Here is a 72,089-nt window from a genome sequence, read left to right as displayed (position 1 = left end):
TTTATCAACCTCAATACCTCTTTCAGAAACTTTATGCCCCAAAACAATACCTTCATTAACCATAAAGTGGCACTTTTCCCAATTCAAGACAAGATTAGTTTCTTCACATCTCTGCAAAACTCGATCAAGGTTGCTTAAGCAATCGTCAAAAGAGGATCCATAGACGGAAAAATCATCCATGAAAACCTCACAAATCTTTTCACAAAAGTCAGAGAATATAGCCATCATGCATCTTTGAAAGGTAGCAGGTGCATTACATAAACCAAAAGGCATACGTCTGTAAGAAAAACTACCAAAAGGGCAAGTAAAAGTAGTCTTTGATTGATCATTGGCTGACACAGGTATTTGAGAGAAACCAGAATAACCATCTAGAAAGCAAAAATGTGTATGTTTGGATAATCTTTCTAGCATTTGATCGATAAAAGGTAAGGGGTAATGATCTTTTTTAGTAGCCTTATTTAATTTGCGGAAATCAATTACCATCCTATAACCTGTAATAATTCTTTGCGGAATCAACTCATCTTTATCATTAGGAACGACGGTAATACGTACCTTCTTAGGGACACAATAGACAGGACTTACCCACTGACTATTAGCAACAGGATAAATTATACCTGCCTCAAGGAGCTTTAGTATTTCTTTTCTTACCACTTCTTTCATCTTATGATTCAGCCGTCGTTGATGATCACGAACTGGTTTGGCATCTTCCTCCAAATTTATTTTATGTTGACATAGAGTGGGACTAATGCCCTTAAGATCATCAAGAGTATATCCAATAGCAGCACGGTGCTTCTTCAGAGTTTTCCATAATCTATCTTCTTCCTGCTCTGAAAGGTTAGCACTAATAATAACAGGATATATCTTTTTCTCATCAAGATAAGCATATTTAAGATTATCAGGTAACGGTTTAAGCTCAAACACGGGATCACCCTTGGGTGGAGGAGGATCCCCTAGGATTTCAACAGGCAAATTGTGTTTCAGGATGGGTTCATGTTTAAAGAATACTTCATCTATTTCCCTTCTTTCATTCATAAACATATCATTTTCATGGTCTAGCAAATATTGTTCTAAAGGATCACTAGGAGGTACGGCAATAGAAGCAAGACCAATTATTTCATCCTTACTAGGCAATTCCTCTTCATGGTGTTGTCTACTAAATTTAGAAAAATTAAACTCATGAGACATATCACCCAAACCAATAGTAACAACATCCTTTTTGCAGTCTATCTTAGCGTTAACAGTGTTCAAGAAGGGTCTACCAAATATAATGGGAAAAAAGCTATCTTGTGGGGAACCAAGAACAAGAAAATCAGCAGGATATTTAGTTTTCCCACACAAGAATTCAACATCTCTAACAATTCCCATTGGTGAAATAGTATCTCTATTGGCCAGTTTAATTGTGACATCAATATCTTCTAACTCAGTATGTGCAATATCATGCTTAATTTCGTTGTATAAGTCAATAGGTATTGCACTAGCACTAGCACCCATATCACATAAGCCATGATAACAATGATCTCCTATTTTAACAGAAATAACAGGCATGCCTACCACAGGTCTATGTTTATGTTTAGCACAAGGTTTGCCAATTCTAGCAGTTTCATCACAGAAATGAATAACATGCCCATCAATATTATCAGACAAGAGATCTTTAACAATAGCAATATTAGGTTCAACTTTAATTTGCTCAGGAGGTGTATAAGTTCTAATATTGCTTTTACGAACCACAGTTGAAGCTTTAGCATGATCCTTTATTCTAACAGGGAAAGGTGGTTTCTCAACATAAGAAGTAGGAACAATAGGATCATTATAAGTGATAGTCTTTTCTTCAACTTTAATAGGTGCAACTACTTTTACTTCTATGGGAGGATGATATTTAAACCACTTCTCCTTGGGGAGATCAACATAAGTAGCGAAAGATTCACAGAAAGAGGCTACTATCTCAGAGTCAAGGCCATATTTAGTGCTAAATTTACGGAAAACATCGGTATCCATAAAAGATTTAACACAATCAAGCTTAGGTGTCATACCTGACTCCTTACCTTCGTCGAGATCCCAATCTTCAGAGTTGCGTTTAATTCTATCCAATAAATCCCATTTGAATTCAATAGTCTTCATCATCAAAGAGCCATCACAAGAAGTATGGAGCATGGTGCGATTGTTATCAGAAAGCCGAGCATAAAAATTTTGAATAATCATTTCTCTTGAGAGCTCATGATTGGGGAATGAATATAACATTGATTTAAGCCTCCCACAAGCTTGAGCGAGGCTTTCTCCTTCACGACCCAGCCCAACCGAAGGCGGCTTGATAGGCTGCCAGAGCTGCCTCCTCCGGTGTCTGCTGCAGCGATGCGGACGCGCTCCTCCTCTTCCTTCCGCTCCCTCCGCATGCGTTGCTCGGCATCCGCGCGCTCGTCCGCCAGCTAGCGCTGGCGCCAATGTTCGAGGTAAATGGCCTCCTGCACCGGTGTGGCACCAAGCCAAACGGGGGGGCAGGGGGTGGGGGAGCTGACGAACTCCTGCACCTGGCCCGTTGATGACCCACAAGTATAGGGGATCTATCGTAGTCCTTTCGATAAGTAAGAGTGTCGAACCCAACGAGGAGCAGAAGGAAATGATAAGCGGTTTTCAGCAAGGTATTCTCTGCAAGCACTGAAATAATAGGTAACAGATAGTTTTGTGATAGGATAAATTGTAACGAGCAACAAGTAACAAAAGTAAATAAAGTGCAGCAAGGTGGCCCAATCCTTTTTGTAGCAAAGGACAAGCCTGGACAAACTCTTATATAGAGAAAAGCGCTCCCGAGGACACATGGGAATTATCGTCAAGCTAGTTTTCATCACATTCATATGATTCGCGTTCGGTACTTTGATAATTTGATATGTGGGTGGACCGGTGCTTGGGTGTTGTTCTTACTTGAACAAGAATCCCACTTATGATTAACCTCTATTGCAAGCATCCGCAACTACAACAAAAGTATTAAGGTAAACCTAACCATAGCATGAAACATATGGATCCAAATCAGCCCCTTACGAAGCAACGCATAAACTAGGGTTTAAGCTTCTGTCACTCTAGCAACCCATCATCTACTTATTACTTCCCAATGCCTTCCTCTAGGCCCAAATAATGGTGAAGTGTCATGTAGTCGATGTTCACATAACACCACTAGAGGATAGACAACATACATCTCATCAAAATATCGAACGAATACCAAATTCACATGACTACTAATAGCAAGACTTCTCCCATGTCCTCAGGAACAAACGTAACTACTCACAAAGCATATTCATGTTCATAATCAGAGGAGTATTAATATGCATATAGGATCTGAACATATGATCTTCCACCAAATAAACCAACTAGCATCAACTACAAGGAGTAATCAACACTACTAGCAACCTACATGTACCAATCCCAGACTTGGAGACAAGAATTGGATACAAGAGATGAACTAGGGTTTGAGAGGAGATGGTGCTGGTGAAGATGTTGATGGAGATTGCCCTCTCCCGATGAGAGGAGCGTTGGTGATGACGATGGCGATGATTTCCCCCTCCCGGAGGGAAGTGTCCCCGGCAGAACAGCTCTGCCAGAGCCCTAGATTGGTTCCGCCAAGGTTCTGCCTCGTGGCGGCGGAGTCTCATCCCGAAAGTTTGCTTATGATTTTTCTTCAGACGAAAGACTTCATATAGCAGAAGATGGGCACCGGAGGGCCAACAGGGGGCCCACGAGGCAGGGGGCACGCCCAGGGGGGTAGGGCGCGCCCCCCACCCTCGTGGACAGGTGGAGGCCCCCCTGACATATTTCTTCCGCTCAGTATTTTTTATTATTTCCAAAAATAACTTTCGTGGAGTTTCAGGACTTTTGGAGTTGTGCAGAATAGGTCTCTAATATTTGCTCCTTTTCCAGCCCAGAATTCCAGCTGCCGGCATTCTCCCTCCTTATGTAAACCTTGTGAAATAAGAGAGAATAGGCATAAGTATTGTGGCATAAAGTGTAATAACAGCCCATAATGCAATAAATATCGATATAAAAGCATGATGCAAAATGGACATATCACCGGTCCAGACGTACCTCTCGGCCGGCTCGGGCGCAGGCGTCGTCGGGGTTAGCCGCGACAGCGACGGCGGAACCACGCAGTCGCCTGCTGCGGAGAGGGCCATGGCCTCCGCCACCTCCTCCGTTGCTGCCGCTTCGGCCTTCTGTCGCTCCTCCTCAATGGAGTTGGCGAAGGCCTCCGCCAGCGCCGCCTGGTAGGCCGCCTCTGCTTCCTCCTCCTCTAGCTTGACGACGGGAGGAGGCGGGGGGTTGACGTGGTGGCGCTGCACGCCCAGCCGCCTCTGCTGCTCGTGTTCGAGGGCAAACCAGACCTCCCAATTGGGAGAGTCTGCGGCGTACTCGGGCATGCGCCGCTGCGCTGGCGTGAGCTGCGCCCGACGCCAGCACACCTCCTCGTTGTGCGCCCGCTGTGTTCGCGGCACCGCCGGCACCGGGATCCGTTGTGGATCGAGGTGCCAGTGGTGCAGCAGCGTGACATCCGAGTACGGCAGCGGCTGCCTGAACTCCCTGAAAGAACATGCGCTGCCCCCATGTTTGGTTTTGGTAATTGATGACAATCTCTATGGACTAATGGTTGCCTTGAGTTATATTTGAAGGATTTTTCCATAGGCATTTCTTGAAGTTCATGTGTTGGTTTCAAGGAGTTTATGTGGTGTCCAAGGTGTTATTAAGGAATTATCCAAAGATTGGTCATGTGAGAGTTGAGCTTATTGCAAGCATGTCTTGGAGAAGAAGATTGTGTGATCATTCATGTATATCTTCAAGACATCATCCAAATGAAGAGAGTTGAAAAGATTCAAGGTTGATCAAGACTAAGTCAAGAGTGAATCAACTTGATCAACTCACAAAGCGTAGAAGATGTACCGAGAGGGATCAAGCGATCCCATGGTGTGGTAAGCATTGTCAATTACGCTTTGTGTACTAACCCATGATCTTCGTGAGAGTTCTTTGTGGGGTTAGGTTGCGGTGTGCAAGTTCAAGTGAAGCATCATGAAGAGATCAAATGCTTGAAGCTTGCCGTCCATTGTGGTGACAATGGACTTGTGAAGATGTTGCGGTGTGCAAGTTCAAGTGAAGCATCATGAAGAGATCAAATGCTTGAAGCTTGCCGTCCATTGTGGTGACAATGGACTTGTGAAGATGTGCGGAAGAGTGGCTCACCCATAGTGGAGTATGTGGGAGCAATCAACTAGTCTTCATCGAGCCAACGCAACCAAGAAAGGTGGTCCAACTTGAGGGAGTCAAGATCGTCATCATCTAGCTCAAGTGGACCATGTGCAAGGCAAAGGTTTGCCCTTGATAGGTTTTCTATTTTACCGGTCTCATGATGGTAGTTGGGAGACCGGGTTATAGGATCGATTGCCGTACTATCAAGGGGGGCTCTCGATGAGTAGCTTGATCGTATCATTCATAGAGAGCTCAAACCATTGCATCCTTGCATCATCTTTCTTGGTTCTTGTTTACTTCTCTTTGTGAGTTTTGGAGCTTTTGGTCATCTTCATGACAAGCTCGAGTTCATCGAAAACGGAGTTAACATGCATATTCTATGATCTTTTCGATGTTGGAGGTTTTGCCGGTTCTTCTCGGCTGGAGTTTTCTCTCCTCTATATATTAGGCATACCTCCCCTGCCTCTTCTTACTATGATCTTTTCGCTGTTTTGATGCTACTCGTCGTCTTGTTTCCAACAAGCTTGAGTTTGCTCATTTCGGAGCTCATATGCAGAAGTTATGGCAGTTTTGGTTTCCCGTGGAGTATACTTGTTTTCGTGGAAGTGGCTTTAGGATGGTCCCAGCGGTAGTACCGCGGTACCCAGCGGTAGTACCGCTTAGGGGTCACAAGCGGCAGTACCGCTCCGCAGCGGTAGTACCGCTGGTGGGTCCTCAGCAGTAGTACCGCTACGGTACCAGGCCCCTACCGCGTCGACTCGAGGGGTCATTTTTCGTGTCGGATAGTGCGGTACTTCGCAGCGGCAGTAGGGCGGCAGTACCGCTCACGAGCGGTAGTACCGCCCAACCACCGCGGCAGTACCGCTCGGGTCTGTCACTCTCCTGCCCTCCAGGCTCCACGGTAGTACCGCCCGGGGGAGCGGCAGTACCGCTGTGATCAGCGGTAGTACCGCTGCCTCCTGCGGTAGTACCGCCCTCTGCGGGGCTGTTTTGGGGGTAACGGTTGGATTGTTCCCCCCACTATATAAGGGGGTCTTCTTCCCCATTCAACCTTATCCTTTGATCTCGTGTTCTTCCCCCATTGTTGACCTTCTTCGAGCTTGCTAACTCTCAATCCCTCCATGGATTCTTGCTAGTTTTTGAGGGAAAAGAGAGAGGAGATCTAGATCCACATTTCCACCAATCACTTTCTCCTCTATGCGAGGGGAACCCATTGGATCTAGATCTTGGAGTTCTTGGTGTTCTCCTTCTTGTTCTTCCTCTCATTTTCCTCCCTAGCATTAGTTGCTTCGGTGGGATTTGAGAGAGAAGGACTTGGGCACTCCGTGTGCCCTTGCCATTGCATTTGGTGCATCGGTTTGAGTTCTCCACGGTGATACGTGGAAGTTACAAGTTGAGAAGCTTATTACTCTTGGGTGCTTGGTACCCTTGAGCTTGTTCCTCTTGGGTGCTTGGGCGCCCTAGACGGTTGGTGGTGTTCGGAGCTCAATCATTGTGGTGTAAAGCTCCGGGCAAGCGTCGGGGTCTCCAATTAGGTTGTGGAGATCGCCCCGGGCAATTTGACGGGTTCCGGTGACCGCCCCCAAGGGTTGCCAAAGTGTACGGGTTCGGTGACCGCCCCCAAGGGTTGCCATTTGTACCGGTTCGGTGACCGCCCTCAAGGGTCCCTTAGTGGAATCACGGCATCTTGCATTGTGCGAGGGCGTGAGGAGATTACGGTGGCCCTAGTGGCTTCTTGGGGAGCATTGTGCCTCCACACCGCTCCAAACGGAGATTAGCATCCGCAAGGGTGTGAACTTCGGGATACATCGTCGTCTCCGCGTGCCTCGGTTATCTCTTACCCGAGCCCTTTGCTTATGCACTTTACCTTGTGATAGCCATATTGTTTCTTGTCATATATCTTGCTATCACCTAAGTAGTTTCTCTTGCTTAAGCATAAGTTGTTGGTGCACATAGGTGAGCCTAGTTGTCGTAGGTTTTGTGCTTGACAAATTAACCGCTAGGTTTATTCCGCATTTGTTCAAGCCTCAACCGTAATTATTTTAAAGCGCCTATTCACCCTCCCTCTAGGCGACATCCACGATCTTTCACTCCCAGTGCCACCGCGCTTGGTGCACCGGGATGTGCAGACGCTGCCGACCTGAGCTGGCAGGCGGCGGCGGCGGCGGAGGAGGAGCACAGGAGGATGAGGCATCGGGGTGAACTTCTCCTTGCCGCTGCCGGAGCTACTGCCGAAGAGCCCCACAGCTAGGGCTTGGGTTGTCGCCGGCGAGGAAGCACGAAGGGGCGGTGGGGCCAGATGTGGATGAGCCCCCCCCCCCCCGCGCACGCGTGGATTAAAAAAGGATGCTTCCACTCGCTGACTAGTGGGCCCGGTGTCGGTGGTCGTCATAAATTTGATGACTGGCGGTAGTTGGGCGGCCGCCAAGTAGGATCACGGCAGACACCGAGGGGGCGCGCGGTGCGTCCGCTTCGCGTCCGCGCCGACGCATCTCAGGCATAATTTCAGGCTGAAAATGGGTCCGCACGGACGTGAAGCATACGGGTTTTGGGAATGGGTCAGCACATTGGACCAGTGTTTTTGTCCACGGTGACCCAAACAGACGTGGGCGGACGAAATGGGTCGCCCCGTTGGAGTTGCTCTCAGATAGGTTGGCACCCCCCCAGTCCAGGACACAGTCACCCTATCCTCGGCTCGGGGTGTGGCAGCGTCCTTCTTTGTTTTAAAAGGAGCTTCCACATCCCGACGAGGCTAGTTCCGTGGTATAGCCGAGTTAGCGCTGGCTTGTCCTCCGGCTTGTATCTCCACATCGGAGTGGCTCGTATTTGGAGAGGCAGGGTGCGACAGAGAAGCATCACATGAACCACATCCGTCATGGTGATGCCCGAATCCACCACGGCCTAGAGGCGGCCCTGAAGCACCTTCACATCCCTCTCATTCACACCGGCAATATTCTTGTCGGTCCAGGAGCTAGCCACTTCGATGGCTTGGTAGAGAAGACCGGACCTTCCTTGTTGCTAGTCAGGTAAAATTACTCTTGCTTCCATAGCTTCACGGTTTCGATAAACGTCCCCTTTGGCCAGGTGACCTTGGGGATCTTGCTTATCATGTCCCCTCCACAGTCGGTGAGCTTGGAGCCACTACTGTGTGGCTTAATGTCGAACACTTTGAGCCATAGCCCGAAGTGGGTCTCCTACACATAGGAAGGCTTCATAGATCATGATGAAAGAGGTGATGTGAAGAATTGAGTTCATCGCAAGATGGTGGAAGTCCAGCCCGTAAAAGTACAAGAGACCTCGGACAATTGGATGAAGGGGAAATCCGAGGCCCCGGAGAAAGTGGGAAATATAGACCATCCGCTCCCCCTTGCGAGGAGTGGGGATGGCAGAGGCTAAACGAACCTCGTCCCCAAGGATGGGGGACCGACACTTCGCCGTGGCCAAGAGGCACCCATCCGCCTTGAGCTCCGTGATGGTGCCGACGATGACATTGGACCATAGCCACTGCCCTCTCTGGCTGGCGGCCTCGAGCGCAGGAGCAGTCGCATCTCTTCCCTCTCCACCTATCTTTTGTGGTGGAGAAGGAGGCCGAAAGAAGATTGAATCAGAAGCAGATCTCGGGGCGCTGGATCTCTGGGGAAGCTTGGAGCCAGAGAGGATGAGGGATGAAGGTGTGAATGGGATCGTCCTCCCCCCTTTCCCTCTTATATAGGTCAGTAAAAGACCAAGGGTTGCCCCACCTCGCAGTAAGACTGTTAGTTTCCGATGCATAGTGCAGTATATGCGCGCGAGGATTGAGGCGTTCTTGTTGATGGTGTCACTAAAAATCTAGAGCACAATCTCTTTTCATAGGACATGCCAATGGAAACTACCTTGGGCCATGATACGTCTCCGTTGTATCTATAATTTTTGATTGTTTCATGCCAATATTATACAACTTTCACATACTTTTGGCAACTTTTTATATGATTTATTGGACTAACCTATTGATCCAGTGCCCAGTGCCAGTTCCTGTTAGTTGCATGTTTTTTGTTTCGCAGTAAATCCATATCAAACGAAGTCCAAACGCGATAAATATTTATGGAGAATTATTTTGGAATATATGTGATTTTTGGGACTTGGAATCAACGCAAAAGGGGGCCCACAATGCCCACAAGACACCATGGCGCACCCCAGGGGCAAGGCGCGTGGTGGTGGGTTGTGCTCACCTCGTATGTCGGTTGGAGCTCTACTTCGGGCACAAGAAAGCTTATATACGGAAAAAAATTGTGTTAAAATCTCAGCGCAGTCGGAGTTACGGATCTCCGGGAATATAAGAAACGGTTTTCGGCCAGATCTGGGGAACGTGAAACAGAAGAGAACAGAGAGGGAGATCCAATCTCGGAGGGGCTCCCGCCCCTCCGCCGCCATGGAGGCCATGTACCAGAGGGGGAACTCTCCTCCCATCTTGGGGGGAGGCCAAGGAAGAAGAAGAAAGAGGGGGCTCTCTCCCCCTCTCTCCCGGTGGCCCCGGAGTGCCGCCGGGGCAAGGATCGTGACGGCGATCTACACCAATAATCTTGCTACAGTCAACACTAACTCTCTCCCCCACTATGCAGCGGTGTAACACCCCTTCTCCCTGCTGTAATCTCTACTTAAACATGGTGCTCAACTCCATATATTATTTCCCAATGATCTATGGTTATCCTATGATGTTTGAATAGATTCGTTTTGTCCTATGGGTTAATCGTGATCTTGGTTGGTATGATTGTATATTTTATTTATGGTGCTGTCCTTCGGTGCTCTTCGTCTCGCGCAAACGTGAGGGGCCCCCGCTGTAGGGTGTTGCAATACGTTCATGATTCGCTTATGGTGGGTTGTGAGAGTGACAGAAGCTTAAACCCGAGTAGGTGGGTTGTTGCGTATGGGATAAAGAGGACTTAATACTTAATGCTATGGTTGGGTTTCACGACCTTAATGATCTTTAGTAGTTGCGGATGCTTGCTAGAGTTACAATCATAAGTGCATATGATCCAAGTAGAGAGAGTATGTTAGCTCATGCCTTTCCCTCATATAAAATTACAAGAATGATTACCGGTTGCCTAGGGACAAATGGCTTTCTTGTTGACAAAAGCTATCCACTTTTATTACCTTGCAATTTATTTGTAGTTTTATTCTCGCAAAGTACTCGTAGTTTTATTCTTGCAAAATAGTTTCATACTTGTTTTAGGTAAAGCAAACGTCAAGTGTGCGTAGAGTTGTATCGGTGGTCCATAGAACTTGAGGGAATATTTGTTCTGCCTTTAGCTCCTCGTTGGGTTCGACACTCTTATTTATCGAAGAAGGCTACAAATGATCCCCTATACTTGTGGGTTATTAGGCCACGATATGTCCGACATTAACTTTTCATAGGACGGATTGGCTCGATCGCTAGCGGCGATGTTTCGGTTCTCGGCGAAAAAAATCTGTCAAGGGGTTGACCTGGTTGGGCCCCTGCAGCAAGCCTTCACTGCTACGCAAAAGAGGAACCTCGGTCTTACCAAATTAATAAGGTGAGCTGAGGGGGGCTTGTTAAAAGGACCTCCCCCTTGTTAGACGTATAGGTGCAATAAGGAGAGCCAAGGAAGACCTCGGAGTCGAGCATGGCCTCGGAATCAGAAGCCAACGTGGAGGATGGAACTCGCCAACGAAGCCGAAGACTCAAACTTATGCAGTTATTCCAAATAGGATACCCGATGTCCTTGGCTTGAAGACTAGTTCAGGGGCTATTGTTGGTGTCCTGGACTAGGGGGTGCTTGCCATGTCGGTTCTCCGATAATGGGGTGGGCCAAGTGTAGGAGATTAGGATTGCACGATATATTGCTCTTGTGCATAGGCACGCATATATGATGTACAAAGGTGGGCCACGGATCTCAACTATACAAGGAACTAGAAGACTAGCCCAATACACAATATGCACATAACACATATACTCAACACCCCCCCCCCCTCGCAGTCGAAGCGGCACCGCGGCTGACGCAAAGACTGGACCGGAACTCCTCAAATAACGCCGTAGGCAAGCCCTTGGTCATGATATCGGCAAATTGTTGGGAAGTAGGGACGTATAAAACACGAATATGGCCAAGGGCCACCTATTCCCGAACAAAATGAATATCCAACTCAATATGCTTGGTCCGTCGATGATGTACCGGGTTAGCGGAGAGGTAGACCGCCGAGACGTTGTCGCAGTAGACCACCGTGGCACGGTCAACAGGACAAGAGAGCTCCTGAAGCAGCTGGCGAAGCCACGAACACTCGACGACGGCGTTGGCCACCGCACGATACTCAGCCTCAGCACTGGAACGAGAACCGTAGGCTGCCGCTTGGACGACCACGAGATAAGTGAGGGTCCAAGGTAGACACAATAGCCCGAAGTGGAGCGACGAGTGTCACGGCAGCCCGCCCAGTCTGCATCGGAGTAGGCGGTGAGGGCGGTGTCGGTGGAGGCGTGAAGCGTGACGCCAAGATCCATAGTGCCACATATATAACGGATAATCCGCTTGACGGCAGCCCAGTGAACGTCTCGAGGAGCATGCATATGAAGACACACCTGCTGCACAGCATACTGGATCTCCGGTCGAGTCAGGGTGAGGTACTGGAGAGCACCAATGATAGACCGATAGAAAGCAGCATCCAAAGCAGGAGAACCATCCGTGGCAGAAAGCTTGGCCTTCGTATCAACAGGTGTAGCGGCGGGCTTGCAGTTAAGCATGCCGGCGCGCTCCAGGAGCTCGTGGGCGTACTTCCGCTGATGAAGGAAGAAGCCATCCGGACGGCGCACCACCTCGAGACCGAGGAAGTAGTGCAAAGGACCCAAGTCCTTGATGGCGAACTCAGCGCGAAGACGAGCCGTGAGCTGACTGAGGAGACCAGCCGTACATGCCGTCAGGATGATGTCGTCGACATAGAGCAGCAAGTAGGCCGTGTCAAAGCCCTGATGATATACGAAGAGCGAGGCGTCCGAGCGGGTAGAGCGAAACCCAAGCTGGTGGAGAAACGCCGCGATGCGCTGGTACCAAGCGCGCGGAGCCTGCTTGAGTCTGTACAAGGACCGCAAAAGCAGGCACACGTGGTCGGGAAGCGCCGGGTCCACAAACCCGGTGGGCTGCTGGCAGAAGACCTGCTCCTCGAGGTGACCATGGAGGAAGGCGTTGGAGACGTCCATCTGGTGCACCGGCCAAGCACGGGAGACCGCAAGGTGGAGAACCGTGCGTATCGTGCCGGGCTTGACGACCGGAGCGAAGGTGTCAGTGAAGTCGATGCCAGCACGTTGTCGGAAGCCACTAACGACCCAGCGTGCTTTGTAGCGATCAAGGGTACCGTCAGGACGGAGCTTGTGTTTAAAGACCCACTTCCCGGTAATCACGTTGGCGTGTCGGGGACGGGGAACAAGCTGCCACGTCCGGTTGCGCAACAGGGCGTCAAACTCCTCTTGCATCGCAGCCATCCAGAGCGGGTCACGAAGAGCGGCTCGAACGGAGGACGGCAACGGCGACGGCTCAGACGTGGACGCCGCATGGACGTAGTCATCCGAGGCGTAGTGCGAGCTCGGGCGAAAGACGCCCGTACGGGCGCGGATGACCGGACCGGCCATAGGCGTCGGGTGCGCCGAGGGGGCCACAGGCACCGAGGGAACCGCGGGCGCCGGGGAGGCCGAGGGGGCCGCGGGCGCCAACGTCGGGGCCGCCGGGGGTGCCAGCGCCGCGGCATGCGGGGGGCGCGCCTCAAAGCCAGGGGGCGGGCCAAGAGAGGCGCGCGAGCGCCCTGGGAGAGGCGTCGAGGAGCCCACGTCACTAGTGGCGGGAGGAATAGCCGGGGGTACCTGGTGAAACGGAAACACATGCTCATCAAAGTAAACGTGCCGGGAAGTGAACACGCGGTGAGAGACGGGATTGTAGCACCGATATCCCTTGGAGTTGGAGGGGTAGCCGATGAAGATGCAAGCGACAGAACGAGGTGCGAGTTTGTGAGGAGCGGAGTCGGCAATGCTAGGATAGCAAAGGCACCCAAAAATACGCAAGCCATCATAAGATGGGAGCGTACCGAAGAGAAGATGGTGAGGTGCATAGTTCCACCGTGGGCGGCAAGGGCGAAGGTTAAGGAGAAGAGAAGCAGTAGCGAGTGCGTCCGGCCAGAAACGAGGCAGCACGTTAGCATGGAACAGGAGCGTGCGAATGCGGTCGTTCAGAGTGCGAAGGACGCGTTCGGCTCGACCGTTCTGCTGGGAAGTATACAAGCATGTCAGACGAAAAACTGTGCCGTGATGCGACTGAAAAGTGCGGAAAGCAAGGTTGTCGAACTCTTTTCCATTGTCAGTCTGAAGAGCAAGGATGGGACGCCCAAACTGCGTGCTGACATAGGAGCAAAAAGCCGTCAAGGTGGAGAGTGCATCCGACTTTCTGCGCAAAGAAAAATTCCACACATAATGAGAATAGTCATCAAGGATAACCAGATAATATAAATAGCCCGAATTACTAGGAATTGGAGAGGTCCACACATCGCTATGAATCAACTGAAAAGGAAAAGAAGCGATGGTGGTGAAGTTATTAAACGGGAGGCGAACATGTTTGCCGAGACGACAGGCATGACAGGTGTGATCCTCTATCTTATGGCAACTGAAACTGAAACTCCTAAGAATATGACGAAGGGTGACGGGGTTGGGATGGCCCAAATGAGCGTGCTAGAGATCGACGCCGGTGGAGAGAGCAACCGATGCGGTGGTGGAGGTGGACGGCGAATGCACCGGATAGAGCTCGTCGAGGCTGTCACATCGGTGAAGTACCATCCTGGTTCGAGCGTCCTTGACACAAAACCCAAGCTCGTCAAATTCAACAGTAACAGGATTTTCACGAGTTAAACGATGAACGGAAACAAGGTTCTTAATAAGATGAGGTGACACAAGTATGTTAGACAAAATAATAGGCATGGAATTGGAAGGGAAAGAAGTGTGCCCGACATGTGTGATAGGGAGTGTGGAACCGTCGCCAACAATGATGCGGCGGTCGGTAGTGACGGGAGTGAAGGAGGCAAGATTACCATGACGAGCAAACATGTGAGCCGTAGCCCCGGTGTCCATGTACCAATCATCACTTCCGGTGTAGTTGTTCGGCGTAGGAGCGGCATGTAGTGCGGGAAGGAGCACCGGGTCCCAGGGCGCCGGCGACAGGGCCGGCGAGGGGGACGGAGACGCCATGGGGAGGCCGTAGCCACCGCTCGGCAGCGGCGGTGGGTACTCTCCAGACGAAATGGGAAGCAGCCCTGGCTACGACTGCGGTGCCGGGTAGGCCGGATGGCCCGCCGGAAAAACCTGTTGGCCCGTGGACAGATGCTGCAGGTGCTGGGCGCCGTCTGGCTACTGCACAGCGGGAGTGTTGGCCTGCTGACGACCCCCACCAGTACCTGGGAGCCCTGTACACGGGCGCGTCGAACGCCCCGCGCAACAGCAAGGGGTCGACGGGCAGAGACGGCGCCAGCGGCGGGGCGACGACGGACTGGCTGGAGAGCACCGGCAGTGGGGTGGCGATGTATGCCAGCGGGGGCAGCAGAGCCGAGCCGTGCGACAAATCGGGACGGGCTGGCGGGGCCGCGCCGTAGGGCACCGGCGGCGGGATGGCAGTTCCTGAAGCAGGGCTATATGCCGTAGGTGTGGCCGGTGGAGTATTGAATCTGGTGCTCGTGGGCTTAGAAGATCCAGAGCTCCATGGTGCATGCACATGCATGTGACGCGGCGTCATGTTGCCTGAAGCTCGGCTGATTGTATTGGCGATGGAGAAAAAGCAGCAGTGGGCGAGGCGCGTGATCCGGCGCGGAAATTCCTGCGGGCGAGTGGCGTGCGGGGCCTGCAGCGAAGCTATGGGGCGGCAGCGACTTGGGCGCGCGATGCAGCTGGATGGGTCGCGCGCGACGTGGCATCATGGGCGCGCGATGCAGCTGGATGGGTCGCGCGCGACGTGGCATCAGGACGGAGCGAGCGAGGCGGCTGGATGGGTCGCGCGACGCGGACGGCCTACAGTGGCTAGGAGCGAGCGCGTAGGTGACGACCGGCGCGGGGGCGCGCACGCGGGAGGCGAGTGACGCGGGCGGGAAGCAGCTGGCGGGGCCGAGACGATCGGGCGGGAGGCTAGCGGGCGGGCGGCTGGAGGAGCACGCGCGCACATGGAGTCGGAGGAGCGGCGGCCAGCGTGTGAGGCGCGCGAACGGCGGCGGCGCGGAGGAGCGTGGCGGCGGCGGCGGAAGGCTAGGGTTAAAACCCGGAAAGTAACACCATGTAGAAGATTAGGATTGCACGATATATTGCTCTCGTGCATAGGCACGTATATATGACGTACAAAGATGGGCCACGGATCTCAACTATACAAGGAACTAGAAGACGGGCCCAATATATAATATGCACATAACGCATATACTCAACACCGAGAACCTGTTGAAGACTAATTAATGGGCCCTGCTGGCCGAGGCCCTCAGCGTAATTAATATGAAGATCTCATGGAAGCTTGGTGTACATTTCAAGCATATTTGAACGATCGGCATGTTTTATCCCTAAATTGTAACTGACATGTGATTTTAATTTTAATTTGGTTTTGATTTTGATTTTCTTTTTCTCTTTTCTTTTTCTTCTCTGCCCTTTGTGATTTTAATTTTAATGTGGTTTTGATCTTTCTTTGAGAAGCCAACTTTTTCTAGAATCCTTCTGAAATATTTCTATTGCATGGACATTTTCTTTGTGGAGTTTGACAAACTATTTTTGTCAAAATTTGCTATTGGGCCCTATGCAAAGTATCTTTTATTTTCTGTTTTATTTCTTTCATACAGGGTTTTACCCATAATTTAATTGCCCAATTTAAACAATTTTCACACCCTTGTTCACACAATCAAAGTTGGGCAAATATTAATCTTAGGAAATTTCTTTCCTACCCTTATGCATTTAAAAAATCATTTTTGTGAAACATTCATGGCCACCAAATGAACTCTAAAATGGGTTTGAGTTTAAGAGTTGGTCATGTTTGTTTCAAAAACCAAAGATGCATGGTAAATCAAGAATGCATATGTTTCTAGGTTCACATCCAGAATTTAAGAAAAAATGGGAATTGACAGGTGGTATGGGAGGGATAACCACATCCGAGGTGTCAGACGAGCCCACATTCAGATGCTCAACTGATAGAAGCGAAACATGTTCCCCAAAGAGGCCCCGCAACTCGAGTATGATCTGCATATCACCAGAGCGACAACCACGGTGTTGGCCTTGCACTTAGAGATAGCTGCGACAACGAGCAAGAGAAGAAACAAAGGTGAAATGGTCATAGCGCATGGGGAGAAATGACCATAGAGAGGTTCCCCTCTTGTCCACGATGCCAACATCAACCTTAGCTAAAGGAGACTACGCAACTAGGGTTTGCAACACATCCTCCTCACCTTCCAAACAAGCAGCCACACGCGCTAGCCCAAGCTTGATTGATGCTGCCTTCATTGCGCAAGGAACGGGTCACCTCCTTGATGCGTTCCTCGACCAGCTGAAGGATCTCTGTACGAACTGACACCAGCTGAGACTGCAAGGTAGAGCCTGGGATGCCATTGACATTGAAATCTCTACCGTGGCCTGAAGGAGAACACGATGACAATGGTCGGCCCATTACCTTAGCCTGATTTCTTAGGACTACAAGGCTATACAAGGGGTTGGGCAGGCGAGGAGCAGCCTCGCAGCCTAGGAGTGGTTGCAACGTGAGACTAGTATTTGCAATTTCCACACTAGTATAATTTTTCACACATAAAGCATAGTACTTGCGTGTAGACGCATACGCACACTCAACATCCGCAAGGACACATAAAGAAAAGAAAAAAACAACTTAAAAAGAAAGAAAAACAGAAGCAAACACACATTGGAAAGGAGAAAAGAAATTGGATTGAACCAAAAAAAAAAATCAAACGCTTGTCAAAGAGCAAACATGGACAAAAGGAACTTGTACACATATCGTATATTACTCGGTCTGCTACGCAATGTACAAGAACAACTATATAGTTATGTAACTTACACACAGCAATGAAATTTGCACACGAATTGCATGAAAGCTTCATGTACATATCTGTATTATAATCAATGTTCAAATAACAAAATAAGAACGTTGAAGATTATCTGTCGGCATGTCAAAGACAAACTGCGACTAGCCTTGATAGACAGTGTCGCTTCCCATCTTCACACACACACACACACACACACACACACACATCTGCATACCCACACATGCGCGTATGTGCACGGCGCCCACACGCGCCCACCCGCACGCATACACATCAGCACAAAAATGAAAACAGAACAGAGAAAAACTAATATAAAAACAAAAAGGAAAAAACTAGACAAAATTCAAGTTAAAAAGTGGCTTGCACATAGAAAATGAGACAACTTAAAAAATAGCAAAAGAGGAAAGAAAAAGGAAAACGTTCTCAATCAGGCGACGGACGATCACCTTGTACGCCACATGCTTTCTGGGTCATGCACTGCCCTACCTCATTTCTCCTTGTATCTCGCATATTTCTGGTCCACTCGTTCCCTTCTCTCTCCTTCCTTCTTCTACCTTGACTCCATCCACCCTCTGTAGCGAGACAGTGTCGGGCATTCCCCGAGCTTGACCCTGGGTCTCTCTCTCTCTCCCTACCTCCCGATGGAGCATTTCTACAGCGCCCTATCACGACCGTTTGTTGCCACGGTCGCTCCCTACTACTACGACCCATCAACTTCAGTGCTGCAAGGAGGCCACCACTCAATGAATCCGGCGATGCAGGAGGGCGGGCAACTGATGCAACAAGACCTGTCGTGAATTGCTATGAGTGGCGCCATGCATTGCTGTGAGCAGCATCTAGGGATGATGCAAAGCTGGGGCGGCACTACTGATGACGTGGATGTTGTGACTGGGGCACGTCAGTAATGCGACCGACATTGCCAGGAGTTGCGACGGGTTGCGCAACATGCGAGGGTACTGGGACATGCGACATGAGAGTTGCAATGGGTAGGCGGCGCTGCTGCGATGAGGCACATGCCAAGGATGCTAGGACCGGCCATGATGGATGCTACGACCGACGGAGAGGGATGTTGTGGTGGGTTGCACGATGCTGCAATATGTAGGCGTTGCAATTGCGGGGATGCGAGTGCACCCGATGACAGGCAACTTGACGCTACGTTAGGTGCGACAGCCGGCGACGAAGATGATGTGGTGGATTCTACATGGTTTTGCATGTTGCGAAAATAACATAGCACGAGTATATTTGTCTACCCTCTAATTCCTCCGCCCAGTCCGTGGTGCAGCTCACAATGCGTATCTGAGGCTAGAGGGTAGGGACATATTTATACTCATATTCCTGAAAATTCAAATCCATATCCGGATAGAATTCAGTTAGACTCCTAATCGAATTAACCAACGATCATAACCGATTATTTTCCGAGTCAAATTCCTTCTTATCCCTAAGCACATATATGTGAGATATATGCCACGTTTAAATAGTATATGATTCCTATTTAAACGTGTAGACTTATCAATCTACAGAGCTGAACCTGTAAATAGCCTAGCCAATTCCAAACATATACTGTGCCCAGGCAAAATAATTCCAGTGTACATATACACACTGTATTCCAGTATAGTTTGTACCCAGCTCCTTGAGTAAATTTCCTGAAGTTCAATTGCAAATATTTGTACCAATCATTCATACACCAATTCCGTATGATTTCATTCATCAACCAAATAAATGTAGTATATAATGTTTTGGAAGACACCAAAAATTCCTACGTCTCCCACTTGTCTGAAAAACATTCAATAAAAAATCCTAAGGCCCATGTTCCTGACATGTTTGCAAAACAATTCCTGACTAAGAGGTTTAGTCAGTGAATCTGCCAACATATCAGTACCGGGCAAAAATGCAAGCCGAACAGTTTTCAGCCTATTTATTACATCTCTAATATAATGGTACTTTCCCTCAATATGTCTAGCCCTGCTATGAAACTTGGGATCCTTGGAAAGTTTAATCGCAACTTGATTATCACAATAAGCAGTGACTGGATCGGACGCATTTTGAACTATCTCTAGAGAAACCAGAAAGTTCCTCAACCAAACGCCATCTTTTACAGCTTCATTCGCATCAATGTACTCTGCTTCGATAGAAGACTGCGCCACAGAAGTTTGTTTCTTGCTCTTCCAAGAGATAGCACCTCCAGCCTAAGTAAATAGACAACTTGACGTCGACTTCCTTTCATCAAGGTCTCCCTGCCAGTCAGCATCAGTATATCCCTGCAGTTGAAGATTATCACCATTAAAGCATAGAGAAAAGCCCATCGTTCCTTTTATATATCGCATAGCATATTTTATTTGCTTCCAATGAGCTTCCCCAGGATTTTTCTGAAATCTGCTCAACATTCCAACAGCGTGACACAAATCTGGTCTAGTAAATAACATTGCATACATAAGAGACCCCAGAGCAGAAGCATAAGGTATATTTTTCATTTCCCTTATTTCCTTAGGAGTTTTAGGACATTGTTCCTCACTAAGTTTAGTTCCTTTTATCATTGGTACATTTGCAGGTTTGCAATCTTTCATAGAAAATCGTTTCAAAACAGTTTTGAGATAAGCTTTTTGAGACAGCCCCAAAACTTTCCTTTTCCGATCCCTATGTATTTCCACCCCCAAAACATAAGAGGCTTCCCCCAAATCTTTCATATCAAAAGTGGATGATAACCAATATTTCACTTCCATTAAGGTTCCCTCATGGTTTGAAGCAATTAAAATGTCATCGACATACAAAGATAATAATGCATAGTTTCCTCCCACTATTTTGAAATAGATACAGTGGTCTCCTTCCATCATAGAGAAACCATATGATGTGATTGCAACATCAAATAAGGTATTCCATTGCCTAGAAGCCTGCCTCAAACCATAGATTGATCTTTTTAACTTACATACTTTATTCCGATTTCCTTTTTCCACAAAACCATCTGGTTGTGTCATATAGATTTCCTCTCTTAAATAACCATTTAAAAAAGCAGATTTGACATCCATTTGATGGAGATCAAGATCAAAATAAGCAGTTAAGGCACATAAGATGCGAATAGAAGTGAATTTTGCAACAGGAGAAAATGTTTCCACAAAGTCTACTCCTTCCTTTTGTGTATATCCCTTAGCAACTAATCGAGCTTTATATTTTTCCACACCTCCTGAAGCATTGAGTTTACTTTTGAATATCCATTTAGATCCTATGCCTGGCGGTTTTGGGGTAAATCAACAAGTTCCCAAACACCATTTCTTTCCATGGAGTTTAGTTCTTCCCGCATAGCTTCCGACCATAGTCCAGATTCCTCACAATCAATGGCCTGTTTGTAAGTTTTAGGTTCTTCCTCTAAAGTCACTTTAGAGTGTACTTCCCCTAGAAACACAAAATAATCATCTAGATAAGCTGGTGTTTGTGTGTTCCTCCCACTTCTTCTAGGCATACTAGTTGAGGGAGTTTCTTCCATATTTATGTTAGGGATTTGGCTTGAAAGATTACCGGTAGAATCATTTACTACTTCCTCGGATTCTTCTTCTATCAATTCCACTCTAGCCCTCTTAGCACGACGAGGAGTGTCCTGATCTAAAAACATAGCATCTCTGCTTTCCAATAACTTCTTATTGTTGGGATCATAAAACCTATAACCATTGGAACCAGTAGAATATCCAACAAAGATTCCTGGAGTGGTCTTAGGTTGCAGTTTGGTACGGTTCTGGCTCGGGATTTTAATTTGAGCATTGCAACCCCAAACAGCCAAGTGCCTCAATGTTGGTTTCCTCCCTTTCCAAAGCTCGTAGGGAGTGCCCTTTATTGATTTTGAGGGTGTGTGATTTAACAAATATACTGTTGAAAATATGCCCTAGAGGCAATAATAAAATGGTTATTATTATATTTCCTTGTTCATGATAATTGTCTATTGTTCATGCTATAATTGTGTTATCCGGAAATCGTAATACATGTGTGAACACATAGACCATAACATGTCCCTAGTGAGCCTCTAGTTGACTAGCTCGTTGATCAATAGATGGTTACGGTTTCCTGACCATGGACATTGGATGTCATTGATAACGGGATCACATCATTACAAGAATGATGTGATGGACAAGACCCAATCCTAAGCATAGCACTAGATCGTGTAGTTCGTTTGCTAAAGCTTTTCTAATGTCAAGCATCATTTCCTTAGACCATGAGATCGTGCAACTCCCGGATGCCGTAGGAATGCTTTGGGTGTACCAAACGTCACAACGTAACTGGATGGCTATAAAGGTGCACTACAGGTATCTCCGAAAGTGTCTGTTGGGTTGGCACGGATCGAGACTGGGATTTGTCACTCCATATGACGGAGAGGTATCTCTGGGCCCACTCGGTAATGCATCATCATAATGAGCTCAATATGTGACTAAGAAGTTAGTCACGGGATCATGCATTACGGAACGAGTAAAGTGACTTGCCGGTAACGAGATTAAACAAGGTATAGGGATACCGACGATCGAATCTCGGGCAAGTAACGTACCGATTGACAAAGGGAATTGTATACGGGATTGCTTGAATCCTCGACATCATGGTTCATCCGATGAGATCATCGTGGAACATGTGGGAGCCAACATGGGTATCCAGATCCCGCTGTTGGTTATTGGCTAGAGAGCGGTCTCGGTCATGTCTGCATGATTCCCGAACCCGTAGGGTCTACACACTTAAGGTTCGGTGACGCTAGGGTTATAAGGAAGATTTGTATGTGGTTACCGAATGTTGTTCGGAGTACCGGATGAGATCCCGGACGTCACGAGGAGTTCCGGAATGGTCCGGAGGTGAAGATATATATATGGGAAGTCATTATACGGTCACCGAAAATATTCGGGGGTATACCGGTACTGTACCGGGACCACCGGAGGGGTTCCGGGGGTCCACCTGCCCCGGAGGGCCTTATGGGCTGTAGGTGGAAGGGAACCAGCCCCTAAGTGGGCTGGGCGCCATCCCCCCTTAGGGCCCATGCGCCTAGGGTTGGGGGGACCCCTAAAGGGGGCGTCCCCCCTTGCTTGGGGGGCAAGCCCCCTCCCCCTTGGCCGCCGCCCCCCTCTAGATCTCATCTAGAGTGGTCGGCCCCCTTCCCCCTTCTCCCTATAAATAGAGGGGTAGAGGGAGGGCTGCAGCACCACATCCAAGGCGCAGCCCCTCCCCTCCCCAACACCTCTCCTCCTCCGCGTGAGCTTGGCGAAGCCCTGCCGGAGAACTGCCACTCCATCACCACCACGCCGTCGTGCTGCTGTTGGAGCCCTCCTTGCTGGATCAAGGTGCGGGAGACGTCACCGGGCTGCACGTGTGTTGAACGCGGAGGTGCCGTTGTTCGGCGCTAGGATCGGAATCTACCGCGATCTGAATCGCTACGAGTACGACTCCCTCATCCGCGTTCTTGCAACGCTTCCGTCTCGCGATCTTCAACGGTATGAAGATGCACTCCTCTCTCTCTCGTTGCTAGTTACTCCATAGATTGATCTTGGTGATGCGTAGAATTTTTTTAATTTCTGCAACGATCCCCAACAGTGGCATCATGAGCTAGGTCTATGCGTAGTTTCTATGCACGAGTAGAACACAAGTTGTTGTGGGCGTCGATTTTATCAATTTACTTGCCGTTACTAGTCTTATCTTGATTCGGCGGCATCGTGGGATGAAGCGGCCCGGACCGACCTTACACGTACGCTTACGTGAGACAGGTTTCACCGACTGACATGCACTAGTTGCATAAGGTGGCTAGCGGGTGTCTGTCTCTCCCACTTTAGTCGGATCGGATTCGATGAAAAGGGTCCTTATGAAGGGTAAATAGAAATTGGCATAGCACGTTGTGGTTTTGGCGTAGGTAAATAGAAATTGCCATAGATTGATCTTGGTGATGCGTAGAATTTTTTTTAACAACGATCCCCAACATATACTGCAGTATGCAGTGCTGCCCCCCAAAAACTTAAAGGTAAATCAGAGTAAGCCATCATGGATCAGACCATATCCATCAACGTCCTATTTCTTCTTTCCGCTACACCATTTTGTTGGGGTGTGTAGGGTAATGTATAGTGGTGTACTATGCCATGTTCTTTACAGAATTCATCCAAAATTCCGGATGTGTACTCTCCTCCTCTATCGGTCCTAAGGACTTTAATTTTCCCATTTAATTGGTTTTCCACTTCAGCCTTGAAAGTTTTGAACATGTCAAAACCCTCAAACTTGTGTTTAAGGAGGTAGACATAACCGTATCGGGAGAAGTCATCAATGAATGTGATAAAATACACCTTCTGTCCTATTGTGGGTGTTGTCATTTCCCCACAAATATCTGAATGAATTATGGCTAAGGGCTCACTTGATCTTTCGGCTTTAGGAAAGGGAGCTCTAGTCAGTTTTCCCATGATGCAGGCTTCACAAATTCCATAATCTTCCCATTTAAAATTCAGAATTCCAGAACTAATCAATCTTTTAATCCTGTTCTTTGATATATGTCCTAGCCTTAAATGCCATAGGTAGGATTCGGAACAATTGTTATTTCCAGCTATATTCCTCACAATGGAGTGGTTTTCAGCAACTAAACTGTCTATAGCATCAATATCGGAAATATCTTCAATATAATAGAGGCCTTCTACACGGCTCCCTGATTGTATTAATTTTCCTTTTAGCAATATTTTAACCTTCCCATTGCCAAAGTTAACATCAAAGCCTGCAGATTCTAGTCTAGATACCGATATGAGATTTTTTCCTCATATCTGGAGCGAATACAGTATTCTTAAGGACTAATATTCCTCCACTTGGGAGTTTTAGATTATAGTCCCCAATTCCTAGTATATCTGCCTTTGATGTTGTTCCTAGATAAATAAATCTAGTTCCCTTTTGTATTGGTTTAAATGAACAGAAAGAATTCCTATCTCTTGCAATGTGTGAGGTGGAGTCAGAATCAACCACCCAACTATTTGACAAGGAAGTTGTAAATAGAGATTCTGAACATACAAAAACATGTGACATACCATTAGGTGAAGAATTTCCCCTTCTATTATCCTGATGCTTGGACTGGTTGTTGTTATACTTCTTATCATCTGGCTTCCTCTTCTTAGTGCACTCAGATCTGAAGTGTCCTTGTTCACCACAATTATGGCAATTAAATTTCCTCTTGTCAACCTTCTGATTTGAGTTTCTTCCATTGTAATCTTTCCCATCACGCTTCTGATTTATTTTATCCCGCAAATCTGTCCCATATTTCCTCTTTTGCCAATTCCTCTTGCTTGAAGACTTGTCCTCACCAAGGTGTAGTTCATCATGTTGAGACCTTCTTTCTTTCCTTTGTGTGGACTTCCTGTCTTCTTCCATGAGTAAATGATGCCTCAGCGTGCTCATGTTTAGCACACGCTCAGTATGACAAAAGGATATTTTAAATTGTTCCCAAGAGTTTGGCAAAGAGTTAAGAGCAACCATAACTTGAACTTCTTGAGGGAAAGGGTATCCAGCATTCTTTAGTTCCTCTACTAGCACACATAATTTATTCAGATGTGCACTAACAGCTGTGGTTTCTGTCATCTTCGCAGTCAAAAATTGATTCACCAAGCTAAGAACTTTGATAAGTGAAACTTCCCCAAAGTCCTTTTCCAATCTCCTCATTATTTTGCGAGCTGATTCCTCTGGTTCATATTCTCCGGCTAGAGAATCAGTCATAGATCCAAGCATAAACACTCTAGCCTTTTTATTGTCCTTAGTCCACTAAATAATTTCCTCACGGTAGCTTTCCTTTTCCTCATCTTCAGCCTCGTCAGATGGTTGGGTAGGCTTAGATTGAGTAATGATATAATCAATGTTCTCAGCAGTGAGGAGAAACATGATCTTTCTCTTCCAGACAGTAAAATTTGAACCATCCAATTTATAAGACCTAAGCAACTCAGCAAACACACTGTTGGAGGCCATTGGGTAAGGTAATTACCTTAGCAAAATTCCAGAAATTAGTCTGTAGCAGCAGCAACAATGAACAAGGTCGTGAGTTGCAGATTCCCAGTAGCCAGCGGCAATGGTTAATTCCTGTAGTACGTGTTGATGTCCACACCGTACAGCAGTTTGACAGCTATCCAACAGCAGCTTGTGGACACACTAGGCGGTGAAGACGGCTATGCGAGCAGCTTCAGCGGGCCGCGGAGTTCGGCGGACGGGTGGCGACCTTCGGCTTGAGGTCGCGTGAGCGGCAGGGACGGCGACTTCGCGGCTGGTTCCGCGCCGGAGCGCGTGGCACCGTCAAGGTCGAGGCGGCTGATGGACTCTGGCGGATCGATCTGTGAGCGGCAGCTCGGGAGTAGTTAGGGACGGATCGATCTGTGAGCAGCGGTCGCGGCGGGACGGCGAGGTGGACTTGAGGTGGAGGCGGCGAGGCGTCCGCCGCGGCAGGGACGGAGAGGCGGCGGTGGAGGCGAGATCGGGCGAGCGGCGTTGGCGAGATCGAGGCGAGCGACTCTGTTCCAGACTTTGGCAGGAGTACGTGTGGAAGCTTGTTTCCAGGAAAATAGCCAGAGGATGACGTCCGTTTTCCAATCTCTAAAAAGGAGATTTTGTTTTGGCCGTCAAAACTCTAAGCGATCTGGCTCTGATATCAATGTTGCGAAAATAACATAGCACGAGTATATTTGTCTACCTTCTAATTCCTCCGCCAAGTCCGTGGTGTAGCTCACAATGTGCGTATCTGAGGCTAGAGGGCAGAGACATATTTATACTCATATTCCTGAATATTCAAATCCATATCCGGATAGAATTCAGTTAGACTCCTAATCGAATTAACCAACCGCGATCATAACCGATTATTTTCCGAGTCAAACGTCTTCTTGTCCCTAAGCACATATATGTGAGATATATGCCACGTTTAAATAGTATATGATTCCTATTTAAACGTGTAGACTTATCAATCTACCCTGTAAATAGCCTAGCCAATTTCAAACATATACTGTGCCCAGGCAAAATAATTCCAGTGTACATATACACGCTGTATTCCAGTATAGTTTGTACCCAGCTCCTTGAGTAAATTTCCTTAAGTTCAATTGCAAATATTTGTACCAATCATTCATACACCAATTCCGTATGATTTCATTCATCAACCAAATAAATGTAGTATATAATGTTTTGGAAGACACCAAAAATTCCTACATTGCAAGTCGTCTGTGCCGCGAGCGTTCTTGACGGTGCACGACGACTGCAACCAGTTGTTATAATGGAGGTGACGGCGGTACCGTGACTGGTTACGACGTTGCCGTAGTCACGGGAGGGGGAGAGATAGCGCTGCTCCTGGGCGATGCAGGCGACCAGCTTCGCTGCGTGCGGGGAGGCATGCGTACAATTTTTACGGCTCACGAGGATGGTGCACGAAGTGTGCGCTGCACAGGGATGGACGAGAGGGACGACCGAGTCTGATGGTGGACATTTGGTACGGCTCACGAGGTGACCGATCTGTTGCCAACATCGATCAGCCGATGCCTAGAGTCGGTCTTTGGTCCACCAATTCCCAATTTTGCTGCAGCGAATAAGCGGTTGGCCGGTTGCCCTTTGCTCAAAAGTTTCCTAACTTGCATATATACAAAATTGCTGGTCCATTTGAAGAGCTGGTAGAATTTGTTGCCCCAGAATGATAGAAGCGTAAAACACAAGTATGGCTTACACAGCCTCCGCCAAATGCAAATCTGTCATCGCCTGAGAAGATGAACTTGACCGAAACACTCGTCTGTCCGGCGTCGCAGGTCTAGTCGGCGACGGCGCCATTACTGAGTGGGCATTGCTCACGTGGAGGAAAAGCTCCGGCTGCGTCGAAGACCTGACCGCTGGAGACGACAACCTGGAAACATCGCCTCCCTTGGGCGACCCGCCGTATGGTCGGAGCTGCGGGAGCGGCGGCGACATGGACACCGCGCCCAGGCGGACTTTCTCGGGCGCCGGGCTCGCTCGGCAGACTGGGCACGTCGCGTGCGACAGCAGCCACACGTCGACGCAGGTCGCATGGAAGTAATGCTTGCACGACGGCAGCATGCGCACCAGCGCGCCCTCGCGGAGCTCTTCGAGGCAGACCGCGCAGCTGTCCGCTGCCACAGCCTTGGCCTTGGCCTTGCCGCCGCCGCCGCCCCAGCGGCCAGGCGAAGCGCCGAGGTACGTGAACGTCGGGAGCACGGCGATGTCGTCGGGGGCAAGGCCCAGCTGCTGCCCCGGGCTCGCGGTGGCCGTGTCATGCCTGGTGTGGACATCGTGGCGGCCGGTGATGATGGACCGGCCGAAGTAGACGAGGCCGAGGAGGACGATGGCGACGAAGGCGCCGATCCCCGTGTATTGCAGCGTCGTCGACGCCGAGCCGGACATTGCCTCGGCGAGCTCGCGCGCTGGGTTGGGGAGTAGCGTCCAAAGAGGAAGAGGTGCAGGCGTGGTCGAGACGTCGCATCAAGCTGTGGCCGGGGTTGCATTTTATTTGGCACAGTGGGGTGGGCAGTAGCTTCTGTGATACATGTGTGTTTTTGTTTCGAGTTAAGATATGCGAGGCACGTAGAGGAACGTGGTATTATGATTCGTGATGATCTGCTACTTTTTTAAGACTAAAGACTTGGAGCAGTTAGCAAGCACGCATCCGAAACAAGTTTTGGATGACACGCATAAACATTTTTTGTTAGAAAATAACTCGAATCTGGAACACGAGAATGCTACTGGTGCGCACTTTGAAGTCCAAACAGATTGAACTTTGAGCTGATATATTCAAACTCCAACTGCACAAAATAATCACAGAACGAAAATCATATGTAACGCGCAACTCCAAATAACAAACCGTCAACTCAAGGATTCAATTGTCAGCTCAAAAGAATATCCAGTGGCGGAGAAAGGGGGGACTAGCAGGGGCCCTGGCCCCCCCTAAGATTGTTGTATTAAGCCTAATATGCATGCTAATAGATGTACAATGGTTGCAAAAATGATGTATTCTTATGAGCTGGCCCTCCCTAGCAGGGATTTACTACACTTGGCCCTCCTCATACTATATTCCTGGCTCCGCCACTGAGAATATCTAACTTCAACCTCTTGAATTTAATAGTGTCGTATTCTGATTCTTGGTGATATGCAACTTTCTTGAGGACTTAGGCCATCTCAAACGCAGGAGCACTTAAGATCCCGAGCACGACTGCATGCTTTCGTCTGGTTGCTAGAGGCAGTATTTTTTTTTCAACAAAGAGAATATATTAATATCAAGATGATACCAAAATGATGCTTAAAAGAAATTAATCATTTCAATAGCCGGAATCCCTATGAAAAATGGATAATGAAAGAATACAGGTTGGGTCTTTGCCATACACAATAATATAGAAAATAAGAGTAGCAAACATGTTCAACAAAAGTTCGCAAGATTCAAAAAGGTTCAGTCATTCAAAAAAAAAGTTCCAAGATTAAAAAAAATCACGGGGTTCAAAAAAATTTCACTGAATTGAAAAGTTCAAAAACACGAAAAATTTCATGAGTTTAAAAAATAGTTTGCGGGATTTTTTTACGAATTTCAAATAACTTTAAAAAAATTAAAATTTCGCAAAATTTGGAAAAGAAAACTCACAAATTTAAGAAATGTTCACAAATTTGAAAAATAATCACTGGAAGAGTTCACGCAAAAAATTAACGCATTTGAGAAAAAGTTCATGGATTTGAAATGAAAGGTTCACAATAAATGAAAATGTTTTAAAATTTGGTAAAAATGCGGAAAGTTTCACGAATTTGATAAAAATAAAATAAAAAAGCCGGTGAAAAAACCCTACATGGGCCGTCCCATTTAGATACTGGTGCTGTGGAGCAGGTGTGCGACGGTTAGCAAAATGCACTCTAACTAACGCTTTTTGCTCAAAAAAAAAAACTCTAACTGGCGCTTAAGAGCATCTCCGACGGCCGCGCAACGCGCCGCGCGCTAAAAACTCATTTACCGCGCGCCCTTCGCCTGGTTTGGCGTGGCCAGCGGCCGCGCTAAAATTGAGCGCGCGCGTAGCTCCAGCGGCCGCGCTAAAATGCAACGCGCGCTAAACATTGCGTACATTTTTTTTAATAAAAACGATAAATAAAATTCATAGATAAAAAGCGATACATAGTTCTATAGCATAGATAGATTAAAAAACTACGGTGCAACGACATAAAAAAATACTAGATAGTGCAACTACAGCCTACTCCCAGTCGTGGTCATCATCATCATCATCATCGCCATTCTCGCTGGTCTGGTCCGAGGTATCGAGCCACATGTCCTCCCAACGGTCATCATCAGACGAAAAGATTGTCTGCCCACCATTTTGAGCGATTTCGCACTGCGATATCGCCAGGGCCTTCCGCCGACACCTATCCAACCGCTCCGCGCGGCGCTTTGCCGTCTGCTCCTCGCGGCGTCTTGCCCAGAAGGCTTCCTCGTTGGCGACGTCCTCCGGGTGGCGCCGGCGCCACTCCGCCATGGCCCGCTCGTCCTCCTCGGCGACGAGGAGGCGGCGCTGCCGTCGAGCGTGCTCCGTACGGTCCTGGTCCGTGATAAGGCGAGGCGGAGGGGCGACGTCCTGCGCCTGCTGGCGCGTGTGGACATCCTGGAAGTTCATCTGCTGGCGCGGCCTGTCCAGGCGCCACGCCGCCGCGTCGTAGGCGCGTGCGGCCTCGTACGAGGTCTCGAACGTACCGAGGCCGAGCCGGACGTCGCCGGACCGAATCTCGACGGAGTACCAGCCGTTGGGGCGCTGGTGGACGCCGCGGTAGCCCGACGCTCCTCGGCGGCGCGACGGCATGGTTGCGCGTCGGTGGCGGGGCGCTGGAGCGGCGAGGAGAGGAAGCGGTGGAGGCGCTGGAGCGGCGAAGAAGATACGAGGCGCGCGTGGCAGTGTAGATAGGCGCGTGGCGAGCGCCGTATTTTATAGGCGCGCCGGAAGCGGCGCACCAAAAGCTGCGCGCGAGCTGCCGCCCTTTCCCGCAGACGCGCAATTATTTTTCACGTGCGCTTATTTTCAGCCGCCGCTGGAGCGCGTGAAACCAGGCTAAAAACCAAGTTACCGCGCGCGCCTTTTGGCACCCGCCCCGAATCCCGATTTCCTCCAAACATTTCGCGAAATTTTTGAAGATTTGCTTGGCTCTTGGAGCCTTCCTGCCAAAAATGGCAGGAAACACAGATCCGTCAGTTCCCTCCCACTCCTCTCCCCGAAACTCAAATCTTTTCATCCTCCTCCTTCTTCCCTCCTACCTTCGTTACAAATACCCATGGATGGAAGATCCTTCCAGTCCCATCCCAAGCTCCAACCGAGCCACCTCGCCGCCTAGTACAGCGCCGAGCCCGGACTCAGAGAGCGGCAGATCTTCTTCGAGATGGCAGTTGACCGCGCCGACAAGGAGAATCTGCTGCCAGCGACCACCCCGACGGCCGCCGTCGCCCGTCCTCATGGGAGTCATGGCGTAGCTGTCAGGAGCTGCAATCTGAAGCGGCTCGGGAGGGCGCGGAGGCGGGTGCCGCTCAGGGACATCACCAACCTCTTCGTCGTGGAGTCCGCGGTTGCCCAGTGGCAGCAGGCCCTGCTCCAGCAGCCGAGCGAGGGGTCGGCGACGGCAGAGCTGGAGAAGGCAGAGCCGGCCGTGAAGAAAGGGCTGTCCGGTGGTGTTGCACTGAAGGCCGGCAGATACTCGCTCCGGAAGGAGTTTAGATAGCTACCGATTATATATGGATTATACTTTTCATTTCATTGTCCAATGATTCATTGGACTAGATTGGTTTGTTTGTTGGTTTTTTCAGTTCCGTATTCCTGACGATAGGAAATGAGCTGCTGAAAGAAAAGAAAGAGAAAACTCAAAATGGATGCTTACATCGATTAAAGGTGTGGCATACTGAATTGGAATCTGGAACTTTGCAGTAACCTATTTTAAGAAATTATACTATTTGGAGCTGGGATCTGCCTCTACAGTTCTCCAGGACTGTGGTGTTCTGCATTACAGAACAGCTTTCAAGCCACTCCCTTTGCAGTATTGTAGCATCTGTGCAATTGCTAGGCGATCTGCTGATTGATCGTCAATCCAGACGGGAATGGAAGGATGTTGAAACTGCTTCGGTGCAACAATTACTGTGGATGCGGTAGAGGGAGGCAGGAGGGAATGATTTGCATGGCATTCAGCACAATATACCAGTATACTTTCGTTGTGGTCTCAGTGATTTCAGGTGTACTTGAGTCTAGCAAAATTTTCTTCTGCTGTTTGGGTAGCATATTTATTCAGTCAACTTAAGCGGTTTTATTTTTACTGAAAATTTAAAGGGCATTAGGAAGATAACAGAGTTGATCGGATACATCTGACTATCCCAGCACTGAGATAGCTTAGTTCCGTTAACAGTATCTGATTTGTTTCTGAAACAGTGCCATAAACTAAAAACATGTTTTAACAGGAACCAGTCTTGACTATGCTCCTTAACAGGCGTATAGTGCCAACTTGTAGGTAGATAACTAGTATTCTCTCTATCCCCATCCAAATTTCCTTCTATAAGATCCCACTATAATTGATTTTTTGAATGAATCTTTTTCTGCACAATGCTCAGTTTACATTTGTTTTCGCTTTTGTTATTTTTCTGGTGTTTGAACTTTGTTTCTTCTCGGTCGATTTCACGTGTGATTACTTCTACGATTTGTGCATTTTTTTTGCTGATGTGAAGCTTGTTCTTATAAGCCCGATAAAAGTTTGGAAGGCTGAGATGTTCATGTCTCGCCTTCAACGCGCTTCAGCGTAGGCCAGGTGTAGTAGCGTTGCCGTAGAGGCGGTTTTCATTGGGTTTTTTTTGCAGGACGGTCTTTTTGTGTTCTTTGCATTGTTTTTAGAGCTCTTTTTTCTTCTGATTTTCTATATTTTCTCTTTGGTTCTTTTTCTTCATTTCTTTTCCTTTTCCATTTTTGCTTTTCTATCTTTGTTTTTATTTACATTTTGTTTTTCCTCCTTTTGGGGCTCACTTTTGCTATGTGTGGTTGTAGATGTTGTTATGCTTAAAAAAGAGAGCTGTGGAAGCATAGGAACGGCATCGTGTTTGACGGTGATTCTCCATCCCTTACCTGAATTGGGACTAGGATCCTGGACGAGGGGAGAACGTGGGCTAAGGCCGGTCTACTCAAAGGCCATGGACAGTTTCTTTATTGGGTTGTCGCGGTGGATTTATCGGTAGTAGTCGTTATATGTGTACCTAGGGTGGACTCGGGTGTTTCAATCCACACTCTTGTAGAGGGGCTCTTTACCCCCTTTTCTATCTTTAATATATGATACACATGCTTGTGCGTATTCGAGAGGAAAAAAGGCCCACATACTAAAAAACACTATTGTAATCAAAATGGTGTTCATACATTTAGTAAAATATTCATGTGCTTATTTTTAAATGGAATTTTATTTTCATAAGTATTAAGTCATTATAAAAATATTTATGAAATAAAAAAAGTGTGCACTTATTCTGAAAAAATGCTAGTAATTTTAAAAATCTTTCACATATTTTGTAAATGTTCATGTAATCAGAAGAAGTGTTAACAGATTATAATTTGTAACTGATAATGTTCGTACGATTTTAGAAAAATGTTCACGTTTATTTAAAAGTATCTGCATGTTTTAAGAATATGCTCTCTTACTTTAATGAAATATTTACAATAATTATATATAAAGCACGAAAATATGGGAAAACTAAAAGATAAAAACATTCAAAAGGAGAAAGAAACAAAAAATAAGATCAAAATGACTGAAAACAAAAAGAAATAAACCGGATCCCCCAAAAAATAAAAAGTAAAACATGTATACACCGTTATAAGCGGGCAAGAAATAGCACTTCAGGTACACGAGTGAGGTTCTTGGTGTGATGGGCTTGGTCTCTGATTAGGCCCATGCACGTTTTATATTTAATTTTGCTTTACTGCATGCCTTTTATTTCAATCTGATCATGTCTCATCAATGTTTGGCATACGAGATACACAAGCCATTTTTTTCAAGTAACTTGGACTCTACCCACATTTTGCGAAGCATGATTTGAAAATAAACAATTATTTCCGGAATGTTACACTACTTTATACTTTGTTCTTGCAAATTCATGGTATGGTTCAAGTTTTGTGAAAAGTGTGTGCAAGTTTTGTGAAAAGTGTGTGCAACTTTTATTTAGTAAAATTTCACATTCCATCTTTTCATATGGGTTCTGCTATGTAGTTTTTTATTTTTCCTTTCCAATCAGCGTTAAATTGTTTGCCATGTTCTTCAATTATAGTTAAAATTTGTTGATTTACTCCTGGAGAAGACTCCTAGGTGATTTCGGTTTACCCCTCCAGTTAGCGCTGCTGCCGGTCCGCCCTTCCTCTGATGACCTTTGGGCCGTGGAGACGCGGAGGACCCCGACACCTCACCAGTGGGAGGGACCCCACTCTTGTTTTTTGTTTGGTTTAGCGTCTTTGGTTGGGGATGTATGGCGCGATGATGTTTCCTAGTAGCAATAGTCTCTCCCACGTTCGATCCCAGTCTCGATGGTGTGTCTAGCGACGCCAGAAGGCGTGGGGTTGTTTGTCTCCGTCGGATCTCGCGAGATTCGCCCGGTGGTTGTCTTTTGGTGGATCTATTTGGATCCAATCTTCATTTCTCTCCCATCCACATTTCACTTCATTGGCGGCGGTTGCTATTTTGACGCGTTGGTCCTATGGGGCCTTAGCACGATGACTTTTCGGCTGTCTACTACAAAAAGGTTTGCCCAGTTCTGGCGAGGGAGCGACGATGATAGTGGCGTGCCTTCGGCTCACTCCAGTACTTGTAGTCATCTCTAGGTTGTCTATGAATCTGGTTGTAAATTTTGTTATTTCTAGTATTCCGTACCATGACAGATGATTAACAGATTGAACGTTTCCTTCTTGTTTGTTGATTTATTTATTTCCCTATTCGCTGTAAAATGTTTCTTCTATTTTTATTTCTACTAAAGTATTATGGGCCAAAGAAGTTATCACAGAAAGGCTCATGTTGGACGTTCCATTACCGATCCACATGTAAGAGAAAGCAAAGAAATTTATAAAAGAAAAGCCACAGCGTCTGAATACAAATGCGAAGTAGAAAACCTGAGATTCTTAAATTTCAATCATCTAAGGGATATACACTCCCTTTCTTTTTGTCACCTAAATCAGATTCAAGCACAGTTCTTTTGACAGCTTATTTTGACATCCACCAAAAGAACTAGGCCTATTCTACATAGGCGACTGATTTGCCTCAAGAACATAGTAGGATGCATATGCATGATGAAAATTCTACTGAATATGACTAATACCATTTCAGCAAATTTTTACGAAGTTTTGAAATACTAGACACCCGAGCCCCTCTCTCAAAACTCTCCTCTTACCAGAAACCTTATCCACCGGTACCAATCTTCCATCACGTCCCTCTTCATCTCCTAGAGTGTGGTCAACTTTTCCCATCTACCTCGCCGATGTTGCCTCTGGCCTTGTTGTGGCAGAGGCATACCCCACACCTAAAGGGTTGCAAGCGTATTAACCCCTGTGCAACAGCGTGTCGTCTACTCGCAATCTTCTGGGAAGTGGTGGCGAAGCTCTGTCCATTTTGATGGCGGGGCTTCGTTTGATTGGTGTGTCCTGCCGACAGGTTGTAACCAAGTGTGTGGTTGTGGCGCTTCGGTCTTGTGTGAGTACACCATGATAGGGAAGGACAAGGTATGATCTTAGATTGCTCATGAAGGTCATTAGCGCGGTTAGATATGGCGTTCTTTAGGCGCTACGCACACTATTGTCGCTGGTAGAGGCGGAACTTTCCTCCTTTGGAGGTGGTACGAGTGGTGGCGCACTCTCCGTTGCTTGTGGTTGTTGGATGGCGATGCTGCAGTGAGACACATCATTCTCGCAAGCATGCAGACAGTGTGCCATGACTGAGGCCGGATATGCGAATCTAGTGGTCGCTCACTGCGCCGCCCTCTCCCCTTGGCTGATAAGTGGAGGCATGTCGATGATGATCTTGGTCGAGTCGCAACCAAGGAGATTTCCTATGGTAGCCTTGGCGGCATTCTACAAATGAAATCACCAAGACGGATTTGTTGAAAGACCTACCATCAAGACATTGACCAGCTAGAACACCACTCCAGATTCAGTGTTAAAACCTCTTGCCTCTATTGATTGGACCTGACCACGATAATCTTGCGTCTCCGAGGCGTTGTCTTTGTATTGATGCTTTGCCTTGATTGTTTTGACCTCGCACACAGGATGCAAATCAGTGTAAAATAGTTTATTTTTTATTAAAATTATTATTTAAATTTATATATCTTCTTTCAGCCTTTCAGAAGCACAACCACCCACAATTATTGTATATCTTCATTGTATTTCTAAAATACAAAATTACTTAAAAATCACAATGTTGTATTTTGAAAATTGCCCAATGTCATTAAAAACTATTTTTTTATAATAATAAGTACTAGAAATGTATCAAAACATGTTTGTAGAAATGTAAGAATAAATTTACACAAAAAGTTTGAATGCACATTGAATATTTTATAAAAACATGTTAAACATTTTTTAAATACATGATTTTAATTTTTTGAATGCATGCCAAAAAATCTAATACATGTTTATAATTTTTTGATCTACGTGAATCATTTTCCAAAAAATGTTGAACATATTTTGCAAATGCACCAACATTTTCTTAAGTTTTATGGAAATTACATTTTTTTCTTACATTTCTTTATTTCAAATGGGAAAAATAATACCAAAAAATAAAAATAAAAATGAATATTAAAAAAAGTTGAAAATAAAACTTTTGCGGGCCCACAAGAGCGATATATATTAAAATTCAAAAATTCGTTCGAAGAAGTTCATGGGAGGGAGGATAGTGGCAACTTGGCTAATAAGAGGCGTCATGGGAGGGAGGATGGTGGCAGCTTGGTGAATACGGAGGCGTCGTTCCACCTGATGGATGGGGCGACCGAGGACTGCGCCGTGAGGGGATGTGAGCCGGAGAGAGTCGCGTGCGAGGAAGAACATGTTTTTTTTTTGACCAGGAGATAGTGGAGAGAGAACGGAGTTGAACAAGAGAGAGACCATAAGTCGGGCTGTCGGGGTGTGATGACGTTGCCCTTGTGTAAATCAACGAGAGGGCTCCATTTTTGTTTCAGGAATATCTGCCCCCAAGACATCATGCACAGGAGCGGCCCACGAGGGTGAGGCAGGCGGCCAGGATTGATCAATCTACAAAGTCAAACGGCCATGAAAGTGGATGTGTGAGAAAGCTCAGTTTAGGTGCAGTTTGCTGTCCTAAAATTCTAGCTCTTGAATATCATCAAGTAAGATTTGGGCGTGGTGGATAACCTGTGCGGGTTAAGCAACACGCGTCGGGGGGTCTCGTGATCGACCTTCTATGGTGTGATATATTTTGTTGTTCGAATTTGATGGCTCTTTATTACAAGATTAAATTAAAGTTTATGGTTATTTTGTAAAAAAAGTCCATCGCACGGCTCACCCAGCGCCTTCTCGCTCTCAGCCATCAACATGTGGGCCACCGTCATGCTGACACGTCATACGGGCAGGCATACACTAGAATACGGAATGAGGCACCGTATCTACATGGTCGGACAAGTTGCATCATTGGTTTGGGATATTCCCTTTTGCTCCTACGTGCATATGCACCCATTGTCGAAATACACATTTCGAAAAGTTGAAAAATTCGGAACAAAAATCCCGCTTGTATATCCGGACATTTTATGTCCGTTCACAAGGTTTCGGTGAAAAACGACATTTTTTGTGGCTTGTGTAAAAAAGACAATTTCTGATGCTCCATTCTAACTATTCACGAGGCATTTCTTTATCTTTTTTTACACAAGCCACAAAAAACGTCGCTTTTCACCGGAACCTTGTGAACGGACATAAAATGTCCGGATATACACACGGGATTTTTGTTTCGAATTTTTTAACTTTTCAAAATGTGTGTTTTCGATAATGGGTGCATATGCACCTAGGAGAAAAAAGCCGCGTCCCATTGGTTTCGTGTATTTTGCAAGTTTAGATATCAAAGTGACCATGACAAACAAGTTAAGGCATTCCAGTGTATTTAACTCTTTTTACACTATGACAACTATTTTGTCATCAAAGACAAGGTTTGATAAAATTTCAATCCGATTGGTGATGGGTCACGAATATTTATCACGGACCTATACCAAGTTGGGCAATCAGCTAGAAAAGCCTCTTTCACCTCAAACAAAACAAAAAAAGCTAGAAAAGCCATCATGGTCGTCACTAGTTTCTATTTTTCTTTGAATCAAATGCGGAGCTAGCTGGAACTCAACAGTCATCAACCGTCATGGGATGCTTTGTCTGATTCCATTTTCATCAGTCCATCATTATGTGCCTGCCCTTCGGTTCTTATGCAGAGCCAGGAATCTTGGGAATGACCTTTGGAGTCGCTCCAACACACTATTTCTAGCCCGTTTGAGGAAAACAGGTCCTTCCAGGTGCAGCTGCGTACTTGCGCATGACTCCGCCGCCAATGCATGAGGAACCACGAATGTGGGCAATTATCAGAAAACAGACTATAAAAATAAATGTAAGTGCACATTGGGAAGTTAACGCACTGTAAGCGGAAATCCCCTCTTTTTCCTCTAGTTTCTTCTCCACTCTCTCCAACTCATCGCAAATATGACGTGACAACTCTTATAATCCACTCATATCATCGGATTACTATCTTGCTAAGGGCACTCACAATTCATCGTGCATTTGCCCTGAGTGGCCTAAGGCACTCGTAATGCATTGGCTTTTGACGCGTCATCCTAGGTGGTTAAAAAACTAGAGATAACCATCCAGAACATTAACCATTAACTTATTCAATATGTGAAAAAACGTAGGCCTTAAACAATGGAATAGTCTTACGAACTTGCTCACAAATATTGTAGAGGGGGTCTTAAGCTAAATTTTTAAAGAGACCACGGCACTAAGACCAAGCCATAAGGAATATAATCTCTCTCTCTCTCTCTCTCTCTCTCTCTATATATATATATATATATATATATATATATATATATATATATATATATATATATATATATATATATATATACCACCATGTTACTATAAAATAATAGGGTGAGAGTATAGTAAAATGATGCATATGGGAATGGGGTCCACTTAAGACCCGAAACCAACCTTATACATTGTGGGATTTTAAGCCAGCTATAGAAATGTGGTGGACCCCATCTTAACACCAATTTCAGAATTATACATTGGTGACGCCCTCTTGTGTCTAAGTGATGTTGTTTATTTCACTTAGGGTTCATGTATGTATCTCAACATTGTGTCCTAGTTGTGGAGCAAAGGGAAGGAGAGAATGACCACAACATTAATTTCACTGTGTAGAAAAACATGCTAAGAGTTGTCACTCCACTAACATAACATACATTATTTATGAAACTGTGCTAAGACCTGTCTCACCACTAACATACCGGCACGGTTTCATAGGCAAAATGTTGAGGTGTCATAGTTAGAGAGAGACAAGTAATTGTATAGTGGAGATACGGCTCTTAGCCTGCTTTCCTATACAATGTAATTAATACTCTGCTCCCTTATGGCATCTTTGAGTATTTTTCTCTCCTTCTGTATTCTCCATGGTTATGCCACAATGTTAGATGCAAACATGATCTCTAAAGCAATTAAGTGCAGCATCACTTAGATATATCACCTAGAGCACACCTAATACAACTTTGTTGTATCTAAGTATGTTGTATATATAAAAGAATTAAAGTGGCTAAGCAAGAGCCCCTACCATGCATTCCCGGTTCTACAACTCATTCCTTCACGAGCTGACACGTGTCATTAGTTTTTTTGGTTCACTCCTGGTTTTGCTGAGGTTTTTTACGTTCCTCTCTCCACGTCCACGACCACCGGTCGCGATCCCGTTAGAAAGCCCAGCCACGACCATGACCCCTCTAGAAGCCCATCAACCACAACCACGAGTCGTCTTTCTTCCCCAATCCCCAATCGCACTCTACATATCAGATACAGACCATCGCCGCCACCCACCTGTGCTCGCGCACTAGCCAGCTACTGTTAGAACGCTGCGGTGCCCTAGCCCCTCTTATTCCCTATGCTCCTCCTCCTGCCACCTCTCTCTTCCTCGAGCTCCTCCTCTTGAGTCTTACAGTGTCCACGCGCCTGGTGCCACGGTGCGGCCAGAGCCGGCGACCGCAGCGGAGGTAGTGGTCGTGTGGTCTGGTGGGAGGTCATGTATTCTGCCCACCATCGAGGCGCCGGCGCGCCGGCGCAGCCCAACAACAGGGAGTAGGGCGCAAGAGCACGGCAAGCAGCTCCTTGCATTCCGTCTCAGTTACTTTTTATCTATCTTCATGCCTAATTCCTTAGATTAAAATTCCAGACCTAATGTGTGCTCAACTGTTGTTTCATCCTATTTTCCAACTTTAATAAACTTTAGGAATCTTCTAGACAAGTACCACCCTCTGTCAAGACGAGGAAGATCAACTCTTCTATCTTGAAGAAAAATAATTAATGCCAACTGACCCCACAAAAATAATTATGCTCTCATCCGAAGAAGACAACGACGACAAAGAATGCAGATCAAAAGCAAGTCATCCAAAATACTTACAAACTACAACCAAGTCCACAAAGCTCTTCTCCTTATATAGGTCTATGAAGCTAGAATTTTGCCAACAATGAGCATAAATAGACCTCTTTGCAGCTAGCTCGACCTCAATGCCACCACCACTCATTCTCTCACTCCAGATTCAAAAAGAACCCACGCATATGCACAGGCTCAACGACGGGCGCTACGTGCCGCCGCGCCTTCTGCCAACTAGTTTATTTCATTCCAGACGTGTTTGCTTCTTAAGATTGTGTCCTAGCTATGGAGAGAAGGGAAGAAGAAAAACTAGGGAGAGAAGCCAAACCGGACCAAAGACTTAAATTCCATTGCATAGGTAAATGCGCTAAGAGCCATCGCTCCACCAACATACAACTACCATCTCTCTTTACTTGTTGTGCCGCCTCATTATTTTGCCTATAAATTTGTGAAGAGCAAGCATTGCAGGTTAAGAGAGAATGCGTTGGACTGATTATCTCTAAAAAAAAACTCTACCATATAAGATAACATGTTAAGACTAAAAAGTGCATTACGTCATTTCACATTAAGAGTGCATTAGGTCATTTTTCATTGGAAGACTAAAAAGTGTATACATGTGTCCTTTGGATCAAATAATGGAAAATTCTCATGAGTTTCTCTACTCCCTCCCTTTTTGTACACAAGGTCACTATCTCATTTTCCAGATATTTAGAAAACAAAGCCAATTCATAAAAATAGGATGATTAGTTGTGTGGAAAACCTCTCGTATTCATGGCTAACTAAACATATCGCATGTGGCGCCTCTTTTCTATGGATGCATGCAATATTTGCATTAATAAGCACCATCACATGAGGCAAAAATCTAATCACTTCTTCTTAGGAAGAGATAGTGGTTTTCAAAAGATGCAAATTGTATTTTTGACAGTGGACTTGTATTTAAAACAGAAATGGGTATTTTTGTTTGGGCAAAAAGTTATGAATTAAAGTGGTACTAAATAATATGCAACCGGTGGTTCGTTTAGGCAGGGTCTATACTTGTACACATCATAGTAAACCCCTCCTGTTCTTTGCAAAAAATAGTTAATTTTATTTTTACAAGAACTGCTATTTAAGGTTTTTTAATCCATTTTCCCCATTTCACTAAACTTATGCCACATTTTACCCATTTGAGGTAGCTTCAGAATTTTGACCCCCCTTCTTTCTTATATGCAACATTTAACTGATCTTTCACTACCAGAATAACTGCTTGCGCCGACGGCCTCATCTATGCCGACGGCCCCCGTCGGCATAGATGGACCTATGCCGACGGCCAAGGACAGGCCGTAGGCGTAGAAAAGCCGTCGGCATACATCCATCTATGCCAACGGGGCCGTCGGCGTAGACGAGGCCGCCGGGACCGCTCGAGATACGCCTACGGGGACCGTCGGCATAGGCGCGGCAGTCGGCATAGCCCGGGCCCACCTACCCGGTCAGCGCTGACCGTTTGACGGCGTTGAAACTATGCCGACGGGAGGTAACGGCGGCCGTCGGCATATCTATGGCAGAGGTATGCCTACGACATAGTCATCGGCATAGACCTGGCCCATGCCCCTCTGCCACGTCATCGATCCGTGTGCACAGCTATGCCGACGGCCCGTCGGCATATGTTTATTTAGTTTTATTTTTAATTTTGCTTTATACTATCTATGGCAAAGGTATGCCTACGGCATAGCCGTTGGCATAGGCCCCTCTGCCACGTCATCGATCCGTGGGACTGCACCTCCGTGTGTGCACAGATATGCCGACGGCCTTGCCGTCGGCATACATTTATTTTACTTCATTTTTTTATTTTTACTTTATTTTGTTATTTTTACTTTATTTTATTTTTTATTTTTGCATAAGATAATTATGCCTTATCTAAAAAAACATACCCCGATGGTATATCGATTGCCCCCCGTTACAAACGTCGCTATCGCCGTGTCACGGAGGGGGGAAACGGTCGACACGGAGGGAATTCTGGTTGGTGGGGGGATTCGGGGTGTAGCTATGTCACCGAAACATCGCACGGGTCCAGATGCATATGTGAAAGTGTTCAGGCATGCGTAGACGCCCGTCTTGGGGCTCCGCGGTGTGCCCCCCTGCACGCAAGGCAGTGCCGCCGTCGCTTGGAGGGGGCCAAACCCCGGAGACGCGTGCCGCCTCTTCGGACATGCCACCACACCGTACGGCATGTATGAGGTCCCGGTGCGACGCTCGGGTGGCATTGCTACCCCCGTAGGCCCCCCGTCCCGCCTAACCCTGTAGCGTTTGACCACGGGATCTAGCCCTTTGACTTTGCACGGACGGGCTTTGAGCAGTGGACCTATCCACCCGGTTGTGTTAGGTCAGCCCATAGGAACACTTTGGAGCAACATCCTGGCCAGACCCACAACAAGATCCCCTCCGTGTAGACCCGACGCGTCCGTTTCCCCCCTCCAGGTGCCGGCGGCGGCGCCGTCCGTGAGGGGGGGCACACCCCGGAGACGCGTGCCGCCTCTTCGGACATGCCACCACACCACCCCGCATGTATGAGGGCCCGGTGCGATGCTCGGGTGGCATTGCTACCCCCCAGGGCCCCCGTCCCGCCTAACCCTGTAGCGTTTGACCACGGGATCTAGCCCTTTGACTTTGCACGGACGGGCTTTGAGCAGTGGACCTATCCACCCGGTTGTGTTAGGTCAGCCCATAGGAATACTTTGGAGCAACATCCGGGCCAGACCCACAGCAAGATCCCCTCCGTGTAGACCCGACACGTCTGTTTCCCCCCTCCAGGTGCCGGCGGCGGCGCCGTCCGTGAGGGGGGGACACCTCGGAGACGCGTGCCAGGCGTTTGCACCCGCCACAACACTTCCAGACTTGTGAGAGGCCGCCTACGCAAGATTTGGCGGCATGCTAGCCCCCGGAGGCCGCCGGCCACAGTCGTAGACACGCGAAGAGCAATCCGCGTAGAGGGAATTGTTCAGATACTACTCCATTACTAACAATTATGAAAAATTACCATCAGTCCTACAACACATGTGCCCACGTCGTGTAAAAAACTCATGATTTTATCGCGCTCCGAGTATTTAATAATATTCACGCCGCATCGTTACCGCAGAACGTCTGCTACCGTGTCATCGCCGTTCTTGAGGGGGGGCACACCCCGGAGACGCGTGCCGCCTCTTCGGACATGCCACCACACCACCCCGCATGTATGAGGGCCCGGTGCGATGCTCGGGTGGCATTGCTACCCCCCAGGGCCCCCGTCCCGCCTAACCCTGTAGCGTTTGACCACGGGATCTAGCCCTTTGACTTTGCACGGACGGGCTTTGAGCAATGGACCTATCCACCCGGTTGTGGTAGGTCAGCCCATAGGAACACTTTGGAGCAACATCTGGGCCAGACCCACAGCAAGATCCCCTCCGTGTAGACCCGACGCGTCCGTTTCCCCCCTCCAGGTGCCGGCGGCGGCACCGTCCGTGAGGGGGGGGGGGGGCACACCCCGGAGACGCGTGCCAGGCGTTTGCACCCGCCACAACACTTCCAGACTTGTGAGAGGCCGCCTACGCAAGATTTGGCGGCATGCTAGCCCCCGGAGGCCGCCGGCCACAGTCGTAGACACGCGAAGAGCAATCCGCGTAGAGGGAATTGTTCAGATACTACTCCATCACGAACAATTATGAAAAATTACCATCAGTCCTACATCACATGTGCCCATGTCGTGTAAAAAACTCATGATTTTATCGCGCTCCGAGTATTTAATAATATTCACGCCGCATCATTATCGCAGAACGTCTACTACAGTGTCATCGCCGTTCGTGAGGGGGGGGCACACCCCGGAGACGCGTGCCGCCTCTTCGGACATGCCACCACACCTCCCCACATGTATGAGGGCCCGGTGCGATGCTCGGGTGGCATTGCTACCCCCCAGGGCCCCCGTCCCGCCTAACCATGTAGCGCTTGACCACGGGATCTAGCCTTTGACTTTGCACGGACGGGCTTTGAGCAGTGGACCTATCCACCCGGTTGTGGTAGGTCAGCCCATAGGAACACTTTGGAGCAACATCCGGGCCAGACCCACAGCAAGATCCCCTCCGTGTAGACCCGACGCGTCCGTTTCCCCCCTCCAGTGCTGGCGGCGGCGCCGTCCGTGAGGGGGGGGGGGGCACACCCCGGAGACGCGTGCCGGGCGTTTGCACCCACCACAACACTTCGAGACTTGTGAGAGGCCGCCTACGCAAGATTTGGCGGCATGCTAGCCCCCGGAGGCCGCCGGCCACAGTCGTAGACACGCGAAGAGCAATCCACGTAGAGGGAATTGTTCAGATACTACTCCATCACGAACAATTATGAAATATTACCATCAGTCCTACAGCACATGTGCCCATGTCGTGTAAAAAACTCATGATTTTATCGCGCTCCGAGTATTCAATAATATTCATGCCGCATCGTTACCACAGAACGTCTACTACCATGTCATCACCGTTCGTGAGGGGGGGCACACCCCGGAGACGCATGCCGCCTCTTCGGACATGCCACCACACCACCCCGCATGTATGAGGGCCCGGTGCGGCGCTCGGGTGGCATTGCTACCCCCCAGGGCCCCCGTCCCGCCTAACCCTGTAGCGTTTGACCACGGGATCTAGCCCTTTGACTTTGCACGGACGGGCTTTGAGCAGTGGACCTATCCACCCGGTTGTGGTAGGTCAGCCCATAGGAACACTTTGGAGCAACATCCGGGCCAGACCCACAGCAAGATCCCCTCCGTGTAGACCCGACGCGTCCGTTTCCCCCTCCAGTGCCGGCGGCGGCGCCGTCCGTGGGGGGGGCACACCCCAGAGACGTGTGCCGGGCGTTTGCAACCGCCACAACACTTCCAGACTTGTGAGAGGCCGCCTACGCATGATTTGGTGGCATTGCTACCCCCTGGGCCCCCGTCCCGCCGTGTAGACCTCACGGGCGTCGCTGCCGCCATGTCTCGGAGGGGGGAAACGACCACCACAGCTTACACACGACAAACTGACAAAAAGTAATAATTGAATTTATAAAAAACACCGGCATCCATCATGGAAAATGGACTATCACGGTGAAACCTTCAGACCCGGGCACCGGGCTGGTAACTGAACGTTTCACCGTAATTGTCCATTTTCTTAACAGAAGTCTAATGAATACCGGAGCTCACGTCGTATGGATTAGCCAACTATTTAAACAGGTCATGTTGCTTGTCTTTGGGCCAGGTGGGACTAGTTTTTACATTGTGCTGAGAGTCACACATATGCCGCAAAAAAAGGAAAGTATCTATGTCGACGGCTTAGCCGTCGGCATAGCAGCGCACACGGCCACGGATCGATGACGTGGCAAAGGGCCAGGCCTATGCCGGCGGCCAGGCCATCGGCATAGGTTGACCTTATCCGCTGCAGTTCGCCCCCGACCACCCATTCCCCATCTCCCCTTTCCCCCGACCCACACCCGCGCCGCCGCCCACCATCTCCGCCGCCCTCCCTGAGCACGCCACCGGCGGCTCCGAGCCCGCCGCCGCCCGCGCCGCACCAACCCCGCGCCGTGCCGCCCCGAGCCTGCCGCCGCCCGCGCCTCCCCGAGCCTGCCGCCGCCCGCGCCTCCCCACCCCGACCCCGCGCCGCCCCACCCCGAGCCCTCCGCCGCCCGCGCCGCGCCGCCCCGAACCCGCGCCGCCCCTCCCCGACCCCGCGCCGACCGCTCGCACCGACCCTGCGCCGCCCCGCCCCGACCCCGCGCCGCCCCGCCCCGACCCCGCGCCGCCCCGCCCCGACCCCGCGCCGCCCCTCCCCGACCTCGCGGCTCCCCGCCCCGACCTCGCGCCGGCGGCCCCGCCCCACCCCGCGCCTCCCCGCCCCAACTCCGGCCGGCCCTCTCGAAGGTGAAAATTTTATGTATTTTTTAGTGTTTTTTAGTAATTTTGTAGCTAGTTAGATAGATAGTTAGATAGGTATTTAGGTAGGTATTTAGATAGTTAGATACATAGTTAGATAGATAGTTATATAGATAGTTAGGTAGGTAGATAGTTAGATAGTTAGATAGATAGTGAGATAGGTAGTAAAAAAATTTGGTTAGATGAGATGCTATATGTTGCATATCTTGAAAAAAAATTGGTTCGATGAGATGAATCAATGATTATGACGAATAGGTGATAATGATGATGATGAATATGTGATGACGATGATGAATATATTGTTAATGTTGTTAGTTTTTTTGCCTACATGTTGCAAAAATAAATGAATGCATGTTTAAATGTTTTAAATATGCTCTATGAGTTGTGATCTTTTTTTTGTCGCGATGGAATTTGCAGGCTTTGTGGTTTCGCATTTCATCGGAGTGACCGTTGTCCGATGCGTTGGTCCCCCTGAGCATCCCTCTGCTGTTCGACTACTTCCTCTACAGCCGAGGGTGAGCTACAAGTCCATCTCCTCCATTTTTCATGCCACTAGATTTCATTCTCAAGTCAACTGGCGTAACCTAGGCGTCTCCCGTCCGAAAGGGTTGCATCGATAAATATGCATTCAATTGCATATTTATCACCGCAACTCTTTCGGATTGTCCAGCGTTTTCCATGGACAGCCCGAGGATGTGTAGATTGGTATGTTGTCCATGTTCTACCCCGTTCCGAGACAGGATTTTGGTGGCGCCTCCCCATTGTTCTCCGGAGCACATTCTCTCGGCTATTTGCCGAGACGTGTATCTGGAGAACAGCGGGGAGGTGCTGCCGAAATTTTGTCTCGGAACGGGGTAGAATGGAGAACGTACTCAATCTACACATCCTCGGGTGGGATTAGGACCCATCTTTACCTATTAGAGATGTAGGTGGATTCAACGCGGTAGAAACTGAAAATTTGATGTGATTAATTTAAGTGAATCCTTAATTATGTTGCATGGCTTGCAAAAAAGCAGAGGATGGCAGATAATCAGTGGATGTACAGTGATTTTATCCGTCGGAATCGAGTAACATCAGAGTGGATCGCGAAAACCGATGTGTATTTGAAGGAGATATTCCGTCGTCCAATGAGAATTATCCCACCATGCCCCTGTGCGAGATGTGCCAGACATCACCGTAGAAATCAGACGGACATGAGTGAGCACCTTCGCACGCACGGATATATGCCAAACTTTGACATGCCGCCGATAAACGTAGCCGAGCAGGACCGTGGTAGAGAGGAGGTGATGCGACAACGCATCGATGGATATGAGGACGACGGGGTCAGGGACATGCTAGATGATGTCATTGTTGCAGAAACGGCAAATGCGACACCTTCAGAGAATGAACCGGAGGAGCCGGAGGCAACCGCAAAGGCCTTCTTGGAGGTCTTGGCCTCATCGAAGAAACCTCTTTATGCGGGTGCGAAAATATCTCAGCTGGATGCCATCTCGCAACTGATTGCCGTCAAGGCTGAGTACGGCTGTAGCCAGAAATGCTTCGAAGCATTCCTGGGAGTATGGGCTAACAGCCTCCCTGAGGGTCATGAACTGACGAAAAGCATGTACGATACAAAGAAAATCATGAAGGCACTCTCTATGGATTATGAGAAAATAGATGTTTGCCCAAAGAATTGCCTTTTGTTTAGGCACGAGTATGCAGATGACAAGTACTGTAGGAAGTGCGGTTCGTCTCGGTACATTGAGGTGGTCGGTGAGGATGGTGAGAAAAAGCAGCTAACCATCCCCGTTAAGGTTCTTCGGTATCTTGATTTTATAAAAAGACTGCAACGTCTTTTCATCACGAAGGAGTCTGCCAAAATGATGAAGTGGCACAAGGAAGGTATAAGGTACAATCCAAAAAAATCGTACATCCATCGGAAGGGGAAGCATGGAAGTCGTTCGATGAAGAATACCCTGAGGAAGCAGCCGAGGCTGGGAATGTCAGAATAGCCATATCAGGTGATGGGTTGAATCCATATGGTATGTCGTCCAATCCATACAGCCGCTGGCCCGTGTTTGTAATTCCGCTCAATCTTCCTCCCGGTGCCCTAATGCAATGGAAGACCATGTTCTTGTCGCTCATCATTCCGGGGCCTGAATACCCGGGGAAGCAATTGGGTGTATTTGTGCAGCCGCTGGTGGATGCTTTGCACCATTCTTGGTACTTTCCGAGGTTGACATACGACCGGGATCTGCAGAGAAATTTCTTGATGAAAGTTTGGTTGCACTATTGCATGCATGACTTTCCCAGCTATGCTCTATTCTACGGATGGTGTACAAGTGGGAAGATGCCATGCCCAGTGTGCATGCAGGCTCTGCGAATGATTTGGCTGAGTAAGGGTGGCAAGTATGTAGCCTTTGACCTGCATCGACAGTTCCTCCCTCCAGACCATCCAGAGAGGGAAGACAAGAAGAACTTCACGAAAGGCCGGGTTGTTCATGAAGTAACCGAGATTCCAACATTTTCGGGGGCAGATGTTCTTGCTCAGCTAAAAGCTCTCAAGCCTAAAGTCAAAGCCAAAGGCAAAGCCAAAGGCTTCGAGGGATATGGTGAGACGCACAACTGGACTCACATTACCCCCTTCTCGCAGCTTCCCTATTTCAAGGACCTCAAACTTCCTTACAATATTGATGTGATGCACACCGAAAAGAATGTGGCAGTCCCTTTTCCACACGATCCTCAACATTCCTGATAAGACAAAGGATAACGTTAAAGCTAGAGCCGATCAACAGAGAATTTGTGATAGACCACGCCTGAACATGAAGCCTCCCACAGGCGGTCGAAAAAACTGGTTCAAGCCAGATGCTAACTTTGTCCTTAAACCGCCAGAAAAAGGAAGTACTTATCTGGCTGAAACAAATTTTGAAGTTCACCGATGGTTATGCATCGAATATAAGTAAGGGAGTCAATCTTTCAACGGGCAAAGTGACCGGCCTGAAGAGTCATGACTACCATGTATGGATTGAGCGGATAATGCCGGTGATGGTTCGAGGCTATGTCCCCGAGCATGTCTGGCGAGTGCTTGCCGAGCTTAGCCATTTCTTCCGCACGCTCTGTGCTAAACAAGTAAGTAAAGAGGTGATTGAAAAATTGCATAAGAAGGCACCGGAGTTGATAGTCAAGCTAGAGAAGATCTCCCCGCCAGGCTTCTTTACTCCGATGACACATCTCATTCTGCACCTCGCGAACGAGGTATTGTTGGAGGGGCCTGTGCAGAATCGCTGGCAGTACGGCCCTGAGAGACAGAACAAGCATCTCCGATGGAAATGTGGAAACAAAGCTAAGATTGAAGCTTCCATAGCTGAGGCAGTTATCCTAGAGGAGGTGTCAGACCTGAGGACATCATACTATCCAGACCACGTTCCCCATCTGCATAACAAGGTGCCTCGATACAATATAGAAGAGCCCAAGTATCAACCCAGGCTCCATCTATTCAACGCGCAAGGTGGGAGGGCTGGGGCCTCGAAATCTTATAACATGCCACGACAAGAGTGGGAGGACCTCATGTTCTATATCTTGCACAACATCAAGGAAGTTGAGGAAGTGTGGATGAGGTAATACCACTACACCATTCCTTTATGTCTTCCACATCATCATGTTCCATGTTCACTTAGTCTCGGTCTAACACCACTTTTCTTTTTTTAGTGATTTCGTTCAAGAGGAATGGACGAGAATGAATCCTCCTACTGAGGCGGAGGCACTTACTCTTCTCCGTCATGGAAACCCTGGACGTAAATTTTTTGTTGCTTGGTTCATGGAGAAAGTAATTTTCCACACTCCCCTATTAAATACCTAGTTCAACATTTATTAGTTAACCGAACTAATGCATGCAGCAATTTCAGTTATACTTGTAGGGAAAAGATCCGAACATATCTATGGATGATGAATTGAGATGGGTTTCCATGGGTTTTGACCCTGCCGTCATGACATGTAAAAAGTATGATGTGAATGGGTATCGCTTCCATACAGAGGAGCACCAAAACAGCCGGCCCGATCCCAAAACTATAAATACCGGAGTGTACACCCCCGGTCAAAATTCAGTAGACTACTACGGAAGGGTACAAAATATATACGAGGTTAAATTCTGCCAGGGGCGTGAGACCCTAAGTCTGCCTGTGTTCAAATGCCGATGGTTCGATCCGCGAGAGGGGGTAAAACATACGCCTTCCATTGGTTTGGTCGAAGTTAAACCATCAACCGTCTATGCCGGAGCCGATCTCTTCATTGCGGCTACCCAAGCTACACAAGTATATTATCTGCCTTACCCATGCCAGAAAGAGTATCTAAAGGGTTGGGAAGTTGTGTTCAAGGTGTCGCCACATGGTAAGCTACCGGACCCGAATGAAGACGATTACTACAACATTAACCCCTTGACATACGAGGGAGTGTTCTATCAAGAGCAACCTGATGATGATGATGATGTGGTTAGAAACGATGACGCTAGACCATTGGGTGATGATGACGTGGATCCAAACTTCGACGATGCACGGAATGATGGTGAGACCATTGTCAATGAAAATGACATACTTATGCTATAAAAGTTAAACGAAGACGCTGACGACGAGGAAGAGCCTCCACCTCCGTCAGACAACGAAGATGATATGATTGATAGTGATGATGAGACGGACCGAGAAAGAGGTTACAACAGTGATGATTCATATGGGTTCTAGCAAATGTACGTTTCAAGTCTTTTTTTCTATAGTTTAGGAATATGCCTTTTTATGCATTTTTATTAATGTGTTTATTATCATGCCTTTTCCTTCATTTCATTAATTTACTAATTGCTTATTCTCTTTTCAATGTAGGTTCGTGGAACATGGACAAGGGGAAGGCCGACGGCGTGGGTTTCCTACGCAAGGTCGTCGGCCTGCCTAGTCGAAGTGGTCGAGCACGTAATCCTCCCCCTCGGCTACTTGATGATGACTCCTCACAGGGAGGTCGAGGGCGAGGTGCCCCTAGAGGAGGAGGGGGCGGGGGGAGAGCCTCTAGAGGGCGAGGTGGTGGGGGGAGAGCCACTACAGGGGGTCGCGGCCAGAAAGAGCGCACCCTCACCAACTTAGGGTTGTTGTCTTCAAGGCCCTCCTCTAGTGAGGTACCCTCTGGCGAGGAGGAGGAGGAGGAGGTTCGGGATGGGGCCGAGGAGGAGGTGGAGGAGGAGGCAGGCGAGGAGGAGGAGGAGGAGGAGGTTGGGAATGGGCAGGCAGGCGAGGAGGAGGGTGGTGGCGGGGATGATGGTGGTGACGGGAAGGGGGTTGACAACAAGGGGTGGCTGCGTGGTAATGCAAAGCTACCAAAGCAGGTTCCTGCTACTGAGGAGCAGAAGTGGCTCATTGAGCCCACGGGGAAAGAGTAAGTGCCACTTTATAATAATTTCATTATTTTGCTTGTCACATGCTTATTCCGGTTGTTATTTATTTTGCTTGTCACATGCTAATAGTTCATTCTTTTGCAGCAACTGGATATATTCTAAAGGGGTCCATATTCCCAACGGCCTCATCACCGTCTTGCTGAAGTTATACTGGCTGGGGTTGTACTGTCCGGATCTAGTCAGGCACCCGGACCGTCGGGTTTTGGCCACGAGCTGGGACCACTGGGAAGCGGCCCTCCACGCGGACCATGAGACCCATGCCAAGGCCGTGATCACTACTTTTTGGGTGAGTTCTCTTCAGAAGCACAAGTCCATTCTAGTTTCATGAATGGTTTAACTCATGGCTTCTTCCATTCTTGTTTCATGCATGATTGTAGAAATTCTATCGAGTTCTTCCGGAGCACAGGGCCAGAGCGGACAAGATCATGTTGCGCCAATGCAAGAAGAAGACCCGCCAGATGCAGTACGAGGTGCGCTATGTGGCCATCTCGACATACTACCACGACTATCTTGGTGTGAAGATGACCAAGGAAGAAGCGCGGAGGATGGGCATTACCTTGGAGAGGGACGAGTTCTTGGCGGTAAGTATAAAAGATTTTTCATTATGCTTTCATTACCTTGTGGTACATTTCACCATTTCGTGTTGACATGCCATTATGCTTTTATTATGTAGGTGTGTCCAAATTGGTGTTATGGAAAAGACGAGTCCTGGGCGGCATTGGTGGATCTTTGGTGTGATGAGGCTAGAGCCTGGGCGGCTATGAGAATCAAAACAAGGCTAACCGAGGGAAAGAGGGAGTACATGCTCAGGGAAACCGAAACCACTATCTCCACAAGGCAGTTAATGTATGACTAACCCCATTAAACATTCTTCTTCTTCTATTTACCATCACTTTCTTATGTATGACTAACCTCTGTTTGGTGGTGCAAGAGGAGAAACTGAAGCGGCCGCTCTCAGACATGCAGGCATGGGAGATCGCCCATACGCGGAAGGACCCCAAGCCTGGTGAGCCCAAGTACTACGACAAGAAGACCCCGGGGAGGAAGAAGGCCTACTCTGAAGGGTATTTGAAGTTACATCCTGACACACCTAACCCCGTTGCGACGGATCTGGACGAGAGGGTGGTGGTGGGCATGGGGCCCAAGGAGCATGGTCGGGAGGCGGTTCTCGATGCTGTGATCACTCCTACTATCTCCTACACACAGCTCCGTCGGATCGACCCGAGCCTGAGCCAGCGCACGAGCCAGCCAGTGACCAGTGCACAGTCATAGTACGTCTTTCAGGAGCAACAATCTGTAAGTATTTTCCCTCTTATCTTCATTGCTCACTTTATTTTCCGCATTTAGTAGTTTTATGAGTTCCATCATGTCATACCGTAGGCCTACCTAGAGTACACACGCCAGGAGACCATGGCGTGGCATGAGAGGCTTTATGAACACCAGGTGCGGAGGGATCGCCAGATGCAGCAGGCTTTTCAGGAAATGGCGGTCGGCAGGTGACCTCAGTTGCAGCCAGCACAATGTCCTCCAGCACAACCAGTGCTGCTGACCTTTGAGGAGTTTGTGGCACAGAACGCTGGCCCCTCGCCGGTTAGTTCTCCCAAATCTATTCACCCAAAGCATGCCATGCCTTTCAACATAGCATATATCCCGTCAATATGTCTTTTCAACATCCAGGGAATAGGTGGATCTACCGTTGGCGGTGGTCTTCGCAGCACTCCCGATACACGGAGCCCGACCACTCCGATCCACGGAGGCGGAGGCGGAGGTGGAGGCGGTCTTGGCGGTAGCGCTGCCGCTAGCAGTGACGACCTGGGCTTTGGCGGTCTTGGCGGTGACAACCTCTGCGGTGATCGACGTCCTGGCGCTTAAGCCTTTGGGTCACATTGTGGCGGTCTTGGTGGTGATGATACTTATATGCTAGTGATGTTTCTTATTGTTGTTTGTGAGATTCTTATATGCTTTGGTGGTGATGATACTTATATGTTTATGCTTTGCGATGCTTCTTATGATGTGTGATGATGAATTTGTTGTGTGATGCTGCTCCTTATTGTTATGTGATGCATATATTGCTGTATGATCCTTATATATGCTGTATATATTCAAATGAATTGAGCTGAAACAAAACAGAAAAAAGAAAAAAAAGCAGACAGAAACACTATCGGAATAGGACTGGTGTGAGCTGGCGTGAGCTCCCAGTGGCTGACACATGGCAGGTCTATGCCGACGGCCTAGCCGTCGGCACAATTTCAAACTAAGCCGATGGCCAGGCCGTCGGCATAGCCCTGCCCCAGGAGAGCCCAGTTCTGCCACTTGGCAGGCCTATGCCGACGGCCTGGCCGTCGGCTTAGTTTGAAACTGTGCCGACGGCTAGGCCGTCGGCATAGACCTGCCCCAGGGGTGACGCCTGCTCGCCATGTGGCAGGCCTATGCCAACGGCCTCGAGCAGGCGTTGGTCAGCACTTGACGGCGGCCGCCGTTAGGAGGTAACGTTGCCGACGGCCAGGGCCGTCGGCATAGATGTACGGACACCGTCGGGATAGGTCCTATGCCGACGGCCTTTATATGCCGATGGCCACCCGGGCTACGCCGACGGATATGTTGCCGACGGCCCTATGCCGACGGGGGCCGTCGGCATAGGCCCGTCCCGACGGCCAGTCAGGGCTATGCCGACGGCCCTGGCCGTCGGCATAGGGTGCGATTCCGGTAGTGTTTAGTGGTGCAAGCCATGCATCGATGTTATTAGCTTCACTATGCCGAGGCATCTATACATAATTCATTGATTGTTCAGCCCCAGTGTCGTACATATTTGTGAGTAGAGCAACTATAATGCCACCGTCTAATGGGTAAATGAGACACATGGCGACGTTCATGTTTGTGAGTAGAGCAAGCTATACATAAATGTCATTAGCTTCTTTACATGTGCTGGTTAATTAGGGTTTTTCTTTCCCTTTCGCATCTTCAATGACTAAGGCCCTCATCCCCTCCATGCTTCGCCGGTGAGCCCATGGATCCACCTCCCCTCTACGCACCTACCACTCAAGCGGCTGGTAGTGGGGAGGGTGATCCTGGTGCTTCGACTCCATCCAGTAACTTATCTTAGGATTTTTTTCCTCATAGGGGTTGCTTTCTGGCAAACGACGACGCTTCATCTTCGATCTAGTCTTTCGGGCTCTGATCCTCCTTGAGTTCGGCCATTGAGATGGAGTCGATAGATCCGTCGTAAATTCATGCTGTCTTTCTGGGTTGCAAGATTAGGGTTCTCGTTGTGCATGCATGCTGGCGAAATTTGGTGTAAGATGCTTCAGATCGATTCAAGGGTTCTATGGTCAAGACTATGGTTCTTGGGCGCCGGTCCTTAAGAGCATGTGCACAATGACTTCCCGGATGTCATCGAATAGGTCAGGTTGGCTCCAGTAGGGGAGCGGCGACAGGGGTGCATCATCGGCTCATTCTGGCAACGTTAGTTGCTCGATGTTGTAGGATCCTCGATGTAATTTTTATTATATTTAGAGTGCTTTGTACTTCTAACTTTTATAATAGATCTAGCTTCATATTTGCAAAAAAGAAGACAAATTGCATAAGCAAAAGCATTTACCAGCGACATGTACAAATCACATATTGTCGGAGTGTGCAATGTCCCTTTCTCCAGTGTGCACCGTCTCTAGTTCGGCGCGTGCATTGTCCCCTCCTTCGATGTTCGTGGAATCTATTTCCACCATTCACGTCTTCTCACAAAATTATCGCACCACTTGATCCATTTGGTTCAGATCCAACATGATGAACCGACTTTCCTCATATATACGTTCTATTGTCGCCTGATGATGGACTGCAAGCACACAAGGTTTAGTTGTAGCCTTTTCGAAGTAAGAGTATCGGTCCCAAAGAGAGCATAGGAATTGGACTTTAACCCTTATAGAGACTTATGAAGATGTGCCCACAAGTTAGTTGTAGGCGCAAAGCAAAATGAAGGCAGAAAGTTGGGATGATTTTGAGTAGAGTGAGAATAGAAGTAAATAACATAAAGTAATTAAAAGAGCACAGCGGAGCGAATAAGTGTTAAAACCGACAGATGATTAAAGCGTTCTCAGGGAGTTCAGAATTCCCATTGGTATGTGTCTACCGTAACATATGCTACCGCATAGTTCTAAGCTGGATACTTGACTCATTCTTGATATTTGTGATTGGGAGGATCTGGGTACAATATACGTTCTACTCTAGGTAGACTTCATACCATGCACGCCACTACCATAGTTTTCCCACTCTGCTTCTCACCGGGTAATTAAGGGTTTCTCCATGTATATGAGGCCTCGCCAAGGATTCTCTGTTACTTCCATGTCAATTGCAAAGGTGAGGAAGAGAGGCGTTTACAATCACCTCAAATTACCTTAACATCCTAGCCTTTACAAATATAGTAATATGCTTCGTGGCCTTACAGCGGAAATATTGATTGAGGCCCCTTCAGAACATTCATGAAGGCTATTAAACCGAATTTCAACAGAGAGTCTCATATCCTTATAAACGTTTTAGCTCCTACATACTAAGGTTCATTCATATCCCAGACAACTAAGGGAACTACTCATGCATGGAGACGACAAGACATCATACGAATAGTAGTGGTAAAAATGAATGACATAATCGCGTAATACACATAGGGATCCACAAGGGTTTGGTATTACAATGAGATGGAGATGGATGGTGGTCAAGATGATGGTAAAGATGATTGATGCCGACGTCGATGACAGATTCCTCGTTGCTGATTCCCCCTGCAGATGTCTTCCGGAGGCTAGGGTTCTCTATTCTGGATGAGTTTCTATGGTCTCTATGCCTCAGATCCATGATACAATCACACAGGGATGAAATAATTGACCATGCGGTGGCGATGGCACGTGGTACGAGCGCGTTCACTCATACAGTGCACCGTCGAGCGGCCTGGTCGCCTCCTGGTGACTTCTTCCTCCTCCCAGGTGCTTTATTCTTTTATGGTAATGCATAATCACATAAATTGACATGATTTTATCACCACTTCTTGTTGTTCTTTCCTTAGAATCCCAAACGCATTCGAAAAGGAAATCCTGGTGAAAACAGGCAAAAAGAGGTGTGCGAACGTGGTAAAATACGACAAAGCCTACCATATAGGCACAAAACAAAGGGTGAAAACTCACAAAAATTGGATTCGTCACGCGAAACTCTTGACTTTTGAGCTTACGCACATCAGTTTCTTCCCGACGTCATCTACTCTCTTGCATAGCATCCCATCTCACACTCTTCTCTTATTTAGTCTTCACCTCCATCTCTAGATGTTCTTGCTTCCTCTTTTCGGTGCACTCATTTCTTGTCCTCATGAACTCACTCGGTGTACTCATTTATTGATTGCCAAATTGCTTTCTTCCACGACGAGGCAGAGGGTTAGAGTTGATCAAATTTTGTATCTCGGTCGGACAAATCCATTTTCTCAAAATGGGACAATGATGCGCCCTCGATCAAAATCATTTGTCTGCCAGAATAACCAACTAGTACAACGAAGTGCTATACAAACGGTTTTTAACCCCTTTCCGCGACGGCATTTGGAATCGTCGCCTAGTGAGTGTGGTTGATGGGGGGGGCCTTCCCACACTACCCAGAAACCGTCGGGGATATGCCCTCCTAGCACACACACTCGGCAAAATGAGGTCGTGTGCGACCGGCGAGCGACCAAATACGGTTATACGTATAGTAGTGCTAAAAAATACAACTATACATGCAAAATCATTTCCGGATCAGTCCCCGCTAAACGTTTCCGTTATATACATCCCACACAGTCGCTCCAAAGAAAACGTTTCTGTTCGCAAGTACATCACACACAATTTTCTCCGTTAAATCGTTTGTGATAGCGTTTCCGTTGCACACGGTATTAACAATTTTATCGTTTGCGTTATTGAATGCATCACACATGGTGCGTAGGAGAAACTGTGTGGCAAAGGCTGTCCATCACACACAGTTTTTATGTGGTAAACGTTTGCGCCAGGTGGCCTAACGCAAACAGTCTTCAAGAGGATGTCGTGTGTGATTGTTCATTAATCTAACACGGTTAATTCGTAGAAACTATGTGCGTTATTGCATGCATCACACACGGTGTTTTCTCAATAACCGTTTGCAATAGAAAAACCCAATTAGCAGGCTAATTATCCTATTATTAATAATCTATTTATTAATCTAATTGATATTTCATATTAAGCACACAATATATTTCATTTTCATAATTGAAATACATCAGAGTACAACATCATATAGCTTCAGCACTCAGCTACCCCATTACACAACTACACCAGCACCAAGTTTCACATGCAACATCTATAACCTTTCGAAATTAGCATCATAGACGGTACATAGACAAATGTATCCCATCTGGAAAACTGCTGAAGCAGAAGGCGAATATTGAGCCTTCATTGATGTTGAAGGTTTTTGCAACTTTAGGCTAGTGCCTGTGGATAATTGACCGTCCATCATTCGTCCTCTTCAAGAACACTTCAATATTGAACCGTGGGTGTTGTATGAATACCTTCCTCGCCTCCTGACCATACAGGTGGTTTAAGAGGTAATCATCATTGAACTGCTTTGGAAAGGCCTGAAAACAAGGATGTGCATAAATATCTTCTCTATATTGGAAATGGGGCAAAAATAAAATAAAAAGGCAAGGTATAATAGTTAGTACCATCCTGTAGTGAACTGATGTCTTCTTCATTGTGTAGACAAAGATCTTGTTGTTTTTTGTCGCTAATTTCTTTATCCTAACAATCTTTCCGAGTTTCTTGACTTGACTGATATTCATGGACAACTCATTTCCCCATATGCAAAAAGGGTCGAACAGTGGGTCAAAACATCTAACAGCAGGACCTACATGTGCAAGACCAAATTGTTAAAAACCTAAATATTAGAATGATTCTTGCAATTGCACAATAATGTGCTATTAGACAAAGGACCATGCATATGCAAACCTCGATTGTAAACCTCAGTGCTTCCCATTGTTTCCCTGCAACACATATAAGGTAGTTAGTCATCAGGTTAAGTGAGGGTTCACATGCTATCAGTAAAATATGTTGATGAAAAATAAGCACATTGTAGATTCATTAGATTAATTCAAGCCACATGGAAAACCCATTTATCCAAACCAAGCATGATTAAGAACTAGGAAATATAGCACTTGTATATGTTTCTCATGTATTAAGTGCAGCCAAATTCAATTTATTCCTCACATGCACAACAATACAAAATTCTACCCACGACAATTGGACATCGCATTGCAGAATTGAACCAAGCAGTTAACTAAACACCACAACAAATGAACTAAACGTTAACTGAGCACCACATTGCACAATATAACATACTCCTAATAGAAGATCAGACAGTTAACAAAACCAAGCATGCTTAACAACTTGGAAATATAGCAATTGTATTTGTTTCTCATGTATTTAGTATAGCCAAATTTGATTTATTTCTCACATGGTATACAATAACAGAATGCACCCACAACAATTGAACATCGCATTGCAGAATTGAACCAAACAGTTAACTAAACACCACAACAAATGAACCAAACGTTAACTGAGCACCACATTGCACAATATAACATACTCCTAATAGAAGATCAGACAGTTAACAAAACCAAGCATGCTTAACAACTTGGAAATATAGCAATTGTATTTGTTTCTCATGTATTTAGTATAGCCAAATTTGATTTATTTCTCACATGGTATACAATAACAGAATGCACCCACAACAATTGAACATCGCATTGCAGAATTGAACCAAACAGTTAACTAAACACCACAACAAATGAACCAAACGTTAACTGAGCACCACATTGCACAATATAACATACTCCTAATAGAAGATCAGACAGTTAACAAAACCAAGCATGCTTAACAACTTGGAAATATAGCAATTGTATTTGTTTCTCATGTATTTAGTATAGCCAAATTTGATTTATTTCTCACATGGTATACAATAACAGAATGCACCCACAACAATTGAACATCGCATTGCAGAATTGAACCAAACAGTTAACTAAACACCACAACAAATGAACCAAACGTTAACTGAGCACCACATTGCACAATATAACATACTCCTAATAGAAGATTAGATAGTTAACCAAACCAAGTATGCTTGACAACTTGGAAAATTGCACCCTAAAGAATTGAACATCACATTTGCAGAATTGAACCAAACAGTTAACTGAACACCACATTGCACGACATATAGAATATATACACTAGAGCAGAAGATTGCATGGTAAAAGTAGATAGCACAATTCACTAGAATTTTTAAGGAAATGCAGTAGCTAGCAAACTGAACATGGGTCCTTATAGTGAGCTAATAAGACAAGCTACTCCTCATTGTCGGAGATATCGATGACGATTGGCTCCTTGGACATGGAAGAGGGCGAGGCCTCCGCATCGTGGGTGCCCTCGTCGTAGTGGTTAGTTGCCTGAGCTGCTCCGGGCACCAAACCTGCTGGCTCTCGAGATGAGGTAAGCACGTGCACGCTGACAAAACACCTCGTAGTCTTTGTCGAAGGCACCGACGATGGCCTCGAGAAAACGCCACAAACTGTCGTTTAAAGCAGCAAACCACGTCGCGGCGTCGGCGCGCGAGGCGTCGACGGTGTCCTCGACGACGAGGTGCTCCTCCAAGATCTGGGGGTCGACACGAATGGCAGCCATCGCAACCTCATCCGCGTGTGCGGCCGCGATTTGCTTCTCCGCTGCCAAATGCTCCTTGAGATCCTGGCTATACTGCATGCACCATGGCTTAGGGCGGCGCTTATTTGGTGGAGGGGTCGGTGATCTGGGTGGAAGGTGTCGCGCCGGCGGTCGGGACATGTGGGATGTGGAAGGAGGAGGAGGATAGGGGTCGGGTGTGGATTACCTGCCTGGATAAGCAAGGCCGAGCAATGTGAACGAGGGTCGCAGGCGAGGAGGCGGCGCTGCAAGCAAGGAGTGCAGGTTTCAACTTGGAAAGGAAGGTAGAAACAGGGGAAATGTGGCTTTTGGTAAGGGGGAGGGGGCAGGGAGGTAGATATTTCCACGGAAGCCGAAAATTTGGAATTGCTTCAGCGAAAAAACTGGCGCGCGAAGTGTCATGAGACACGGTCCCTTATTCAGAACCGTGTACGATATGTGAACATCACAAACGATTCAGATAGCTTAACCCGTGTGTGATGAGTTTGAACGCCAAAATTTTTGGTTCGAATTTCCCTGGTTACAGTGGTCATCCACGTCATTGCATAATTTGGGTACACAAAGGAGACTACATCACACCCACACTTCTTAATCGAGCAAGTTCAGCAATTAAGCAAAGCTAGCTGACCTAAACATTACGCTAACAAATTAAAGACCGACGCTCTTAATTAAACAAAACAAAGAGTACTACTATGGCTGGTGCTCGTCGATCTCCGCCGCCTCCTCCATGTCCAGCTCACGCCCGACGGTCTTCTGGGGAAGGGGCTCCATGGCATTAGTCACACCATACTTGGCAAGCATCTCGCCATCCGCGTCCTCCATATCTTTGGAATAGGCCACCACGAGCTAGGCGTGGACGACCGTGATCTGGGCTTTGGCGGGCTCCGTCGTGGCAAGGTATGCCGCGCATTTTTCTTTATTTTTTCCTTTTCTTCTAGGTTGTTTTAGTTTTTTTCCTAGTTTCTTTCCTCTTTCTTTTCTTTTTCTTTGGGCTTAGCTCAAGCCCTTCAGACTTCTGCTTTGCTTATGCCTTATTATTTTAATAAAAGTTGCAGTGGGGTGTTACCCTACTGTTTATAGTCAAAAAAGGTATGCTGCGCAGGAACGAACGGCTGCTCTAACGCTCTCGGAGATTGCCAACTCTTCGGCCATGGGTTAGCTTCGTTCGATTTATGCGGTGACCGCCACGAGCTGGGCATGGACGGCCTCGACATGGTCGTGGGCGGCCTCCATCAGGGCTAAGTCCGCCGTTGCGGAACGGACAGCTGCTGTGCCGCTCTCGCCAGATGCTATCCCCGAGGCAGATGCTGCTGCCGCCGCCTGAGAAGCAACAACGGCTGTTTGGGCTGCCTTGGCCGCCCGGACGCAGATTGCGGTCGCCCTCACGAAGCTTGTTAGCACGCGCCTGGCGGCTGCGGCCGCGCTCTCACTGGAGTGGGCCGCCGAAGTTGCCCTCACAACGCGGGTCCACGTCTCCATCTTTCACCGGCGACGATTGAACAGTGAAATGATATTTGAGGAGCGGGCTAGTGTGCTTGACACTCCGACGGTGCTCCAAGATATTTTGTGCTGCATCTCATACGGTTGGTGATAATAAACTGTGTGCGATCTACTTGATTTTTTGTCTTGATTTGAATTACATAATGGGGTCACAGATGCCAAGGATGGTGTTTGAATTGCTAGAAATTTTATCTGCAGTCAATATGCAACTATAGGTGTGTCGTCAAAAAAACTGGAATTATTCAGGGTTCGTTTGGACGTTTTTATACATTAACTTGGTTTTGTAGGCATTTCCGGTGCATAATTCAAATTTGAACTACATGCACATGCTCCATTGCATGTAAACGGTTTGAAAAATCAAATCTGTGACCTTGGTTGCATGCTTAGGTCTAATGCAAGAAATGGGAATGAATGTCAAACACCCTGCCACCATCACTCGGCCGCAAACAATGAGATACCTGGTTTTTAAATTCTAGTAAATCCAAAACTCGTCTGAAATTTATGAAACTCTGCATGCTATCATGGAGGGGCATCAACATGCCATGGTAGTTTTTTTGTCCCATTTGGGGCAGTTTGGGTATAAGCTTCTCACAAACCAGAGCTTCTCACAACAAGCGTGATGGTTTCGGTAGGGAACGTGCCATCTTTGGGGACGAAACGATATCCGTTGCCTCTTATTGCTTTCAAAATGTTTCTAGTGTCAACATAGAACAACATGAGTGTTGTGTTTAATTTTGGAATTTTTCGTGGTTCGTTTGGACATTTTTATACATTAACTGGGTTTTCTAGGCATTTTATGTGCATGATTCAAATTTGAACTACATGCACATGCTCCAGTGCATATAAATTAGTTGAAGAATCAAATCTGTGTCATTGGTTGCATGCTTAGGTCCCATGCAAGAAATGGGAATGAATGTCAAACACCCTGCCATCGTCACTCGGCTGCAAACATTGAGATACCTGGTTTTAAATTCTAGTAAATCCAGAACTCGTCTGAAATTCATTAAACTTGGCATGCAATCATGGAGCGGCATCAATATGTCGTGGTAAAATTTTTGTCCCATTTGGGCAGATTTGGGTATAAGCTTCTCACAAACCAGAGCTTCTCACAAGAAGTGTGATGGTTTCAATAGGGAGCGTGCCACCTTTAGGGACGAAACAATATCCGTTGCCTCTTATTGCTTTCAAAAAATTTCTAGTGTCAACATAGAACAACAGGAGTGTTGTGTTTAATTTTGGAAATTTTCAGGGTTTATTTGGACATTTCTATACATTAACTGAGTTTTCTACAGGCATTTTCTATGCATAATTCAAATTTGAACTACATGCATATTCCAGTGCATATAAATTGGTTAAAAAATCAAATATGTGTCCTTCGGTGCATGCTTAGGTCTCATGCAAGAAATGAGAATGAATTTCAAACACCAAGGCACTGTTGATTGCCGGCAAAACGTTGAGATACTTTGTTTTTAAATTTTAGTAAATCCAAAACTTGTCTGAAATTCATGAAACTTGGCATGCTATAATGGAATGGCACCCGGCATGCTGTGGTATTTTTTGTGTCCATTTTGAGAGAAGGCGCACTCGAATAACAGCCAACAAAGGCATTTTGAAACAAATAGCTGCCACAATAACATCTCAAACGTTTTGTATAATTTAAATTGTGTGTGTTCTGTTAACCACTCACGTGACGCCACACCTCACTCTTTTAATGGCTAGGAGGTGCCGTGCGGACAGGCGCTTGAGTGCTTGACTAAACGGGAGGCGTGCGAGCTGTACTCCAATGCGGAGGCTCATCGAGAAGCGTGTGAGCTGTACGCCGCGCAGGCTCACCGAGAAGCAAGCCCTTTGACTTCCATGGCCGCCCGCCTTGCTCGCATCCTCTCCATTAATGGCACCCAAGCCGCAGTTTAATACGGTTTTTAAATATAAAACACTCATCGCAAACATTTTAGTTAGAACACCCGCATGCAAATTGATAACTTCCCCAGGAAGCCAAGGGAAAATGTGCCGAACAGGATTTGTGTAGCTCTTGATCGCAAATGTTTTAGTTAGAACAGTCGTATGCAAACCGATAGCTTCATCAAGAAGCCAAGAGAAAATGTGCCGAGCAGGATTTCTGCAGTTCTTGATCGCAAACGTTTTAGATAGAGCACCCGTATGCAAAGTGAGAGCTATGGTCTTCCCCCTTAAGTCGAGGGAAAATTCGTAGCGCAGGATTTGTGCAGCCCTTCAACGCAAATGGTTGTTTTGGATGACCTGTGTGCAACCACGTACAAACAATTTGGTAAGATTTGCGTCTGTCATATTGGGTATGTTGCCATTTGTCAAACTGGAAAGATTGACATTTGTTGATCTAGTAACATTGCCATTTGTCAATCCTTGTAACACTGCGATTTGTCAAAATATGCAGCTAAAAATCACTAGCACTATCTAATTTTTGCAACTAAAATTCAGTAATTAAGCATAGATTTTATTCATAGATTAAGTAGTCATTCTTAATTTATACAAGTAGTTCAACTCGAAAGCTGAACCGACCAAACTTTTCCTCAATTGTTGCCAACCACGTACTGAAATAGCTAGTTCAACTATATATACTAGCTAATTTTAAGTACGTTGTACAGTTCCACCACATCTATAGTCAGATGAACTGAACAAAATAGCCCCTAAATACTATTTCCAGCAGCCTCTTCTCTGCCGAGCGCGCTCAGTAAGAGGCAGAGGAGGAGGAGGAGGAGCCTACCGACGAGCTGGACAAATGCAATACGGTGCCTGCCACTGTTGCACGTTCAGCGACGCTCGCCAGCTCGAACGCCCACTGCTGCTCCAGACGACCCCTCTCGAAGCAGCGGGACTGCTCGTAGATCTCCTGATTCCTTGCCTCTGTGTCGGCGTGTGCTGCGGCCACGGCTGCGATAGGGCTCTTTGCGTGCTCGACGAGGCGCTCCTCCTCCTGCAGGAACTCGATGTAGCGCACAAGGTCACTGGCGCACGTGCGGGCCTCCACCTCCTCCTCCCTCCTTCGGGCGGCGGTGGCGGAGCGGGTGATGATCCCGGCGGTCGACGGTGGGCTGGCGGCCACGGCGATCGACGATGGGGTGGCGGCCACGACGGCCACCTCCCGCCTTCGGGTTGCGGTGGCGGAGCGGGTGATGGCCACGGTGGCCGGCAGTGGGGTGGCGGCCACGACGGCCACCTCCCACCTTCGGGCCGCGATGGTGAAGCAGGTGATGGCCGGCAGTGGGGTGGCGGCCACGACGACCACCTCCCGCCATCGGGCAGCGGTCGCGGAGCGGGCGATGGCCCTGGCTTTCTACGGTTGTGTGGCGGCAACGGCGGCCGGCAACAGCTACCGACGGGCACCGGCGGCGGAGCGTGTGGTGGATGTTCCACGCACACCCAACAGAGACGCCACGCGCACTACACTATGCGGGGGACTGAGCCGCCGCCGATGTGTAGCCTCCCAGCTGGAGCCGTCCTCTAATGACGGCAGAGTGGCTGAGCGACGACGGACCGGTGCCATTGGCGATTGTGGGAGAAGTAGACGAGATAAGCTACAGGGAGGGAGGGGAAAATGTGACGCAGGACTCACCGGCCGTGAGGGTTTATATAGCAAGCCGGTAAGTATTGGGATTTTGGGGATTTCACCGAGTCGGGCGGGAAGCTTGCGCAGGAACCTGCGAGGTTGCGCGGGAACGGGCTCACTGACGATTCATTGGCGCCACTTCGAGCCACGTTTGGCCAAAAAATGCCCCCGCGTGCTGTGCAAGCTTGCGTTGTAAGCCGTCTGTGGCAGCGGGGTGACAGGACGTGCGAGAGAAGGACGAAAGGACACGTACACATACAGTTAATACAAAAAAAGTTTGCGATGTAATTACCTACTATACCCCCGTCCTGGTTTATAAGTAGGATTTAACTAATAGAATACGAATGCATGTCGCCAAAGATTATATCGTTGGATTTGTGTTTGAACATAGTTTCCAGTTATACAATTATTGTAACATGCATTAACACTTTTTTGGTTAAATTTAATGTTATATACCAGCAAGCGTTTGCCCGCAACACACACGGCTCATTCCATCACAAACAACTCGGATGGATCAACTGTATACCACGTATCGCACACGCAACTCTAATCTGATTCGTGCTTGATGTCTCCGACATCGCTCGCACAATTCGTCTTATTTGTTATGTATCACTGTGCCGGCCTCTGCTCGCGTCCCTCGACAAGCTCTGCTCGCCGTTAGGCACCACAGTGCGCTATGCTCGCCGTTAGGCGCCGCGACGCGCTCTGCTCGCATCCGTTGGCGCGCTCTACTCGCGTCCGTCGGCGCGCTCGACTTGTGGACAACTTTTCCTTGCGTGTTCAACTGCTATATGCATATATATATATGGTTTCTCACTGTTGAGGCGACCGTGGAGCACTCTGCTCGCGTCCCTCCATGCGCGCTCTGCCAGCGGTTGGGCGTGCGCACGATCACGTCGGGGGCCCCATATGCATGCGGTTGCGCCGCGCGCGTTGCCACGCGATGCAGGTACGTGCGGCACGATGGAGTTACGCGCTGCAAATTAGAACTGTCATCATGGCCTGCCGATATTCCTGGCCGTCCGGCTTCCCCTTTAATTCCCGTGGCCATTATAACCTTAGTCTCTTCAACCTTTCGATCGCGCCCCACAACACAACAAGCACACCCACGACGACACATAGAGAGGGGATGTCTAGCGGCACTCCAATGGAGTTCGGCGAGCATAGAGTGGAGACCCACGCGAGGGAGACGGATCTATCGATGGTGTACACCATCGACCCGGCCGTGGTGGACGACTACATCAACATCGTTGAGCAGTTGCTTGCTCGAGGCAAGTATAAGGTGGTCGGTATCGACCTCCAGTACACCGCTGGTCGTCCCGACATAGATCAGAAGGTTGCCGTCGCCCAGTTGTGCGTGCGCCATCATGTCCTCATCTACCACTACTGCATGGCCGCAGAGCCTTGCGACCGTTTCAACAGGTTTGTCAACAGCACCAACTACAAGTTCGCCACGGTGGAAACCATCGACGATGTAAAAGCGCTCAGGGTTACGGGCTTGGCCTGCAAGAACCTTGTCGAAATCCGTGAGCACTACAGGGTCTGGGGCAGCACGAAGAAGGACTCCCTGGTTGAACTCGCCTCGGCCATCATCGACCCCTACTACGAAAAGATGAAGCTGGATGCCTAGAGAACAAGTCCCGTATCCTGGCACAGGGCTTGGATGCGGCAAATGGATGAACCTCACCTTAGGTTCGTGGCCAAGAGCGTGTACACATGCTACGAGATGCACAGGCGGATCGTTGACATGAGGAAGTGCCTCGTTACCCAAATGGACGAGCCCGGATCGAGCCACAAGCAGAGCAAGCGTCACAAGAAGTAGATGATGATTAGATGATCGTTTATGCTAGTTAATCATGCATGTAATATATAGTTTACTTTATTGGTGTGTGGAAATGTCATGTGTGTAGTAGCCACCTGTGTAATTATGCATGTAATAGTTTACTTTGGTGTGTGCAAATACCATGGTTGTAGTAGCCAACTATGTAAGTGGATGTTTAATTTGGTTATGCAACCATGTCCTTATAAGTGTGTATATATATGTTGTTGTTCTGTATGAAATCCCATCGCACAACACACACGTCTTATTAGCAACAATTGTCTATGTTATTATCGGTCTTCGCACACATTTCTGATTACAGACCTGTTTGCCGCGTATCACACACATCTTGTTATATTGAACCGTTTCTTTTCTCTTGTCTCAACACAAACAGTTCATCCGAGTGAACCGCATGCCGTATATCGCACACACCTTGATCTAGCTGACCGTTTCTTTTGTGTTGCCTAATCACAAACAGTTCATCCGAGTGAACCATATGCTGTATATCGCACACACCTTCATCCGTCTGCCCGTTTCTTTTGTTCCTCCTCATCGCAAACAGTTAACTGAACTGAACCGTATGCCCTGCATTGCACACGCAACTAAAATCTGAACCGTATTTGATGCATCCATCATCGCAAACGTTTTGCACCTTTTTTGACAGTTTTTTTACACCACCGTTTGCGATTATTGCATCGCACACAGTTTCGTCGAAGGGTCTCTGATCGTAGTGTCGCGTTAGTAGCATCCTGCAGTAGTGACCCTTCATACTCTTGACAAATGATTCATTGTTGACCGTCACCCCCCTTGTCAGTGGTAAAACCGACAGATCTCGGGTATGGGGTCCCGAGCTGGTGGTCTTGACTAAATGGTAATAGGAAGTAGAGAAAGACACGATGTCTTTCCCAGATTCTGGCCCTCTCGAAGAGGTAAAACCCTATGTCCTGCTCTTATTATATTGATTATGATGGGGTACAAAGTACATGATGATCTACCTCGAGATCGTATGAATGAGTTTGAACTTAAACCCCTCGGATTATATTGGCATCGGGGGTATCAAGGTTATAAGTATGTCGGCTACATCTAGGGATAAACATGCCAATCATTTGAATATGCCTTGAATTATACACCAAGTCTTCGGAGGATTTCATCTTGAGTACATCGTGGGCCACGGCTTGTGTGGCCCATTCTTCGGTTGTTCGTGGGTCCTCGGCCCAGCCCATGAATGATAGGCCAATGTGATGAGCACCCCCTAATCCATGAGACCGTCACCCCTTCCCCCAAATCACATAATCATGGCTAAATCACAAACACTGTGCATTTTCCAGCAATTTTCTATGGTCACCTCACATTCAAATTGAGCAAAAACCAAATATAAGGCAAATGATGTTTTTTACCTCATCGCAGTTTCTGATCCGGCGCATGACTGGGAAGGCGCCCCAGTTCTGCCCATATCCGAGATGAAGGGTAGATGGGCAATGGTCCGGGGAGGCCTTCTCTTCAATTTCTTCGCTGAGGACCGCTACGGCACTTGCACGGGTGGGTGGGCGGGCGGGGGGGGCTAGGTAGTGACGACTGACCATCAGAGCCGTAGGAGGCGCAACAATAGTTGAATTCACGGGGTCTGACTCCAAGCCGATTGAATCGGACATGGGGGTCGAGGCAGCGCGCGTGACGCCATTAGTGGTGACTGGGACAACCAGAAGCATCAAAGACGATGGCGCTGCATGCATGGAGGGAGGGGAGACAGTGGTGCGGGGGAGGGGGGTAACACTTGTGTCAAACCGCTTTCAAGATGGTGTATGCTCCAAATATCCCCCACAACCGCCAAATACCGAGGCTCGCGGGCTAGGTTTGGAGCGTCTCTAAAAAATTATGTGATCGGGTGCGAGATGGCAACTCTACTACATCGATTGTTTGGGCTAAAAATTGCCATAATGACGTTATTATGGTGTTTAGGCCGATAAGACGACTCTTCTAGAGTTTCTCTTACTCTACTTGATAGCTTATTTGAAAATAAAAGGCTTTCTTCAGATCAATTAAAAATCACCGGCTTAACAATGTGCATTCAAATATGAAAAATGGTAAAATGTGGCATAGATTTTATTTAAATGGGGTAAAACCGATGAAAACCTCTCTAAATGAGGTGATCTTTATAAAAATGACAAAAGAGAAGGTAAAATATGAAATCAGCTCAAAATGGTATTTTTAACATATACATCTTAATAAAGAATTTGATATCAATATCAAGTTGATATCAAGCGTATACCAGAGCCAAAAACACATAGGTGATGTTATGTACGCTGATACCAAAGGCCACTTTGAAGTTCAAACACTTTTTTCTGTCAATACTATTCTACTTTAGAAAAAAAGTCCTAACTAAAGAATCACTTCAACAGTTAAGATTCCTTTTTGCCTCTTGATGAATAGGGGACCAGGCACTTACATGGTTTATGTTACACAAGTGCGCATGCAGGTAGCTAAAATATGATATTTGCATGTTGCTCCAATGGAACCGAAGTTCACATCTGGCTGACCCACTACCTTCCTCTAACATGTATGACTTTTGTACTTTCACAAACAATCATATGGGCCCTTTATATATTTAAGTGGAATGTGTTTATTGAGACAAAATACTAAAGTTGAGCCACTTTTAATACGGAAAATGCATGGGTGGCTCACCGGAAGTGAATCAATTTTTCCCCCGCAACTTGCTCAAGCTCAGAGATACTCCTCTTATGGAAGAAACATGCGCCCCTATGTCGATCCTTTCGGGTGCCTCAGGTGAAAACCTTAGTTGTTGTTGCCGCCCGCCTCCTCCTCCCTCCCCCCCTCGCTGCCGTCGTCGGGCAAAGCCTGCTGGTGGATGGGGTGCGATGGCCTACCTCGGATCATCGACTTCAGACGGTGCTCCAACGTGTGCAGTGGCTGCTGCTGCATATGGAAAAAATTCATCCGGGTGGCTAGGTGTTGTTGTGTGGTGCTCCAACACTGTGGTCGATCTAGGTGGATGTGGCCTCTTGCTTCGATGACCGGCCAGTGCTCAACCCAAATCTACCTCGTGTCTGACTAATTCATGGCGCGGGGCTTGTAGCTTGATCCGGGTGAAAATCATGGTCGGAGCCAGCGACAACGATGATATCGACCATTGGTCCCATCTTGATGGCATCATTGTGGTGATCCTCTTCGTCTTTTACGATTCCAGCTTCTTGGGAACCCTGGATCTGTATTATCAGACGATGGCAATGCTTTTGCTTTATCTACCTCCTTGGGGGCATTGATTTTGGAGCTTGGCATTGGCAAGAGAGACATACGGAAGACCACATTGTTGGTGTCGATTCCTCTGGTTAGAAGTTAGGTGCTGCAAATGCCGCTACCCTGTCTCTAAGTTGATGTTATAATGTTTTCTTAACCATGTTATGATGTTGGTTACATGGACCTGCCATCCAGGATGAATATTCTTGTCCTAGCCATCTCCAACAAGAGGTGACGAGAACAGTGCGAGTGCATTCTCTCTTCTTCAAGGCGTTGTTGCAGAAAAGACGAATTTGTTGTCGGTGATTTTTCATATCTTCTCATGGTTTTGTCATTGTCATTATGTTTGCATGACTATGGTCAACTAATAAAAACCTTGGAGCAATAACAATTGTACACAAATCTGCCTTGTGCTCCATATTTTCTACATTGTGTGTTGCGTCTTTCATTTTCAATGTAATTTCATTGAAATTTGAGAGGTTTCACTAATTTTTGTACATACTAAAATAATTTACTTTCGGTCAAATATTTCAATAATTACGATAGTACACTCAAATTCAAATAATTTTTATTTTATTTTTTTGAAATAACTGGTTGAATCTCATTCAAGTTCAAATAAATTTTTTGGACCTTTGTCGGAAGTGAAAACTGAAATAACTGAATATCAATGAAGTTCAGTGATTTCGGCTATGGCTGAAATATTTCTGGAACTGAAATTTAAAATCATGCACGGAACTCACACTTCTTATTGGTTATGTAGTTGCAAAATCCCTGGCGCAGTCTCTCGTGTACCCTTGGGCACACATAACACCTTCACATATAGCACAAATGAACACAATTTACTATTTGGATTTTTAAATAAAGTTTATATGTTAATATCAAGACAATATCAATGTAGCCCATCACTGAAAGGTACAACCAATGAAGATAGATATATGATTTTCAGCCCAGAACTTAATACACATTACTCAAAGAGCACCAACAAAAACAAAGCCTCATAATTGTGGCTCTTAACTTGAAGTCTTGTTGCAATGCTCCGACTAGTAGAAAGGATGGGCACATTCCGTGAACCTCGGACCTACAAATTCCGGATCTATACATAAGGTACGTGCACATGCACTCCCTATCCCCATGAGGACATCCAAGAGACCGAGCCGACATATTATGAGGATCTTCTAGATATGCACTTACTCACCTCTTGTGTGTGTCCCATTTGGCGGAGGATGAAAAAAAACTGAGGTAGGGCGAACTCTAATCTAAATCATAAAAAAGTTTGATGCAAAACATTGTGCTACACAGAAATGGTGAACACTAATACTAATATATTTATGTGATCTAAACATAAAAGTACAAGATGAATGATGAGAGCTAGATGATTTCTCAAATATTACAAGTATGAATGCACATCTTGAGAAAAAACTAAATATACGATCTACAATCCAAGTACTGTCTTGAAACAATATATATGCTTAGGAATACTTAACTGCCTCTGGCTCTTAACTGCCCTGCCTTGTCCTTCTCCGTACTACTATTAAGCAGGAGGATATATAAGAGGCATTAATGCCTAGTGTAAAGGTGCCGACACTTGAAGCACATGGATGATGACATACGCGAAACCCAATCGGTCAACATGTCGAAATGCCATGTGAGTCTGATAACACGCAGAAGTAGATTAAGGTTTGCAATGCGCGATGACTTGAAAAAGGATTATGCTGAGTGTGTATTATATCGGATGAATGAAAGGAACATGCATGTGGATTAGGCTGGATGCCTGGATGTGTATATCCTTGTCTCCTTGATCATGTGTTGAATTGACTTATGCCACATCAATTAATTTCTAAGTTCCAACTACGACAAACTCCATCGTGAAGTCAACATCTAAATCCAAAACATGATAAATGTGAATACATAATATCATATCATGCCAAATCAACCAGAAACACACTTCAAAGGAAAGATGGATACGTACGTAAGGTAAAGGATGAGATGGAGCCATGGATGGTGAGAGGACGTGTCGAAGCTCACGTACGTCGGCTAGATGCACA

General features: G+C 47.3%; 2 protein-coding genes and 1 long non-coding RNA gene across 3 annotated transcripts; all 3 read right to left on the bottom strand.

Moving 5' to 3' along the window:
• Nucleotides 1-18,936: 18,936 nt before the first annotated feature.
• On the bottom strand, nucleotides 18,937-25,789 carry LOC141027117 (uncharacterized). Its single transcript, XR_012189118.1, has 2 exons — nucleotides 24,270-25,789; nucleotides 18,937-19,514 (listed from the first exon to the last, which is right to left on the bottom strand). It is a non-coding gene; the product is annotated as an uncharacterized lncRNA (long non-coding RNA).
• Nucleotides 25,790-26,637: 848 nt separating this feature from the next.
• On the bottom strand, nucleotides 26,638-27,658 carry LOC109769696 (RING-H2 finger protein ATL40-like). Its single transcript, XM_020328423.2, has one exon. It carries the CDS (start codon nucleotides 27,613-27,615, stop codon nucleotides 26,923-26,925), a length of 693 nt encoding a protein of 230 aa, XP_020184012.1. The 5' UTR covers nucleotides 27,616-27,658; the 3' UTR covers nucleotides 26,638-26,922.
• Nucleotides 27,659-28,451: 793 nt separating this feature from the next.
• On the bottom strand, nucleotides 28,452-30,107 carry LOC109769698 (uncharacterized). Its single transcript, XM_020328425.3, has one exon. It carries the CDS (start codon nucleotides 30,036-30,038, stop codon nucleotides 29,439-29,441), a length of 600 nt encoding a protein of 199 aa, XP_020184014.1. The 5' UTR covers nucleotides 30,039-30,107; the 3' UTR covers nucleotides 28,452-29,438.
• Nucleotides 30,108-72,089: the final 41,982 nt, after the last annotated feature.

This window comes from Aegilops tauschii, chromosome 7 (genome assembly GCF_002575655.3).
Source record: "Aegilops tauschii subsp. strangulata cultivar AL8/78 chromosome 7, Aet v6.0, whole genome shotgun sequence".
NCBI lineage: Eukaryota > Viridiplantae > Streptophyta > Magnoliopsida > Poales > Poaceae > Aegilops > Aegilops tauschii.
The sequence above is the reverse complement of the archived record's forward strand: the minus strand, read 5'-3'. Positions and strand labels throughout refer to the sequence as shown.

Excerpts from the sequence above, each read along its gene's own strand:
- LOC109769696 (XM_020328423.2), bottom strand. The coding sequence starts at position 27,615 with ATGTCCGGCTCGGCGTCGACGACGCTGCAATACACGGGGATCGGCGCC.
- LOC109769698 (XM_020328425.3), bottom strand. The coding sequence starts at position 30,038 with ATGCCGTCGCGCCGCCGAGGAGCGTCGGGCTACCGCGGCGTCCACCAG.